The 71,508-nt window shown below is 43.0% G+C and overlaps 4 protein-coding genes across 11 annotated transcripts in view; 1 reads left to right on the forward strand and 3 right to left on the reverse strand.

The window, feature by feature from the left end:
* Nucleotides 1-2,761: 2,761 nt before the first annotated feature.
* wapla (WAPL cohesin release factor a) lies at nt 2,762-21,335 on the reverse strand. Its single transcript, XM_076743099.1, has 20 exons — nt 21,034-21,335; nt 19,989-20,369; nt 19,076-19,775; nt 17,232-17,539; nt 15,912-16,036; nt 14,898-14,993; nt 14,100-14,261; nt 13,299-13,435; nt 12,209-12,320; nt 11,103-11,333; nt 10,288-10,399; nt 10,039-10,136; nt 9,691-9,767; nt 9,048-9,223; nt 8,617-8,732; nt 8,259-8,495; nt 7,275-7,491; nt 6,383-6,471; nt 6,182-6,277; nt 2,762-4,802 (listed from the first exon to the last, which is right to left on the reverse strand). The coding sequence occupies exons 2-20, from the start codon at nt 20,341-20,343 to the stop codon at nt 4,737-4,739; spliced, it is 3,510 nt and encodes a 1,169-aa protein (XP_076599214.1). The 5' UTR covers nt 20,344-20,369; nt 21,034-21,335; the 3' UTR covers nt 2,762-4,736.
* A 2,906-nt stretch (nt 21,336-24,241) lies between these two features.
* LOC143328162 (serine protease HTRA1A-like) lies at nt 24,242-48,666 on the reverse strand. Its single transcript, XM_076743148.1, has 9 exons — nt 48,043-48,666; nt 41,220-41,319; nt 40,070-40,274; nt 28,574-28,768; nt 28,449-28,481; nt 28,226-28,340; nt 27,204-27,261; nt 26,977-27,072; nt 24,242-24,896 (listed from the first exon to the last, which is right to left on the reverse strand). The coding sequence occupies exons 1-9, from the start codon at nt 48,503-48,505 to the stop codon at nt 24,728-24,730; spliced, it is 1,434 nt and encodes a 477-aa protein (XP_076599263.1). The 5' UTR covers nt 48,506-48,666; the 3' UTR covers nt 24,242-24,727.
* Nucleotides 48,667-51,654: 2,988 nt separating this feature from the next.
* LOC143327898 (pleckstrin homology domain-containing family A member 1-like) lies at nt 51,655-68,350 on the reverse strand. Of its 7 annotated transcripts, none has more exons than XM_076742521.1 (14): nt 68,221-68,350; nt 63,827-64,045; nt 62,831-62,887; nt 62,659-62,704; nt 59,930-60,027; nt 59,352-59,483; nt 58,773-58,913; nt 58,135-58,203; nt 57,493-57,557; nt 57,293-57,356; nt 56,992-57,081; nt 55,656-55,729; nt 54,803-54,877; nt 51,655-53,734 (listed from the first exon to the last, which is right to left on the reverse strand). In XM_076742521.1, the coding sequence occupies exons 2-14, from the start codon at nt 63,965-63,967 to the stop codon at nt 53,503-53,505; spliced, it is 1,284 nt and encodes a 427-aa protein (XP_076598636.1). In that variant the 5' UTR covers nt 63,968-64,045; nt 68,221-68,350; the 3' UTR covers nt 51,655-53,502. The 7 variants fall into 7 exon arrangements, with proteins under 7 accessions (XP_076598636.1, XP_076598637.1, XP_076598639.1 ...); XM_076742522.1 differs by lacking the exon at nt 68,221-68,350 and adding an exon at nt 64,349-64,409; XM_076742526.1 differs by lacking the exon at nt 51,655-53,734 and adding an exon at nt 54,016-54,155.
* Nucleotides 68,351-69,819: 1,469 nt separating this feature from the next.
* phactr2 (phosphatase and actin regulator 2) overlaps nt 69,820-71,508 on the forward strand; it is a 39,226-nt gene continuing 37,537 nt past the window's right edge. For both annotated transcript variants that reach the window (XM_076743093.1, XM_076743096.1), the window contains exon 1: nt 69,820-69,956. In XM_076743093.1, coding sequence (XP_076599208.1) covers nt 69,821-69,956 — 136 coding nt within the window. In that variant the 5' untranslated portion in view covers nt 69,820. The remainder of the gene's footprint in view (nt 69,957-71,508) is intronic.

A 71,508-nucleotide genomic window follows, 5' to 3' on the forward strand; every position in this document is an offset into this window, starting at 1 on the left:
GTGCCAACAGAATACAAAATTTGCTTATTAGCTCCACTCTGACCTGCTACAATATTAAGATACTGCTCATGTGTTTATACATGAGTAGTGATAAGACTATAACTCTATAAGTGGACAATCTGCATAGTGAGTGCTTTTACTTTTGATACTTGATACAAGTACACTGTTTCCCCTTGTTTGAATAACATTTGCAAAGTACAGCTACAGTGGCCTGGTTGCTTAGAAAATTGCCTTTTTTAAAAAATTATATTTGTGAGTACTTCTTAAATATATATGTCCTCAATAGGAACCAATGAGTCTGGAGTTTATGCAGCATTTATGTCATATGTCAATCATCATAAGTATGAGTTTTGAATTGTAGATAGCGTCTCACACCAAGTTGTGGTTCTGCCTGAGACTCTTTTCTGAAAGCCTCAATATCCGAGTTGGATTGAAAACCAAGCAAACATCAACACACTAGCCAAAGTGCCTTGTTCAATGTAATTAAACCCAAATTTAGTGGATATAGTGTGAACACACACTATCTTTATCTCTCACATGAGCAACACTGCAGTCACAGAACTGTCCTGAGTTGTTCTGCGAGTTGAACACTCGCATGTCATTGACATGGGAGCCCATCTTTCCCGTCCATCTGATGTGATGTGAATGCAGCATGAGAGCAAAACAAAGAAAAGTCTGAAAGTGCTGAGACACTGTTTGGCTTTTTCTGGGAGTTTTTGTGAACATTTGCTGACAATGCTTGTGTACATTTTCCATAGCAAAGGAGTATTTATAGTGAGGAAACAGATGCAGTGATGTTTAAAAACCTGCTTCTCTCTACACCTAAACCCTCCAGTTCATCTTCTAACAGAGGTGGGAAGAATGAGGTGTACCCTTGAAGAATTACATCTGTTAAACACACATAAGAGATGCTGTGATATGAATAAAACTTTGCTGAGAGCAAAAAAGCCAGGAGGAGTTTTTTTTTTTTTTTTTTTTAGAAATCCCACATAACTGTCATCAAAAGCACCCAGAGCTCTACAGATGTCAGAGATGAATGGTTCTGCACGCTCCTTCTCCTTTCTCCTTTCATGACTTGGCACATGCAGGCAGTAAAATGCCTCCGTCGTGTGACAGCTTGATTTAAATTTACTGAACAAGGGTGTTGATGGTCAGTGAAGTAACTACCCAGCCTCTTCCACCGCTCTCTGAGGCATGTGTGTGCGTGTGTGTGTGTGTGTGTGTGTGTGTCTGCTTCAGTGAGACGAGGGCATTTATCTCTCCAAAGACAGCAGAGTTCTTACAGCTTGAGGGGAAATCAGTAGGCAACACCACTGATGAGAAGATACTTGTGTGTGTGCGCCAGTGCACAGAAACATGTGTGGGTGTGTGCACTTCATTTCAGCTGTTCAGGCTCTGCGGTCAGAGGCTGAGTACTCACACCACCTAGTGGCACTCTGGCCTCCTATCATTGTGCCTTCAGAGGAAACAGCAGGAAGATGAAAAGACAAACAAAACAATACCTGTAGACTAATCTCCCATTCAATCTTTCTATTCACAGCAACGCCAGGCATGACGTCAAACATCAAATGGAGTCACACGGTGTTAAATAGATCATTTTTGCTGGGGTGGATCTCATATAAACAGCGCCGCCGGGAGCAAGAAGACAACAGGTTATGAAAAAGTAAAACAGCGTGAGCACAGGGGAGAGGCGAGGATGAAGTGACAAATGAGTCGAGCCAGGGGGAAATGTGGACAGACGCACGGGGAGATGAAAGGATGAATGCTCAGCGGCTGCTCTCCCCTTTAGGCTGTGCAGCTTCACTGAGAGGCTTTTGACTGACAGGTGAGAAACGTTAATCCCCTGTGCTCTGCATCCTTTCCTCCCTCATTCTTCCCTCTGCCCTCGCTCTCAGCAGAGGACATCCTATCAATCTTGTTAACATATCGGAAATGCTGCGTTTTTCCTCCTTCTGTTTACTCTCATCCACTTCCTCGCCGCTGTTCATCACAGGGGGAGTGCTCGCTTGGTCTCCGCCTTTGACTTGGTACAACTGAAGAGCTGTCATGTATAATGTATAGAGGTGGATGAAAGGCAGAGGTGTCTGTCATCTACATAGAGGATTCCTGCTCTGTAGAATTTAAATCTGCACGACCTCCCAGTGTAATCACATATTTGCACGTTGCGCAACGTGACATAAAGACATAATTACGTGTTATTTGCGCGCTGTTTACTGAAGGTGTTATCCCATCTTTCAGATTTGAAGCCTGCATTTGTCCCCGCTTGTTGTATCACGGTTGACACAGCCGTCGCCTGCATGAAATCAGTGTTGCCAGATACTATTTCACAGCATTGCCCAGGCTCCCCGAGCTATTTGGAAGTTTGACTCTCGGCTCGCAACTGCAACAAGAATCCTTTGTTTCCATTATGCAGCAGTCAGTCAAGCTGAGGGGCCGCGTCCACAAACTGTCACCGCTGAGTGCTGTTAAGTATACCGACCACTCTTTGGACTCGCACTCCATCCCAGCCAGTTTGTCAGGGAGACAGACATCTCTCACCACACACACACACACACTTCCACTTACAGCTTCGTAGGGTTACAGACACAGAGACAGGCCAGAATACAGAGTTAAGCATTCTGGGGCTGATGCACACATGAATTTCAAAAGGAAACTAAACATCACTTGTGTTTGGTAAAGTGTTTCCCTCCCGTAGCTCTGAATGCATGAAAAGGTTCAACTTTCAAGTGTGGAAATGAAAGAAAACACGGAGGGAGTGTACTGAAAGTAGCAACTTTTTTTTTTTTTTTTTTCCTTTTTGAGATACAACTATTTACATGTAACCAAAGACAATGTCCTTGAAACGGGTACAAACATTTTTTTTTTCCTCTTCCTGCGATTTTTGTTTTTCCAAATGACAACTCAGAAATATTGTATAAAATAAAAATATCAGCTTCAGGGAAAAAAGTAGTCTAAGCATTTTAAATGTCCATTAACCGCTATGTACAGGAGTATTTACATTCTAAAATTCCATTCAGACCAGAATTTTGCAAAGTAATTAACAGTAAACACAGTTGCAGTCATGTTCACTGCAGCCCTACAAACCAGATAAAACTAATCTGCTTATACAGGTATGGCTGTCATTCAAATCAGTGATCGTACATGTGAGCAGTACAAGGCGGAGGCAAAGGTTCATGTGCATCATTACAGGTAAAACGACACCACAAAAGAATAAATAAATGGGAGCTTAATGCATGATGCCCAATGCAGAAACATCATGATACAATGAGTAAAAACATGAAGCTACATGTGGCTGGACATACAGACGCGACGTGATCAGGAAATCCCCCGCGTTGATTAAAAGGGGCATAAAAATCAGAATTCCTATTTAATTAAATGCATCTTTTCGTTTTGATGATGAAATTTTGCGCAAGTTTAAGCTGAAACCTTAATTCAAAGGAAAATCTGTCAGGTACACGTATTGTGTCGAGCCACAGAGCCGTGTCACATGGGATATATTTGAGTGAAACATGATGAGAAACTTTAGACACAAATGACATCTCGCTAGATGAACACTTTGCATTTACAAAGGAGGAGAAAGCGTTAAATTAAATACATTTTTTCCAAAAATGAACTTCATTACAAATTGAAAAGGAAGCACAAACATCCATTTTTTGAGTAATCCATCACATCTGTTACACCTATGAGGTTAAATGCATAATGTCATTTTTTGAATTAATCGATTTTAAATAATCTAGACAAACTAAAATATGACCAGATTGATAATTGGCAAAAAGGAAATTCTAAATTCAGAACAGTGTAATTTCCAAGTGCCATTATCAGTGAAAAAAGGAGACCGTCACGGTGTCCGCATGTCACGCGATGTCTTTAAAAAGGAATTCAGAATTTGGGTTTAAAAAAAATGCCCTTGAGGAAAAAAGAAAAAAAAACTAAAAACATGAAAACATCTACGCAGCTTGCTAACTTGCAGTTTGCTAAATTAACGGGCACAATGACAACATAAAAATCAAAGCTTAAAAATACTCGATCCCTTAAACATTCAAGCCAACTGCAAACATGTAAGTAGATGGATGTATGCATTCAGAATTCATTCCACACAAGTTTACAGATAGAGACATCGTTCTAACATCCACAAAAATGATTGCTTTTTCATGCTGATCAATGATTTCACCCTTGGCTTTGATGTGGATAAGCAGAGATTAAAATGAAACGACCCACAAAATTTGATTCAGAGGTTTACACTCCGGCTAAGCGACCGGGAATCGAGACCGCAGCGGACGGGAGATTCTACCGCGGTCAAACCTTTTGGGACATTTCAAGAAGAGATCTGCTTTCAGTCCGTTGAAACTTGAGCCGAACCTCTGCCCGACTCCCCGTGACCTGAGGAGGCATCTCGATCGGACTCTGAATGCGGCGTTAGTTGAGTGGAGCTGAAGGAACTGCGTGTCCGTCAGCTAGCAGGGCTTTGGTTCAGGATGTGCTCCAGAAAGGGAGTGAAACTTTTCTATTTGTGTGCTTACACACACACACACACACACACACACACACACACACACATCAGCGTACACCCTTATCTGTGAAATTCAGAGTGATCACAGCATCGGGCGATCTGGTGAATCAAGGGAATGCTGCCGACTCTCCAATGACCCCTTGCAGCTCCTGTCAGGTGGGGGGGCACCAGAATAGCTTGGGATCCCTTTAATGTGCAGAGTGTGAGTTCGCCGTCTGGCTGTCTGTTAACAGTGCTCCAGGTAGTCGATGACCCGCGAGATGGACTTCTGTCCTGTGGTGCCCATTGCACACTGTGTGTGGAGACGGAATGAGAAAAACAAGAGTGTGAGGATGCTAACGTGCACAGGTGTACAATCTCAAGGCACGGACAGCGGGCACTTTTGCGGATGTTTGAGCTTCTGTTCACTTGAAAAGGACATTTATGAAACAGATGGTTTCAGTCTTCAGTGGCAGGATGAGTCACACTCAAAGCTGCCGCAAAATGCACATCTGTGGCTGTGGAAATGCTCATTTTTATTCTTGATTTATGCTGCTTGGATACACAAGAATCACATTTAATTGATAACTTATTGATCACAGAAAAGTATTTTGTAACACTCCCACTGGAGACTGAATGAGGGACAAACAGAGCCTCTTCAGATACTGGTTTGCAGCTGTTTCAGACATGATGCATTCCTCAATCTTCGCGTTGGCGATCATTTCTACTCTGATATCGTCTAATTGTAGTGACTTGAGATCACTGACAGTAAGAGGAGGTGGGGGAGTTACGTCACAGCACGCCAGTGAAATGCCAGCGGACGACTTAATGTGAGCCTCAAAGAAAAAAGTAAGGTGTGTTTGTGCATCAATATCGCAGCATCATGTTCAGTTTAACATTATTATCCATCTTCAATACCACAATCCAAATCATATCTGTAACGTTAATTCCTCGTCTGGAGCGCAGAGCAAAGTTTTAGAGAGAACATCCGTGAAAAGAGACGGCAGACTGGTCTGTGATTTAACATTCAGTCATCCCTCTGGTCTGATTAACAGCACTCAGCAGGCGAGCGTGTCACTCCACCAGATACTTCTCTAAGTGAACAGCAGGTTGCAGATGCTGGAGATAATTTTGCTAAAATCTTAGTACTGATGTGTGTTAGTTACACTCGCTTTAACATCAGCAAAGGAAAACCAAACGTCGATCATCCCTTCAACTGATGCTACATGATTCGATTGGCAATTGGCACAAGCCTAATCTGCGTTACACTGTCATCCGAATTCAAGGATTTCCTAACAAGGGAGCTGAATGAATGTGCGGAGCGAGTACAAAAACTGCAATTATACTGAAATTAAACAGAAATCTGCTGTCAGGGGTTATTTGATTCAGGCCATAACACTGCACAAAAATGGGGCTTTTGCTCTGTGGGTCCAATTAAAGGGCTTTTTGTAACTTCAATATAATTCGCCTCGAGCTAAGGATCACATCAGCATTTTTAGGTGTTTACAAAAACATTAATTCAGTCGGTTCTCTTAGCATTTTATCCAATGAAAATGATGGCTCATCTTTTAAGAAGAAAATCAAATGGATAATGTCACTGTAGTACCACACCATAGTTTTAATTTTGCTGTAAATGTCTTGTTTCTTTTATTATCACGGTGACAGAAGGTGCTTGTCGACGGTCATACTCACAGTGAGGTTCATGAAACTCAGGAACTTCTTCAGCATTTCTGTCATGATGGAGAAATCCCCTTTAGGTAGATGCTCTCTCACAGTAGTCACATTTATCTGAGAGGGACAGAAACATGGGTGAGGAACGACACGAGTATCTGTGAGTGGGGAAAAAAATCTCCAATCATACTGTGCGTGTGTGTGTGTGTCTGCGCTTCTCACCTGGCTGCCCTGGCAGAGGCAGCCCAACAGCAGAGCAGTATAGGACGCAACAATGCTGTCCTCCATATGCTTGCCTGCATGCTGCAGAGCTACAGTAACCACAGGGGACACAGAAAAAGATTCACAATTACAGACACACTGCCTCGTTTGGAGAAGAGGCTTTCAAACTCTCATAGCAGGAACTGTTGAACGGATCCATTTTGGCTGGAAACCTCCCGGTGAGAAAGACTTTGTAGCTGTAATTCACTGCTCGATTACGACCAGACCGCACGGTGGCTGAAACATTTAGTGACGGTCCCTAACAGTGCCAATAAGTCCTAATTGTTTTACTGTGCTTATTGGAGACAAAGGAACAGTAAGAAAATAAAAGTGTTTTGCTTTTTGGACTTGATTCGACCACAACACAGCTACGCAGTGCATGAACTGTTTAAAAAGTGAATTCATCATTTTATCACAGGTACATAAAAATAAGGCCAATCTTTAGGGAAATGAGCGAGGCCATTTTGCGTGAAAAATTACAATGAAGTGATTATCAAAGTAGTTGCAAATTTAATTCCCTTCCATCACTAATCTAATCGTTTCAGCTCTAGCGGGTACGCACAGTACATCCTCCGTTCAAAGGCTTTGATATCCAGTGGGATAATGCAGTTTTGAGGACCCAAAAGTTGAACAAGAAACCAGACCCTGAACTTCCAAATGCAAAAAACGTAAGTGCTCCTTCCTTCAAGCTTAATTAGTTGAGGAGCAACGAAGGTAATGAAGTTGTTGTCATACGGTTATCTGTACTGCAACATTTACCACGTTCATCAGGATTATGATTTTAGCCAGAGCTTAAAAAAAGAACTCCTCTTAAATGCAGCAAACACAACTTCAAATACACACAAAAATCCACCTTTATTTAGGTCCAACTCTTCATCCTCCTCCTCCTTCTTTTCATTGTCTTTCTTCTCAGCTTGGCTGTCGTTGGTTTCGGCTGCCACCCACTGGATCTCTCCTGATGTCTCCTGCCACTCCCCGCTTTGGTCCAGTGCCGGCTTGGGTGCCTCGCTGATGAGGTCGTCAGTTTTAGCCTCCGCCAGGATGGCGGCGCGCTCCCTCTCCAGGAAGAGCTGGGATTTCGAAAGAAATAAACAGTTGTGAACTCCAAACACAAACAAGATTTTTAATAATTCAAAAGGAATTAAAAAACTGCAGTTAAGCATGACAGCCAAGGTATTGCTGCATGGCAAGGTCAGAAAGCAACTGGGTATATACCTAAACCTCTGAAATAAGCCGTTCAGTCTTGAAGGTTAAAGGTAATTTTAAAGTTAATCACTGATTTATTCTCAAAGGTTCTTTTCAGGCTTCCAGAAAACTTTGCACTAATGAGTCAGTTGGGCAAGGAGTTTGGTTAAAGTAATATCAATAATAAAGCAACACATAAATAAAAAGACATTTTTATCGTGAAATTCAAACCCACAAAAGAGCGTGCATGAGTCTTATTACTCAGTGTTAAAGGCGTCAAATGTGAGCAACTTCAGACTCATTTACTCAGGATGCACTGAAGGGCACAGCTTATGGTTGTGTGGCAGGGAACGAAGCACCGAGGGGGAATTTGAATGATGATACAGCAGTATAGCATCATCCATATTCATGAAAATACCAGAGTGATGTTTCATCCATCGCCCTGAGAAAACAGGTGTATCACGAGTTCACCTGTTCATACAATACAAAGTGTTCTTTGAACAGTAAAAACAAAGATTTTTGTCCCTCATGACTGCTCATCACTAACTGTTTCTGCTCACATCCTCACTTCGAAACTCCCCTGGAGCCAAGACAACCACCCCCAACAATGACGGCTGAAATATTTATTAATGAGTCCTGGCACAGTTCCTACCTTCACCAGGGCAGCCAAAGCACCGGAGGACTTGGGCTTGTCAGCCCCGTCTCCCTGAGTCTCAGCTGTGCTCGGCGGTGCTGACGCTGACGTTGCAGGCGTGTCAGATTGTGTTGGGTCAGCAGGCTGCATCAGGCTGTCTTCCAGACAGGTGTCGTCTACGCTGTACTCCATGTCCACCAGGCAGTGGCGGTTTCTGGAGCTGTACTCCACAAGGTTAATTAGTAGACCAAGACCCTGGTAAACAGAGCACACAAAATAAACACATGTTCAGACAGACACAAAGCAAATACAGGTTGGTGGAATGTCTTTGTAATAATTAAGTGGTGCCGTTTTGTTTTGTTCAAAAGCGCCCTACCAGCACTCGCACGTCAAAGCGCTGCTCCTGGGGGATGTAGCGAGGAACTCGAAGGACGCAATTCAGAGCGGTTACTATCAGCTGCTCCTGCTCACCTGTCTTAGTACTTCCCCACTCTGCAGACAGAAATAACATCATTAACCTCTGTTAACCAACCGTATGGCTGAAGCCCGTATGAGCCCAATAATAAGAATATATTCCATAGTGATACTATACATCACAATATTGTAAATGTACAGAACATCACATAGAAAATAACCCAACTGGTGTTAAATGCAATGAACTCTGCTTCATTGTTAGGAATTTCATCAGACAAACAATAAACCATAATACTGAATTATTACCTACCTCTTAATACGTGGAAATGCCAGATTAAAGCAACAACAAAGGCAAAACAAAAGCAAATGCAAAAAAGTTGTAAATGAGAGTACCATTGTCATGGGTGAGGTTGAGCAGCACTCCTATGACAGCCCTCATGCAGTCCTCCACCGCCTTGCCCACGTTACTGAAGCTGCAGTGGGGCAGCGCTGCACCCGACACTGACAGGGAGCTGTTGTTTAAAGCCCTGCTATACCGCTGGATCATGTCCTCGCAGTACCGCAAAGCTCTGGTGAAAGAAAGATGGAAGAAAAACATACTGATGAGAGAAAGTGAAGAGCAAAGCGAAATTTCCAAAATGAGGCATTTTCTAAGAAAATAAGCTCAAGGGTGTAGAAGAGGAGGAAAAAAACGACGAGATTTAAAAACACAGATGCTGTGTGTCCACAATAGAGAAAAATTACAAGCATACAAATCTTTATTGGCTAAGATGTTGACAATTATGGTAAACAGGGAGTTAGTTATGTTACTGTGTATTACTTTCAGGTCTGTGCTCTCTTAATTATTCTTTTGTTTAAACAAGGTGAAGACGTAAATTAGACGCCCGTAAAAACCCTGAGGACACTCTTTAATATGATTGGTACGACGCCGTTACAAGTACAAAGGTAAACTGAATGAATTGTTGTTATAATCGTCAGCGCCTCAGCATGTGTCTGCATCAATCAATAACAGCTCCGAGCTGGATCTGAAGCTCACCTGGCAGAAGAGACAATGAGTTGTGACTCTTTGTAGGCAATCAAGTAACCCTGGTTTTCTGGGTTCTGCACTGTCACCTGTTGGCAGAAGATGAAAGAGACATAAAAATCGATGGAGGGGAAAGTACACTGAAAGGTTCAAAAACTCATCAAGACACAGAAAACGAAGGGAGACAGTGACATTTTAAGTGAGACCGCTGATGCAGTGCTTTAAACAAAGCCTTTCATCAGGTAACAATAAAGGTTAGCAACCGACTCACAGAGCTCACTGAACAACTCTTGTCCTTGAGAGTCACTTGGGCGACTTTGGCGAAAGAGAGAATCCAACTCGACAGAGAACAGTACTTACACTTTCAAGCACTCTCAGACACCTCTCAGCCCCCCATAAAGACGCTACGAGGTTCTCCTTGTCGTCCTCTTGGCTCAGGTTCTGCACACACTCTTTAACTGTGGCGACACAACGCACACAAGGCACATGACTATTACACTTCCTGAAAGCGCCATGAATATGGAAAGCAGATCTTTGCACAAAGAAACGAATGTAGAGAGCTGCAAACCACCCACCAACTGTGTACTACACACTCTGCATCTCACCTACCTTTATCTACAATATGGTCCAAACCTCCCAGTAGCCGCAGCTCTTCTTTGAACCAGTCCCCAGCTCTCTTAGAGGTTAGCGAGAGCAATGTCTCCATGGCAAGGTGGCCCGTCTGCAACAGCAAATAACAACATGTAAACCTGCAATATCCTTGCAGTATCTTTGCAAATTTGCATACACTTCAGTATTTGGCATGACACCTTTCTCCCACTGAGAAACCTGATGTATAATGAAGATATTCGTAATAATTCTTTGATAATACTGCTCTGCACTCCTGCATAACAAGTCCACTGACTCATAATTATTATCTACACCTAAAATATAAGCTAGCTGAAAGAGTATAAAGCATCAAATGTGAATAGCGCAATCACTTAAACACAACAATGGCATGCAAAGAGACGTAACTGGACCAGGTAATTTATGTCTCTGAAACCATCAGCGCACCCGTCATCCTTCATAACAACTTCAAAAAAATAAAACCGTGGTGTTCAAAGATCACAATCAGTGGGATAAGTGAATCTACATCCAACAATTCAAGATAATGCAATAATCTTCCACAAACAGGAGCTTAGTAAAGATCCAGATCAGGAACAGGAACAAGTGAAGAGTGAAAGAGAGCATGGTGCATTAAACCCAAATCAGACTGACATCTTGTACTCAATTTGACATATTAGGCTTTTGCTAAAAGCAATTTCATTGAAGCTACTGAAGTATTTATGATGCTTAGATTGTTAAAAAGAGGAATCATGAAGGTGGTTCCTAGTTTGAACTAAGCTACCCCCCCCCCCCCCCCCCATTGTTTAAGTACAACCCACCGTGATGTTCTCCAAGTCGAGGTGCTTGTTGTGCACAGTCTCACACAGCTTCCTGATTTTCTCCTTGACCTTTTCCACCTCCTTTGCAGTGAGCTGATCCTGGTGGGCCGAGTAGTCCTGGTCCAACTCCAGCAGCTTGATCATAAGCTCCAGGCAGGCTCTGTCCAGATCCATGTTCAGACGATCCCGACTCAGAATGTACATCAGGGCAGCCGTGCACAGAGCAAGGTTCTGATAGAACGACAGAGACCAGACCAGCTTTTACCAAGAGGTGTGGGTGGTGCATACAGACGTGGTCAATGGCTTGAACACCCTGGACTAGTGTGAAAAATGTCCCTTCCTTTATCACAACACTGTTCTTTAAATTAGGAAACTTGGCTTCGCAAACGGTGTGTCTGTGCAACCAAGGAAACCTGCACACGAAGCAAAGGTGACGCTTCAAGGATGACTGAAACTGTACTTAACACCCCAAGGCTTTGACTTGAACATAATAATTAAAAGGACATGACGGCTTTTAAATAACTTCATGCATGTAGAAATTAAACATCCTCTACAACCAAATCCTGCAGAGATGTTGATCGAGATATTAAAACAAACATTACATTTAGGATTCTGGTTTCTATAAACCTGCTCTGTAGCATGCGGCTCATTAATGGATACTTAAGGTTAGTCAAAAATACAGCACATTAACACAAAAATGAGAGCAGACTAAAAACGCAGGTCTGCATGACTTGTGCAGTGACTGGCATAAAATTGTGGAAGTAACAGAAAATTCAAAAAACATAAAAAACAAACATGAATTAATAAAAGTACTGGGGATTAGCCTCTGAAATATCTGAATCAGTGAGTCATTTCTCGTCTAACCGTGGAGTCCCCTTATTGAAGTCAGCCTCTTCCTGCCCTTTTGTTACTTTTGGGTTATTCAGTAGCTAAGTGCACCGGCTAAGGTTCACCCAGATTCAAACCTTTTGAACTGAACCTCAGTGAGAATGCATTCCCATTTCTGGACAGAGGAATGCACAAAGCCAGTCATTTCTCCTCAAATCACCATTTCTCACTACGTTTCTCTGCATTTTTTTTTTTTCAGGGCAAAGAGCTTTCCTTACGGGGTGCTGTGGAGCATCGCTGAGCATTTTGAAGACCTGCGCCACTTTCCCTCTGGCCCGCAGGTGCATCCTGAAACTGGGCATGGCACACCGTGTGGCCAAGCTGATTATACTGGAGCAGTGAGGGGGAAGAGAAAGAGAAATGAAGGATTACATAAATGCTGGGTCAAATATTCATCAGTCTTGCGCTAAAAACTGCAAAGAATGAGACAGAATGTGGCATGGCCTACTTCCAAGTCAGTACAATCATTTGTGATTTCCATCTGCAACAAGTTCGGTTTTGTATTTCTATTTCTGCCTTTTCACTCTCTTCATTCTGCACATGTAAAAACTGGAAAACATCCCGAAAAAGGAGGCTGGACTCCCTGCAGCTTTTTCTAAAGTCAAGGCTGTCTCTCTTGAGTGGATTCCATTTTCACAACAGAATGGCTATATGCTTTATCAGGACGGCAGAAAAAAACATGCTTTATCTTGGCATACGATCCCAACAGGCGGTGGAAATAGAAGTGAGACGCATAAACAGAAAGGGACAGAGAGCAGAAAGAAAGCCCGTCTCTGTTGGGCTCATTATATTTTGCTTTAATTAAAAAAACAATATTTGTTTAAATCAAATGTAAACCACAAGAACTCCAGAAGTGGGTGATTTTTCATCCAGAAATGCCAAAACTGTCACTGTCGGGTCAGACAATGCATGTGAACAACTCATTGTGGAGTAAAAAAACAAAAGCAAAAAGCCGTTTGCATCCTCTATGGTCTCTTTGAATACATTCACTTTGCATTGCTACCTGCTGCTCCGTTAGAACAACAATTATTATTGTACCGTTTTATTTAATTAACCAAATATTACTGCATCCCTTTGACCAAATAAAACAGATGTTCCTCTAATTGAATTATAAATAGGCTGATACTAGATGACATGAACACATGCTGGGTGACAGAAGCTTCTATCATTCAGTCAATTCAGTGAGGTACTTGGTACAAACCAGGACCATCATCACGTTCCACTAGAAAAGAAATGTATGTCAGAACAGACTTAGAGCATCTGAGTGCTCCACAAAAAGGGCAGCACTAAGTGTTTGATTCCACTTACCTAAGGCATCTTGTGTTGAGTGGCTGGCTGCTCTTCAGCCCCGTCTCCAGGTACTCAAAATCATCTGTGAACTCTTGATTCTCGCCAAACTCCACCACGTCATTGAAGTGCTTCACATGCTGCACCACCGTGTACAGCTGGTGGGAGGGGAACAGGTTAATTAGAGCTCACTGGGAAGCAGTGCATCTGTCCAGACACACAATCAGCTCGCACAAACACAGTGACAGAATTGTTCTCATTGTTAAATTTCTCTATAACGGTTCCATTAGCATCAACATCAGACTGTGCTAATACCCCTCATCAATAAAGCTCGGCATGTGGTGTTGGGGTCTGATCAGCAATTGTGTGAATACTGGTATCAACAGTGACGCTGTATGTGCGCTCAGCATGACACAGGACAGAGGACCTGGGTTTGAGAAAACACCAGAGTGTACTGACAGCTGACAGCTTAGCTGAAGCAATTTAACCTCAGGGGATCTGTGCTAACAGGCTGATCTGGGGGGCAGAAGGCCCATCTCTAAATGACACCAGCTGTAGGGGACTTTAAATTAACAGCAACAGTCCACATCGCTGCCGCCAACACAAGCTGGGGTTCAAATACACAATACGGAGTTCGACATGCATCAAATGAATGTTCAGCCTTTACTGTTTGGTCTACATCAAATGGCTAAAAGCAGCTCAGCTGGGTATGAAAAACAGATATTATTTAATCGCAGCATGCAAACAAATGTCATAAAAACTGAGCACAAATAAGCATTTAGCTGCAAAAGAACAGTGCCCCCCCAACTCAGTTGGACTCACCTCCTTGTGCTCCTTCCTGCATTTGAGGGCCGTGACAATATCCTGGTTGAGTCGCGTGGGGATGGTCTCTGACTTAATGACTTTGGGCGGCGGTGGAGGAGCTTTAAACAAACCATCATCTTTATGGGAGTTGCTGTCCTTGCTGCTGCTCGATAAAATGGCCTGAGGAAGAAAAAGAGGCAGAGAAATGGGGCTCATACCAAAGTAACAAAATCTGTTTAATGACATGTCCGCAAAATTTACCACAGCTGAACAGTCTGTTAAGCACACAAGTCTTTAATAAGCGTTGTTAACAGATGTCAGACGAGGTAGTGCAAAGTTAAAAACAACTTTTAAATCTCAGTTGCCAGACTCTGATTAGCTTGTATCTGAACAAACACTTATTTCCATGGGGGGAATTCAACACAGAATACACAAGTAAACCCAGGTTTGCTTGTCTGGGAAAATAACTCCATGCGAACAGAAAGAGACTAATTAGAGCAATTAAAGCAAACTGTTGACTACTAAGAGACCAATAAACAATATCCTGAATTGTGGACAGCAGGGAATGGGGAATTCTGTAAACAAACGGTACTAGCTATTAGCACGTGCTTTATATAATACCATGCTACAGTGTTTGCCTGCTTTCTGAGCAAAATTAATGGAGAACGAGAAGCTTAAACACCACAAATTCATCCACACACTGAAAGTCAATCATGTTTGCATTTATTGCACTTGGAAAAACAAACAAACAAACAAAACACAGACACAATAAAGCCTAACACAATCCCCATAACCACTGAGAGAGCAATTTCTTACCGGAGCAGTTTGAGATCGAGAAGGCGGAGGCACGGGAATCTCTTCGGGCTCAGGTTGGTTCCAGTGGCGAGCGTTGTACACAGCTTTAGCGGGGGACTGGAACCCAATAAACAGAAGAATTTGTCAGTTAGCTAAACAGAGGCACAGCATTAACACCTGATATGACATCAACTGTCATCACCGCAAAAATGTTCAGACAGCCAAAGCTCAAAGCTCCCACACGAACAAAGACGACACAACAACACTTCGTGTTAATCTCTATAAACCACACTCGCACAAAGCTTAAGGTATTGTTGTGAATTAGTGGGGCTGAACACATAAATATTGCATACTGCAATCATGGTGATAGACTGAGACAACAGCAGCCTCGGTAGTGGAGCACAACAGTCCCCAAGCAGCACAAAAGCGAAACTGAAAATGACACACTGTGCGACTCGATTATATATCGCAAAGACAATGTTCAGAGTTGTGTCGATGATGTAGAAACAGTAAACACAGAATTAGGAAGACAGACCACAAATAACCCAAAGCCACTGTAAAACATGATTTAGAACAGCGGAGCAAACGTGGGCATTGCACAATAACACCACAAATAAAAGTTAGTCAGATAGAAATGGGCCCGACCAGGAGGTAACATTCAAACCCCCTTCACACTGAAACGCCACATAACACATGCTACTGAACCCAAATTTATCTCAATCATGTGGCCGTTCAGTTTCGAGTCTACAGCTGTAGACTAGCACACGTTACTGCAGACTGGCAGAATCACATAATAATTAAATGACAATCAAATACATTTAGGTTTTCTCTGATACTCTCCTCTATTTTTAGTCAAGATGAGTATTCTGTTATGTAAATGTTAAATATTTAGAATAATGCTTAGCCAAGCCAAACAGCGGCAGACCCAAGATCAGTCCCAGGTTGGACTTGGGAGGAGGGCCATGAAGGCAACTTAGTTTTTACTTTTTGTAAAAGCAGGCAGAGAAACACACCACTTCTAGCACGCTCAGTTACCTTTTTGGGTCCACTGAAGATCTTTTTGAGTCCAATGTCCTTGGATTTATCGCTTGGCTTCCCTGAGCGTCCTTTCTGTCCCTCAGTGCCACCAGGACTGGAGTCATCAGAGAAGTCAAAAGCATCTGTTGGAGAAAAAGAAAACGGAAAAGGGCATTGATATGCATATTTTCAATTAACTAATTATAATCATTATTCAACAGTGGAGAAAAAAGCAGGACCACTGAGTGGATCCACTGGATGCGCTGCATGACAGACAAGAGTCACAAAACCGGACTTTGGGTTGTCCAGTAACTACATTTTTCTTTCTTTCATTTTTTTAACTGGGGAAAATCTGTTTGAGTCCGACATTTCTAAATCTCTCTGGTGATAATGTCAAGTGAAAATATTCTGGCTCTACATGCTGTTTCCCCCCACCCGCTGCTTCTCTGATGTCTGCCCTCTCTCTCGCTCTTCTCCTGATTCAGTTTTATTTCGACCAAACCAGAGTTAGTGATGAATGTTGGAACAGTGATAAGGTCTGAGTGTGTTTTATTTTATTTCTGTGGCGTTTGAATAAAGTGTGTTTTATGGTGATAAAATTACTGTTTTGGTGAGAGTGATATAGTGTCTGTTTCTGGTTAAACTACATGGTCCATGTCTGTAGGGACCCTTTCCATAATGCTGTCAATAATTTGAGTCTGTCAATGGCAAAACACTCCTAATGGATGTACATTAACGGTGTACAAATGGTTTACATTGCAGCCCTCTTTGTGGATGTCAGCTGCAGCACTCTCATTGGATACTGGACCAGTTTCAATAATTCTCCATTATTCACTTAGACAAAAATACATGAGAAATGAGTCCACAAACATAGATCATATTTGATGGGAATTTCTCTGGTTCGTCTGGGACATTGAAATCTTTCAGGACACGTGGCCCGTCACCAACTGGAAACTCTGCACACGTCACTTTGATTAAAATGAAATGTAGGTCAAGCTCGAACAAGCAAATAATCCAACAGCAAGGTACAGGACATTATTTTATTTGTTTATTTTGAAATGTGTAGGCATTTGGATTTCGGATTTTTTGGAAACATATCTTTTAAAAAATATGTTTATGGTGAAATAAAATATACCTACACAAGTTGCGTGTCTCTCGTATTTGTTTGCTTTCTTTTGGAAATAATGGGCAAAAACGGACCCTTGAATGGTTCGAGTTTATGTGCTACCTTAGAGGGAATAACTGAACCTCTGTTTTGGCCAATCTTGACAGCCCTAGAATGGACTGGATTGACATGGTTTAGATGACCATGTCTCTGTGAGTTAAGGATCAGCTCACCTGTGTTGCTGCTGGCCTGGCTGTCCTGAGAGTCACTCGTATGCGGGCTGTCCACGCTGGAGCTCAGAGCAGCCAAGGCTGCGGCAGCCTTTTTGGCCTTCTTCTCTTTGGCCTGAGAGCTCTCCTCATCGCTGTCACTCTCACTCAGGTCATCAAAGCCAAAGTATTTGATCTTGTAGCTACTCTTGCCTGCCATGCCACCTTCTGGACCCTCCTCGCCCTCCTGGTCCTCTTTGTCTTCAAAGCCAAAAAACTCTAGCTTGGTCTCAGTCTTGGTCTTCTTGGTCTTCGTCTGGGTGGGTCTGAACCTGGGAAGGAACAGTCAGAGGATTTGTCTTTTATTTGTTTGTATTACTGTTTTTTTTGTTTTTGTTTTTTTTTCTTTTTTTAACTAAGACTGTGGGAAAGAGTGGGAAATTGGAGCAGGACAGCAAAAACAAAAAGCAGCCACTGAACTAATAAAAAAAAAAAACAAATACAAGATTGAGTAGTAGGTATCCAAACTTTTGTACAACTCAATGAACAAAAAAACCAGACGACTAACAGAGAATAGACCTATAGACCTATAATGGACCACAACCACCACACAGGCTAATGGCAGTGTCTCCAAAGAGCCGACCTAGACACTGAAGCTGAAAAGAATTTTCTTCTTACTATCATTCAAGGTTAATTCAGTCAGGGTGGGTAATGTGACACTGTATGCTATGATTCTCATATTAACCTAGTCATCTAAATGTATGCACTATGCGTGTAGGGCTGCAACTAATGAGAATTTTGCTTTTATTGCTGTAAAGCACTTTGTGATTTTTATCTGTGAAAGGTGCTATATAAATAAACTTACTTACTTTGATTATCAGTTAATCCACAAGATCATTTTCGTGATTAATAAATGAATCGCTTAGTCTATAAATCATGCAAATAAATGCTCATCACAATTTCCCAGAGCCCAAAGCGACATCTTCAAATTGCTTCTTTTATCCAACCAACAGTCCAAAACCCAAAGATGATGATGAATGATAAAGAAAAGCAGCAAATCCTTATATTTAAGAAGCTTGCACCAGCAGATGTTTTATATCTTTATTTGAAAAATGACTGAAAATATTACGAAAACAGTCGGCAATTAATGGTCTTTGGATTGGCTGATTATTAAAGCTCTACATGCCTTTCAGTTATACTTTGCAATTCTGAGTTTTGTTTCAGACTTAAGTCTCAGTGATAGGACCTAACACTCATCTAATGAATCAAAGCCTTGCTGCTGTTAACTATTATGTTCAGCTTCCAGTGCTTATATTAATAAGTTTCTCCTTTCCTGTAATGTTTCAATCTGATCCGCTTGACAAAAACCACAAGATCTCAAAGTTTCATTAAATTTCAAACTACCATCAGGAAACAACTTAGACATTAATACCACTTCAAGTTTGACTCAATTTTGTAACTACAGAGACTGTATAACAATGCCATGCCTGATAACATGAGCTTACTGACAGGTCTTTTCCTTCACATATCTTTATGAATGCCTGTTCCTATTGCTCCTCAGTGTCTAACCACATTATATTTCATATGATTCAGTCCTAATGTTGGGTCCAGTGAAGTTAAAGACAAGGTGTTCAAAGCTAATGTGAGCAAATAAGCACCCAGTGAAGTACAATACAAAAGGTGATGTTCATTAATTGTGGTTGGCTCACTAACATTCATTTTCTCAAACTGTCAGATGATGTTGGGGTGTTATTTTTGTCCATATCATCCATCCCCACAGCAGAGTAATTGCCATCTTCTATGAAAGGATTATGAAATGTTGTCCATGACACAGACTGTTATGACGGACAGAAATAGAAAAGACTTACCTGGTAGGTTTGGGTGGGGGAGCGTCTGACTTCTTCTTCATCTGGCCTGCCTCTCCAAGGTCAGCGGGGGCAGCTGGGGTGACCAGTTCATCAATGCTCCGCTCTATTGAGTCCTGGATGGTGACATTGCACACAGACAGACAGGAAGGGTGCAGAACCGTGTAGTCCCGTACCCTCCCACCACCCCTGCCTGCGGGCTTGGCTGCTGGTTTAACACTGGCAGCAGTACTACTTGCACTAGCAGAAAGGACACTGTTGGGTTTATCTTGGGCACTCGCTGTTTCAGTGGGCTTGTTGCTGTTTTCAGAAGGTTCAGAGGACATTTTGTTAGGCCTGCCGGGTCGCTGGTATTTCTTGCAGTTTGAGGCCCTTAGGGTAAATGGGGAAGGGGGGATGTTGTCAACTGGTTCTGGTGGAGGCTCCAACTCAGCACTTTTCATCTCTTCTGATGGCAGTCCATCGTTAGAGGAAGAGGTCTGGAAGTCTCTGCTACCTCCTGGTGCATCAGTGGACAGTTTAAGCATGGTGTCTATAGCAGGGGAGGAGGACATGGACCTCTGTGACACTGAGGAGTTCTGAGCATCAGAGGAGACTGTGTTTGACAAAGAGGCCACACATGCAGGTTTTTGGTTGCTATCTGATGTACTTTTGAACCAGGGCAGGTTATTTTTTTCAACCTTCACTTCGGATGTTCCCTTGCCTATGAATGGAGAAGAAAAGTACAGAAGGTCAAAATAGCTAGCACACACATGCCAATTAAATTAATAAGTAGAGAAAAAATTAAGGAAGACAGGTAGACTATAAATAGTAAATTAACTGTTAAGAAATTACACAGAGGCATACTTTAACAATATATATATATATATATGTGTGTATGTGTGTGTGGATTTAGTTTTTTGTATTGATTACTCACTTGTGAACTTGGCTGCTGAGCTTGCAGAGGCCTGTGCAGGAGTCACAATGGTGGCTGTCCCACCATCCTGCACTGCAGCCATCTTTGTCACGTCACTATCACTGACTTTGGACTCATCATCACTGTCAAACCCAAATGGGTCATCTTCGCTGTCGCTGTCTTCAAGCCTGGGCCTCTTGGGAAGCTCAGCAACTTCAGGTTTTAGCAGAGGCCTTTTGGCCCCTAACTGAGCCTTGTAGGTGGTCTCCCCCCATTTGGTGGTCAGAGTGGGCCGTTTATTGGAGAAGACTTCTTCAAATTTCGAATTGGCCTCCCCGCCCTTGCGGTTGTATGTTTTACCGAATCTAGATGTCATGGTGGCTGTTTTATGTTACATATTCCCTGAGAAGAGATGCAGAGAGCATTTAACATACCACTCAAGCGTCGAAATTACTGTACAAACGTCAGGCACAGCTCAACTACTGTGTGTCTGACGTTAAATATAACGCAGCACTGCACCTTGTTATAAAACAAGCAAACGAGATGGACTGTGTTCCTTAAAAAAAAAAAAAAAAAAAAAACACTGGCAAGGTTGGCTTAATTAACATGGCGTTAGCTCATAAGTCATGTGTCAACTATTGGTTATAGCCCATCAAGTTAGCATGGCTAGCTCGCTGGCTCAAGCGGCAAACCTTTCGAATAACATTATTGGTCGTATCTGAGCAATACGATAAGAAACTGGAGCGACTTGGATTAACTTTAGTAAAACTTTGGCTTAATTACAGTAATTAGCGTCACACTGACAGGACACTTAACTTACCTACGTTTGTTAACCCTAGCTAGGCCTGCTCCTGACTGTAAAGTTACTATAAAGTTAGCAATTAGCCGTTAGCTTCAACACTGCTAAACTATGCTAACGTTAACCCCCTTTCACACTTGGCGGCATCAAATGTGAGAAATCGTATATTTAAAATATGAATAAGAAATGCAACATATACAATTGAATACAGATATTAAGGTTTTAAAGTTCCCGTAAGTACAAAAGAATAGCATCATACACTGTTACCTTTCAACTCCGGCGACTAGCTAAACGTCCGCTTGTTTTTTAGCCAGCCGGCTAGGCCTGATCTCCCACTCGCGCACAAATCAAGCGGATAAAGTCTGTTCAATGGAGTAGAAACAGCGGTAGAAACACATCTCCAATCCGAATATGTCCACAGATCAATACTCGTTACCGAAGACAAGCGGCCAAAACGCACCCGTAACTATTATAGTCTAAAAATAGAGGATAATCCGGACTTTTTGCATTCTGTAGTGTTACTGGCGGCCATTAAAATATCCCCTCCCTCCTCGTTCCCTGGCAAGACCCCCATGTAGTGCGCTACAAGAAGGGAAATGGCCAATCATCGACAGGGAGGGTTTCCTGTGCTTTGAGACTCCGTCAGCAAACTTGACTGTGATTGGTTTAAAACCGAGACCATAATAAACGATAGGGGGCGCTGGAGGACCACATTAGTTCATTTAAACTTGAAGACGTGCCAAAGACAGACGGTGTTGATTGTGTCGCCTGCTTCTACCGTTCATCGCGTTTTCTCGTGTTTTGGTAACTTTAACAATTATTTACTCAAATTAAGCAGCTTCAGGCTAACATAACAAATATCTTGTAGCTAAACGAGTTCAAAATGCTTTCATATTTGTTTGAAATAAATTCAATAAACGTCTTAAAAAATAAGGACCTAACGAGATGGATTTATAATGTTTCTTAAAATTTATTCAGCAATTTTAGGGTAAATTAAATAACGGTGTTTAAATAAACGAGAGGTCAACAGTTTTCATAGGGACTATTTGTTCAGCAAATAGTGGTTCCAATGAAAAACTGTTTACAGGTAACCAGGGCAGTTTGAGTTTGTTCTACATTTATTTTATTTGTTTTAAAAACTGAAATGTTTTTATTGTTGTGGGTTCCACATATAAGTTTTCATTCTCCTCTTCTTCCTATTTGTTTGGTGGCAGATACTGATATCTCAAAATCATGGGCTAATAAAATAAAAACTGCATACCACCAGAGATAAGTGAGAAAATGTGTTTATTTGTTTGGTTATGTATTTTTGTGCTTTGTGTGAACCAATCCTCAAAACCGCTATGGGACATGAGAGGCGTTTAGGGATTGAATTGGTCTGCCAAGGGGGGAAAAAATCTTGTTTTACTACTTTAAGTTAAGCTATTTCATGCTCAAGTCACTTTCATTGTATCATCAAGGAATCCTGTTTTCCACACTATTACTATCGCAACTGTCTTATCAAAGCACAATATGGCATTTTAAGATAACCGATTTTAAGTATACTATATTAAAACAATACCTGTGGTCTCAATAAAATACAATCAAATATGTTTTCTAGAATCAATAGAAATGTAGTTCTATACAGCCAAGTTTGAGTCCCGTGTGCTCACTGGACAAAATGTTCAGACACTTGCAGCATGCTGGAAACAGAAAGCACATAGATCACCAAAACTGGCACTGGTCTGAGGCACAGATGGTGTCAAATGAAAGAATAGTGTGTTATAAACAGCCTGGGTCTGCAGGGCAAAGTAGTCCCAACTGCATCAACACTGAAATGATCATTACTCAGCCTAGACTGATATCACAACATCTCCCTCAAAGCAGAGAAGTCCTTATGAAGACGGGACATGGGGCCACGTCTCTGAAATGGCTGTTCTCAGTTCAGAAACAGAGGGACACCAATTCCCATCGGGACTGCATAGGCCTGTATTTCTAACCGTGTCATGTCTGTTCTCTACAAGACTGTGATGGTTTTTCAGATGAGGAAGAGTCCTCTTTTAACCAAATCAGCCAAATGACCTTCCACAGTTTCGCTCATCATCATACAACATTTGGACTAAGATACCAGTATGAAAAACACAGAGTATTCAGTCAATGCTAAACATACAGATTTATGGTCATCTGCGTCTATTTGGTCAGACAGACAGATTGTCACTCCACATCAAGGCTCAGAGGTGGTGAGGTAATACGGCCATGCCCTGGATGACTGATGGTTTTGAGCTCAGGTCTTGGCCGTTTGGCAATAATTACTTCATTAACTTTACAGCTGAGTCCAGCGCTGCGTTTACTGTAATCTCTCTGAATGTTCTGCAGTCTTGGGATAAATGAGTCAGAAATCAGTGCCATTGCCAAGTGAAATAAAAACAGTATTTCAACTTTGCGTGTAACATCTGTCTGAAATATCTGGAGTCAGATAGGTGGAATCAAAGGAGAGACTGCAACACTGATACAAAACCATGAGATGGCAGCAACACTTCCTGTCGCTTCTGCCTCTGTGCTTTCAAAGTTTTCTTTTTTCAGTATTGCACCTTTGCCCTTTGACCATGAACGTATACATCGATTAAGTGTAATTGATAGTGTTTAACCAAAACAAGTCATGTCCTGCAGAACCTTAAAATAAGGTAAATGATGTGTGATTATGATATGCCTGTGGGTTGCTTAAAGCCTTTTCCTGTAATACAGCTTCCATGTGGTGTTTGGGAATGGAAAAAAGATGTGTGAAGGATAAACATGCACTGGTTATTAGGTGGGTAGCCACACTGCTGAACGACAAAATATGTTCCTCTCTCTTTTTTAATATACTTGTAAAGCTGATGAAGTTAGATTTAATCTTGTTTGAGACAGCAGAGCATCACAGACCTTTGGTTTGAGTTATGGTGGGTTACAACAAAGAAAAACAAAAGCTTTTGAGCCGTTTTTCCCATTGCAGATTTCAGTTTTAGTGAAAGTTTTCGGTCAGAGACCTTCTTGTAAATCCTGACGCTGTTTGTAGTGTGTGGTGGTTTCTGTAGTTCTCATGAGGTCTGCTTCATCATCTTCATCCAAAATTTATGTGGTAAACAAAAAATGCTACCAAAACATTAAGCATATTCATGCAAGCCCCACATCTGTGGCCACTGCATCATGGGTCGGATCTCCGTTTGGCTCGCACTCCTGTCTCTGAGGTCAGCTTGCAGAGCCCCTGGCCCAACAATCACACCAGACCACTATCAAGCCCATATGAAGGCAATAAAATCAAATTTAAACCAGATCCCGATTGGTTTTATGACCCCTTTGTGTGAGTTCGTGTGCATGAGCAATGGTTAAGCACATATACACAAAGAAAATATTGTAATGTCAGCCTGGGTGCAGTCCATTTAAAAATGCGTGTGCGTGTCTGTTTTGTACGTGTGTGAAATTGAGTGAAAGAGAAATGGAAAGAAAAGTGCCGAGTGTCAAAACAAAAGAAGGTAAACCCTTTATTTTCGTCTCAGAATATATCACATAATCAACACAAACATTCTACAGTACTTTAAAAAAAGGGAGTTTAGAAAACAACAATTATACATATAAGATTTGCCCAGCGAGTCTCTAAATTGCTTAAAAGTGCAGTGGAAGGCCTGACTGAGCAAAAGTCCATATTAAAAAAAGAGACACAAAACGAGAGAAAGCAGATAAAAACAATATGCCAAAAACCAGCTTCTTATGTTTGTGACCAAACAGTAGTAGCATTGATCAAAGCATTAAAGACTAAAAGTGAAAACACATGGAAGTACAGCACAGCTTTTAGAGCATCTGTACAGTCGTTCCTTTCAAGGCAAAGCCAGAATTTTCCTGCATGTGTGGTGTCAATGGCCTTTGGCCACAGGGAGAGGGTGCATCAGCAGACGCCCCCCTCCAATATAAGGTCCTCCGCTCCTGCGGCGTTATCTGTGAAGGGTCAAGGGTCGATCTCCATGGGAACGACCGTGAGGATAGCGTCCTCATTTCCACGGCGCACGACTATTCTCAAGTTGCCATCCCGCTTGATGGCGGCACTGACATCAGTCGCTGTTGAGATCCTCTGGCCGTTGATCGAGATGATGACGTCATGCTCTTTGAGTCCACCACTGGAGGAGAGAAGAAGAAGACATGATATTCTGGCACACGTTTAGCCACTGAGGAGGTGTATATGAGTGGAAGTGAACACAGGCCAGTGATGAAGGCGTCCTGTTGACTTAGAGGTTCAAGATGCTGATCATGTGATCACAGCATCTCCAGTTTAAGTCCAGCTGTTGCATGTCACTCCCCACATACCTCTCTACCCTAAATCCTGTCAGCTCTACTGTGTATCCTACATAAAAAGGCAAAAATGCTATAAAATAACTACAATTAAAAATAATGAGAGACTAACACCGCTCTGCATGTGGTATTAATCAGTATGCAGTATATAAGAACCTAAAGATTAAGTCTGGTGATATGCGGTATTTTTATTGTCAAAAAACCTCATGAAAAGACTGGAAAGCATTATCTGTGTACTTAAAGCTTGACATATTTTACGCTCTTATTCTTCGTTGTCAGAAAAATGATTAAAAACACATCGATGACCCTCACCGCTGCACTGGGTGACTTCTTCCTTCATTTCAATGAACACAATCCCTGTTTTATTTTGAGACACTCTCAAATACATCATCCTAGTGCTGGAACTATTCATTAGAGCACCAAACGTGTATTAATCCACTGCAGAAAATAGTTCCCAACAAATGCACTGTTTACTCCTGTTGGAGTGACATTTGCTGAAAACTACAGTACCCAGCTGTCTTTTATTAAAAGCAGTATAGTACGCAGTATATTTTCTGACAATAATAAAATACACACTATCACCGCCTTATCCTTTAATGATAAAATGTGTCGGTTTTATGACAATGTTTTTCCCTCTCCTCGCATATGGTGTCACTTTAATTTCCTCTTTAGATTTTAGTAGACAGAATTAAAACAGACGGTTAATTTAATCGCTGACAGATGAAATGGTGCATCACTGACACTATAAAAATCCAGTCATCCTCATGTGTTACCAGTGTTCTATACAAACATATCTAACTTCTAAACACAATCTGAATCAATGCAACATTTGCTGCTTGAATTTTAATGATTGAACAATCACGATGGAATGATAGCACAGCGAGGTTAGAGTGCAGAGACAATAAAAACACCCATAATGAACAAAAACAAACTAGTAAATCTGAAATCACACACAGACCATGGCAGTAACCAGCAGCGATATCAAAAGCTGACTCTCAATGCAGCTGCTTAATCACAGCCACATGTAAACACAGAGCCACCACACCTTCACTCTCAACAGCATCCATTAACACAACTGCAGCTCAGTATTCCCCTCGTTACACTCAGCTGCTCTGACACCTCCAGCAGGCCAAATGGACAGTTCTCTCCAGCAGGGCTCAAGATTTCCAAAGTCCATAAGCAAAAACACAAAGCAGTGTGAGATCAAAAGCATGAAAGTGCAGCCTCGAAAATAACACAGGAAATAAAAGGAACCGCAGAAATGCTATTATGCAAAAAGCAGGGTGATTTAAGCATTGAGTAAACTCTGACGAGGCCTTGTAGGGGACACCATTCTGGAGTGGGCTGGGTGAGCAGGCGCAGGAAAACCACAGCGCAGCTAGTAACCTCCCCGCATGAAGTTTGAAGGAAATAGCTGACCTCAGCGTCTCCCGAGCCCCACTCTGCTGGAGCTGTGGTGGCGGCTGATTGGAGTGGGCTACGACTGTGGGAGGAGGGGGATATTTTAGAGGGCCAAGCACTCCAGGCACGCTGGAGTGAGCCATGAATTTACGTTCTACTAAGACAGCTGTGTGGGACGCTTTGTGTGTGTGTGTGTGTGTGTGTGTCAGTGTGCGTCTCTGTGCGCGCTTGACAGTTAGAGGAGGGGAAAAAAAATAAAGGAAGGAAATGAAATATACTGTCTATTTGCATTGCGAGAGGGGAGCGGGAGCTGCACGGGGAGTGACGAGAGTCTTGTGTGAATTAAGTGCATGTGTGTAGCGTGAGGTGCCAAAGACAATATCCCGCAGCTGAGAAAGAGTCAAGCACATCTGATTTGCACTTCACTGAAAAGCATGATGTTGCAGCCATGTTAGTTTGAACTGAGGCCACGCTTTCGGAGCCATATTGGCAAAATATCTTCCTTACATTGCAGCTGGTGTCTTTGCGATAACCTCCATAACATAAGCTCCAGAGGTGATGTCAGGGAAGTCACGGTGTCGAGTCTTCAGCTCTTTTGCCAGCCTAGAGGTGGAAAAGAAGACAGAGAGGATAGCATTCAATTGCTGAGCAAGAAATGCTTTGTTTATGCACAGTGAAGGGAATCATTTAATACATTTCTTTTGCTTTTTCATGCAAGCAAGTGTGCAACTTACGCTGGAGTGAGAGTCATCATCCTCACACCAATGTACTTCTTCTTAGCAGCTGCTCTCCCTGGAGACAGACAATACAACACAAATAAAATCACTCATCTTCTCTCCTGCAGCACGCTGGGCTCTTCGTTTTATGAGGCTGTTTGTTGACCTTTAAAAAACAAAAGTCCCTCAAGGTATTTTTTTTTTTCGTATGTGATGAATTTCATCGGCTTTTGTCTAACAACGATTTAGCACCTGGCATCAATGGCCAATGTTTCTGGGCTTCTGGTGCAGCCAGTGGATATACAGGTCACAGATAAGCTAATAGAAAGCTAAATTGTCGAGTGATAGCTCATGGGAGGATTGCATTCCACCTCTTTTGCTCTCCATATAGACTGTTTGTTGCATGCAACTAAAACCTGCTCAAACGTGATTGGTCAGTGCTGATATCTTCACATGCATTCATTCATATGCAGATATCTGTCTAGAGAGACAGTCTGTGAATGATAGAATGATGGTGGATCTTTCACGTGTTTCGCAGGACAGTGTGCACATGTGCACGTCTACATACTCCATCTTCCATGTGTTTCATCAGAAATTAGGGGAGTTATGTTTTTTTTTAGCTATTTCATCATACAGACAAATCAAATCATGACGCCATGCTGGCAGTCACATATAACATATGTGTGTGTGCTGTGCCAAAACAAAAGGTGAAACGCAGTAAAATGTAAGAACAATCTGACACGAACTGACGTTTTCTTCTTTGTAGTTTATTTGTAATGTCAGAATCATGTTGAGTAACACTGGGCACGGATTCAGAAAGCAAGAAATGTAGTCAGTGTATCTCAAGAGAGCACAGAGAGATGATAAATACCCACAGAAACAGTGTGCTGAGTTATACGCTCCTTTACTGTATGTGCACATGGGATCTGGGGCCAATTCTTGCAGCCAATTTTCAGAATTTGCCTCCCACAGATTATCTTAGTGACTGAATAGAAGCAATAAAATGAGAACATAATAAGTTGTGTCAGTGAGAGTCATACCTCTGGACTGCCTGTCGTAGGACTCTGCCAGGAACTCTCGAATTTTGTCTGAAGGGATGGCAAAGGAGATGCCAGCCGTCACTTTCAACGTGTTGATCCCAATCACCTCGCCGTCCTAAAACAGCAAACCTCAACTTAGTGGTGGGTGAGAAACAACTGCAAGTGATTACACGGATTTCAACATGTGACAAAATGTCTGCCATTGTAAATAAAAATAGCTTACCAGATTTATCAGAGGCCCTCCTGAGTTGCCGTACTGGGAACCAACAAGACACATGGCTTATTACTTTGGTGTTTGGGAGAAAAACAAAGTGCACGCGAACCGATAATGCATCTTAATTCCCTCACATTGATGATGGCGTCGGTCTGAATGTAGTCCATGTCAGAGTTGCGAAGGCCCAGCTCTCTGCCCCCTCGCTGAGTGGTGCTGACAATTCCTGTAGTAACTGTATTCTGGAGGGAAAAGGGGCTGCCGATAGCAACCACAAACTCCCCTGGTCTCAGGTCTGATGAGCGGCCCAGCAGCAGTACAGGAAGCTTGGTCTGCATGTGCGAAACGCAGAGGAGCAGCATGGTCAAGTTACAGGAGGACAAAGTTACCGAGAAAAAAAGGGATTCATGCCCTCATAGTCATGTAGACCAGTAAGAAGGAACAAATACATACAAGGAACAATTTATACATTAAAATGACACGAATGAATGCAAAAGGCACTGACATGAGTATAGAAAAGGTGTCGTCACTGCAAGTAAACGTGGTCATGTTTTAATGAAAACTGGCACGTGTTAGCTGGCTGATCAATACGGGGAGAGTGTTCCACAGAGACAGCGTGTGTATTCGAGGAAGCTGCCAGCTGCTTTTTCATCCTTGCAACAGACAGGAGCAGATCTGAATCCTGAAACTACAGCTGTCAATGATACAGTGAAGGATTTGCAACAACAGATTGATTTTCCTAAATCATGTTTTTTTTAATTGTACACTCAAAGGAAAATCAATGAAACCAGTGTTGGTTTATTCATATCATCATCCATAATGATCCCTACATATAGGAGAGCTGGCATGGAAAGTATTTTGTGTTGATACTCCTACTATGTAATATTATATACTGGGAAGCTGCACGCTCTACATACAGTATACAGACACCTGTTAGTGGAAGGTGGTCTGAATAAAGTGTTGAACACAACAGGATCAGATGGGCTTTAAGTGGATATATTCTGCATGTTTTTTGTGACATTATTTCTAGGAAATACTTATAGTATTAATGTGGTTTGCTGCCTGATAAACTCTCATCAGAAAAGGCAATGTATTTCAACTTTTCTAACAGGCAGATCGCTAAAAGAAACTCAGTGTTGCTTCAACTGCAATTACTCTACTGAGCTTTACTTCTCATGCTCATATGTTTTATGAGTGGACAGTAGAAAAATAATTACAGCGAAACCACAAGTCTTCTAAACACAGCCCACTCAATGCTGCATGGCCGTTCTCCCACACAAAAACAATTACTCCTTTTCCACCGCAGGGCAAAACGACATTCAGGCCAAGCAGCGCAACTCAAAATGCTAATAATCAAGATCAAAAGCTTAGCTGTTTGGACTGAAAGTGTGGCCCAGCTGACAAATCATTCCTAACAGCGAGGGTGTGCCAGCAGGCCACAGATGCTGGAAAATTGACTGATATACAGTAAATAATGACTACCTTAAGCTCTGGTTAGCCCTGTTACACTAGGCAGTGGAAACCAGGCTACTGAGAGCTGGCTCCTGCAGACAGACACAGAAGGGATATATTTATCCATCCGCAGTGACAGTTTCCTCTTCTGAATGAAATCATCTCAGCCGGGCAGCCCGCAGTCAAAGCCCACGCGCCGCCACGTCACGTTGAGTCTATACTCAACGCCCTAACGGCAGGCAAGCACTATTTTAGAAAAAAAAAAAAAAAGGGACCTGTCCCAAGTCCTCCTCCTGTGTATCCATTTTGTTTACTCAGGGTTATAAATAGGAGCCACAGGAGTCTGCAAGGTAACTGAGACAGCAACACAAGTTGGCACACGCAGACAAAAGCATCTATGTGAAATATGCCAAACACTCAGGCACAGCAGAAATCACATTATTCCCAGTGATAACACAAAACAAAACAAACTGACACCTGATTCATAAACTAGTTCAAATCAAATTTAACTGGATTGTGAGAAAACTCGCTTTCAATAAAAGACAGATATGTAGTCGATGGTGTGTTTCACTTCGCGCGAGCCATCGTGAACCTTGAGGTGAAGTTATTATTAGAAGATGACAAAGATAGTGATAGCCGGTAACTGAGGAAGACAACCTCTCAACCCTGCTCTCCGCCTTTCCTCACATGCTCACAGATACACAAACATGGCTGACGCTGATGTGCGAGGCCGTGCTGCTGATTCCTGTGGGCTGATTTGAGCACCGTGGGCATGTTAGAAGCAAACACGGCGAGGCTGCAGGAGTGTGTACGTAAACCAGGAAACACGCATTTGGCATGTGCACCTGACACAGTAGTAGCAGTCTGTATAATCACCCCCCCGCCGCTCCCCTTCTCCCTTCACACTCCATGTGAGATAAAAGCATAACCAGATGGAGAGAGGAAGCTCAGCACACAGCTGAGGGAGAGAGAGAGGGAGGACGTCAGGTGGATGTGAGTCACTGCCAAGACATTCAGGACTCATGGCCACCAGCCGGTCACCATGATTATGATAACAGTTAGTGATACTGGTGGTGTCATGGTGACTGTTGCTATCAGGTGAAAACCTCGTATCTCCAAAATGCCAACTTTGAAGAGCAGATTGCAGTTAATCCTTCTGAAAGAGATTAATAAATTAGTTTCTGCTGCCGATCGAGAGTCTCTACCCACGCCAGGCCACACACACTCAAAATCACAACGCGTTCAGAAAAATCACATGCAAACAGAGCGAAATGCATCAGCGCGCTGACACACAACCAGCGCCTGGCCGAGAAGGTAGAACAAACACTGAACGCGCAGACTGGCTGAATTCACTGAAAGAGCCCTCACGTCCATATCACTTACTAATTGTGACTAGTCAGCAATCTGGAATGACTTGTGGAAAATCGGCTCGCCATGTGAGTCTGCCTCTCCTGACCACCCAAGTGACTCACCCTGCTATTTGAGATGAAGGTTACGGTGTGCTGGCACTTCACCCAAAGACACTATAGCCACACTTTAAAGGAAGGAGGCAAGGTGAAAGAGGGGAACAACAAACACCACAAACCGCAGGAAGGCAGTCTGAGAATGTGAGACGAGCGAGCCGAATGCAGTTTTGTTTTACATTATGTTTGATGCATGCGGAAAGCAGCTTAGGATGAAGAAAAAAAATCTTTGGTTTAAGGACTCAAGAGAGTTCGAGAATACCTCAGAATCAACCATACGTAGTCCACAAGGGCAGGCATTGCCTCACGCTGCTGCCTTTGAACTTCACTATCATGCCATGGATTTCTCTCTCCACAGTCACAAACGAAACCATGTTCTTCAAGTTCTTGAGAGTTTAGATAAGAGGGCGATGTGGGGCATCAGATTAAAGGAGGGAGGACCAGGCGGCTTTGTTTGTGTGGACCAAAGGCGTAGTTTGAAAAATTCCAGACTTTTTTCCATCTTTTGTCGCTGAGCTGAGTTTTGATTCCTGCAGACAGACAGATTTTGTCACCGTTGGGTCGCCGGGACACCACGGGGACAGATAAGCTGGCAGACGAGCAAACAGATCACTTTGAAAACAGCAATAGAGTTGCTATAGAGATCTGTCATTGTTTAATGTTACAGCCTCGGTCGTTTGGAGGCTCATTTAAAAGCCATTACGCTAACTACTGTTTTATGACCAGGGGACCAGGTGCAAACTTTAACTCCACTCAAGCTGGGATGGACTGTGGCTTAATAGTTCCTCAGGCACATGTGCACTTATATACGCAAGAGAGAGTGAGTGGGTTGCCTGAGCATGAACTCTCACAAACTCTAAGTGTGTACATTAAAACCCACACACCTGGCGCTGCTGAGATATACAGCCAGACCATGTCAAAATATTCAGGCACAGAAGCTGCTTAGGCTGGGTCAGCGCGTGACCCCGAACTGTATACAAGCTCGGCTGCAGTCACTCCTGGTCTCCTGTTCCGCTCACACAGGTGACTTCAAAGCCGGGGACGTGCTTTTGTACGTTCTACAAAATTCATAAGTGCACTAATGTGAAGGGGTTTTACTACTGATGGCGGAGCTTGTGCCCTCGAGGTTGTGCTAATGCGAATAAAAAATGGAGCAGGATTCGACTTGCTCATACATAACATCAAGTCAGAGGATCAGAAGATCAGGCAGATGGGCTGGAGAGAGGGGACACCGAGTGTTTGTCTTCAAGTGTGCGTGCTCGTATGAGAGCGGCTCATGTATGGGCGCCTGTTTGTGCACGTTTGGTAGACTGAAAATATAAAAACTGATATGGAGGTGAGTACTGAAGCAGGTCTTTGCTCCGCTGCGCACTTCCTCGCACTGTAGGTAACATCAACATCACACCGGCGAAACCATATCCATGCTGACAACAGTACGGAAACCGCTATGGTTTCCATATGTTGGGAAGGTTTTCAGTGTACATAAGAGCAAACATATGTCTGTGAGTCGCATGTGTATGTTCCGCTGTGTGTAGTTTTGCATGAGAGCTCAGAGGATTTGAGGGCGTCTCAGCTCTGGCTAGACACCACAAAACTTTGAACTGCACAAATCACAATGATGAGAGGAGATGAGGTCGTCTTTGTTCATTTGTTTCAGGAAGACTGCCTAAATATATGAAGTAAACCTCTCTTTACTTAGTGTATTAGGTCAGACTTTTATTTATATATGTCTCACTGCACTGCACTGTGATGACTGGCGGCCTCTCCAGCAGCACCACATCTTGCCTGGTGTGTGCTGGGATCATTCCAGGCTTGACCTTGCACGGGATAAGAGGTTTAGAAAATGGATGGATGTTTAACCGCTGGCACTGTGCTTGCAGAGATAATAATGTGTGTGAAACCTTTGTCGGTAATACTAATTCCTACAGGTTTTATATGTCTAGGGCTGTTTTTTTTTACGTTTTGTATTGTAGTCTAGACTATTCTTTATATGGCTGGGGGGGCACACTGGAATCTCCTTGAGCAGCTCAGTGGATCCCAGGGTCCCAGTTGAGGAACTAGAGGTTTATAGCCCTGCCTGTATGTGTAGCACTTTCCTAAAGCCTACACCCAAATTGGGGCGTATGGCACTTGCAATAAATAAGTTAGTAGATAATAAAAGGCACAACTGGCTGAATAGTGAGTGCTGGTTCACTCACTTTCCATCAGCAGCATCAAGCTATGCAGAAAGTTTGGTTTGACTTGTTCAGGTTTTGAGATATTTGTACATTTAAGCATCTCTTTCCACAAGTGGTGTTGAGTGTACTCTGGATAATCCGGAGAACACGCTGTCAACACTTACCGAGACACAATTTCTTCATTAGAAAGTTGTTCCACTGAAAAACCATTTACAGTGAAATGTGTGGATTATGCAGAGAAAGGTTTTTTTTTTCGGGGAGGAAATGTCACTGCAGATTTATTTTAAATGTCAAAGCTGTGAGGACCATGAACAAAACACCATTCAGTATTCAAGCGTGTTGAATTTCAGAACAGGATCACAAAACCAGGCCAAATAAAACAAAAACTATCTGCATGTCTACGGGCACATTTGAAAAAGTGTTTTTTTTTCCCCCAACTTGGGTGCACTAACCCTTAAAGGCAGGGTTAGACAGCGGTGGAAGAAGTACTCAGATAGCAAATACAGCAAATACATGAAAGAGGGTTTTAATGTTGTAGTGCATCAATGTGGAGCCAGTATAAGATAAAACGTATATTACTGGTTTGCACCTCAAAATTGTACTTAAGCGCAGTTCTTGAGCAAATGTACTTAGTTTCTAGTCCCCAAACCCATTTTAATTGCATGGCCAAAGATGCATCATGTCTGCAACAAAAACAAACAGAGAAAGCCTCAAATACGTTGCTGGTTATCAACCATGACGCTACGTCCATGGATGACTTGAAGCTTTCCTATTGTTCCTTTCAGGCATGTAAAGTGACGTCATTGACTGGTAAGCCCAAACAGTTTTGGGCAAGGCTGCTGCCTGTCCAGCGGGCTTGGAAAACAATTACTCAGCCAAAAAGTAGGCCAAGAGAAAGTGCATCACGACCAAGCAGGGCAGAAGACTGTGTGTGTGTGTGTGTGTGTGTGTGTGTATTTTCCTTGGCTCTTCTCCAGCTGAACTGCATCCCTAAGCATGGGAACCAGTTTGGTTACAGAGACAAGAGATGAAGGAGAGGCTGGGTCAGGAGGAGAGGAGAGGAGAGGAGGATCTGATTCATTTCCCCTCGGCCTGCCTCTGAAGGACGACATGCAGTGTCTTTCCACTGGCAATGGAGCGAGTCCTCCACGTCCCTGCAGCGAACCTTTTCAAACCCACCCATGTGCACACACACACACACACACACACACACACACACACACACACACACACACGCTCGCTCACACACGAAATACCGATTTAAATAATTGATTGCAAGCTTGCTTTTCTCTGTCACTGTCTGCGCTGTTCATTTGGGAAATTTAGACATCTCTTACTTCCTGGGGAAACATTTAGTGTTGCTGATAAACAGATAAAGATAAATGCAGGAACACATGGCTACATGCAGGCACATTCCTTCTCTTCCCCTTCTGCACATAAACACACACACATACATATTCCAATAATAGCCCAGTCCAAACCGGCACCAGGCAAATTTCCCAGAGCGACTGGTTTGAGACTCTTAATACTAGGTGATGGGTAACACAGAGACAAACTGTGCCATTGTTGTAAGGGACCATATGGGAAACATGAGGGCAGTTCTCTCTGCCACATTGCAACCCTTGTGAGGCAGATTTTAGCATGAGGATTAAAGGCTCATTTATTGGAGTTACACTGAACAGTTTCAGTGGGATTTAATTCTTTTTGAGGCGACTTATCTTTACACTGCATCTGGTGTTATAATAGAAATATAATAGAAACAGGAAGCTTTCTATTCAAGCATGAAATACATGCAGTTCACAGTGATAATGGTGGCAGATTAACAACTCAACATTTGCAGTAATTTCTGAAACAATCCTTGATTTCAGAAAGAAATGTGTATCCGTTGATGTAAACTAAGACTGTAAGAGATTGTTAAGGACTATCTTCACAGTTCAAACTGCAAAAGAAGGAACGGAGCTATCAAGAGTCTAAATATCGTCTAAATTCAAGAAAACTTTCTCGGCCACAAATTTGCGGGTGTACGTTTCAAGGTGTATGATATCAGAAAGCTATAAGCTGTAGGTGGTTGATTTCATGATACTGACCCAGGGACACTTACATTCAATATTTAACCTCAGAAAAAAAAACGTTGACCTTTACATTAAAGGTTGTTTGGTGGGTTAACCACTCACAAAGGTCCGGTCAAACGCCACTTAAGGCATGGATTGTCATGAAACAGGACAGATTCATCGCAGTGCATTGTAACTGCATGGCAGGGTAAGAATTTAAGTTCACCTGTCTTTTGGGAAGGTGCTAAGGCTGATTTAACAAGTGTCAGTTGTGTTGCTTGTAGCCATTACTTTAAATCTATCACCTTAGATTTCAAACAGATGAAGGTTCACAAGCCATTTTTTCCAGCGTTTTTCAGTCAGTTTCTTCAACTTTTGGTACTTGATAAAAGCTCTTTCTCGGTTTCAGCAACCGTAAATGACGCAAAAAAATCAGCATTTTTTGTGTGTTTTATCATGGTTCCTATGCAGAAAATCACTTCCTGCCCTCCATCTGCGGTTTGCACCACAACAAAGGAGTGATGTGACGTCATATGCAAACAACCAATTCAGTGAAATAACATTTGAGCTGCAGTGTGAACAAAGCCAAGAATCAATGCATTCAGCTGCATCCTCAGTGTGAAGCACACAAACTCAAGGTTAATGACTGCACGGGCCATGCAATAAAATGATCTGGAATGATATGGAAAACTCCCTGCACAGTACATTTAAGAGTTATGAACTCATTCCAAGGCAGCACGGTTACTTCCAAGACTGTGTGGGTCAATATAAGTCAATGTGATTAAATAAATATCCTTCCAAGTCAGTGAGCTTTCAAGTCAGAGTGAGTACTTCCAGGTAAGTCTGAACACGTCCAACTCATTGCAAGCACTCCCAAGTGAATGTGACTGTGTCCAAGTTCTGAGTGAGCGAATGAGGTTAATGAGGGGCCTTTCAGAACCTGAACCTTGATGGGTTCTACCTTCATTGTGCCGTTGCCACATCACACAGTGTACTCATTAGCCTATTTGCTCACAGTCCTCCAGACATATGGATCCATTTTCCAGGCCTTGACCACTTCGCTCCCTCTTTCTCTATCCCTCTTGCTTTCTCTTTTCCCCCCATACTCTGCACACAGGAACAAGTCAGTACTGCCATTTCCCCCCCTTCCCCACCCCTCTGAAGTTCCAGCTGCTGTAGACAGACTAATGTATTCCCCAGAGTTGAGGGGTAGACCACAGACCCAGGAACAGACTGGGCTTCGCTACCAATAAACTCCAATTTCACATAGAAGAGGGCAGAGAAAGAAGAGAGAAGCGAGTCATTACACTCAGGGAAAAATTTACATTAAACTCTCTCGCTCATAAAGTGGTACAATTGTTTAGTGATTATCTGTGGAGCAATCAGCTTTAATTTAGCAGCGAGAGCGCTATGAGGAATTTAGTAAGGAGCAGAGAGGGAAGGCAGAATGGAATGAGGGAGGGGAGAATGGAAGATTAAAGAGATATAATGTATTCAGGACCAGTCAGGACATGAATTTATAAACACACATATGGAAATTTTGCTACAAAAGAGCCCGATTCATGCTTGGGGACACGGAGGTCTCCATAAAAACCAAAACTCAGAGCAGCTTCTTAAACTAAAGAGGAATTTGTTGGCTCACTTAATGTTTGTTTACACTGCTAAATCCAGATGAGCTTCATATTGTTGTAGTCAGCTCTGTTACTTCCTTTTCTCTTTTACTCTCTGTGGATCCAGTGGGTAATAAGAAAACAGGGAAATGTTTCTCATTTCTTGCCCTGTTGCATTTGCTGTGACTTCAGGTTTAGTTGCTATCACAGATGTTGAATTGAGACATTAAGTCAGACTCAAGTCACAAAAATGAGGACTTCAGACTCCTGAGACTGGGAAAAATCCTAAATAAAATAACAACTTTCCAGACCATGACATGATATCACCTGCCCAAAAAATACTGAATTTCCTATGAATATTTTTCATATAAAGAAGCTTAAACAAGAGAATTTGTTGATTTATTAGTTAAAAAGCTTTGGGAGGAAAACGCTGTGTCATTTTAACAGCCAGTGTTCAGACACTTGAACACCACTAAGCTGTAATTTGCTTTATGAAGACTTGACTTGGACTCCAGATCTTATTTATTGCAGCACTCTGTTATCTACACCTTCAGTGAAATTCCTATTTCATATTTCAAAGCTGGAATTACTCTGTAGGTGCTGAAATTAAACACCCAGTAGCTATAGGTCTGGATAACTATGTCCTCCCCTTTGACTCTAATCCAAAATGACAACTTTGCTCGCCCTCCTGCCCTCTCATTATAACTCACTCATCCTCTAATTTCCCCCTGTATTAACTCTCACTAGTGTACACACACACACACACACACACACACACACACACACACACACACACACACACACACGCTAGCCAACCTCCCCTCATTAACAGAAATACCAGTTGCATCTAAATCATGTGGCCTTTCCAGAGTCACCACAGGTCTTCTGGGGCTTCATCGCTGACTCATGGCCTGGATGCTCTGCTCCCACTTCACACAATGACTTTCACTCTTTATCAAAACAAGTACACCCATGATGACCCACACCCATGATACATCTGGCTGTCATTTGATTACAATTAATCTGGTTTACTACCATCACCTGTTGTTTACCAGTCAGTTAAGTTGTGGTGCCATGCAGAGGAATGCAAGTACATTACGGGCCAAAGGCTGGAAAATGTTTCTGCATGAACAGAACAAAGGCTTATGCAGTGATGAAGCATACATTATAGTCGACCAGGACGATAACACACTGTTCATGCTTCCACAACATTAAGTGTGAGTCATTGCTGATGTGTCCACACTGAGCATGTGATGCAAACAAACGCAAGAAAGACCCCTGAATGAAGATCCGCCTGTCATTAACAGATGAAGCAGCTTTCATCATGGGATGAACAAAAACAAAGCGTCTGTCACTGCTCTTTTCCGCACTCTTCGCTCACATTGTCAGGCCGAACAAAACCTGAATGTTTCAACCTCTTTTCAGAATCGGGGGTCTTTGTAACACACCTTGTGTTGCTGTCATGAACATCTATTCAGCTGTGTCACCCAGCCATGAGAGTGAGCTCCATAATGCACTCTGCTCTGCTATGACTCCCAGTCAATAGGCCCTGGATCTCTGCCACGCATTCCTTCACGTGACTGTTCGCTGTGATTAACATGTTATGCGGATCCCTCTAGTCCAGCAGACAGAGAAATAAACACAGACAGACAGGGACGTGGAGAGAACAAGAGAGGAAATGTAGCAAGCATATGTGCTGTGCAGCAAAGCGTAAAAAGATATTTACCTCTTTGATATCAACACTGGCAATAGGTTTTCACCTGTCAGTAATAAGTGATGGCCTCTGCAGGTTGCTCGTGAGAAGAGCTGTGAAATACCTGTCCATTGTTTTTGCAGCCTGATGTGTCTGAACACTAACAGGATCTGGACTGACTGCAAACCAGCTGTCTTTTAAAAGCCCATTTGGCTGCACCTGTATCCTCACTTAACTTCACCTGCACTTTGAATAATCTCCAAGACTTAGAGCACTTTCCCTACTTCAATCCCCCCCAGCCTTCAAATTTCACAACGGTTTAAATGAAATGTTTTGATCTTGTTGTGCTGGCTGAGCGTGCAGAAATCTTTTCTTTACCTTTGCAGATTTTGTCATTCCAACTGACTCGTAAATCTTTGCATAAAACCTCATTTGTGAAACCAACATTTGTCCACATCCCACATTCCCGGCCTCCAGGATGAGAACAATATTCTCATCCTGGAGGCCGGGAAACTCTGTGGTCTATAAAACGCATTTGGAGGCTTGCTGACAATGTTATTTTTCCAATATCAATATATGAGAAATTGCTGCTTGAAATGTTCCAGGGTTGAAAGGATAGTTTTGTATTGCCCCTCGGTGGTTGTGACAAGATGTGGAAATAGAACTCTTTTAGTCAAGAGCCAAGAGACAAAACTGGAAACTAACAGGGGGAAAGATGAAAGTTTCGTGGGAAAATGGAGGAAATGAATCCTCCAGTAAGTTTCCTAAATTAAAACAATCACATCTTAATGAGACTAAGCATATATTTCTTAAAGGGAGAGCGTGTCTTTTGGGAAATACCCTTATTCTCCAAGAGTTAGATGAGAAGATCAATATCTCATATTTCTGCAGGCTAAGTGTGGAGCAAGAACCAGGAGACAATTAGCTTAGCTTAGCATAACGACAGGAAACAGAAGAAAACAGCTAGCCTGACCCTGCGTCATTTCTTTAATCTGCACACAAATGGAAGTGTCAAAAAGGCGAGTTGTGTTTTTATGAGGAGTTAAATGCTACAATTATTTCTTGGCAACCAGTGGCTGAGTGTAGTGACTTCCTTGAGTCTCCGCTGGCAAGTCTTTATGCTTAGCTAAGCTAACCATCTCCCGGCTCCAGCTCCATTTTTCTGACTGTCTGGCACTTCGACTAACCGGTGCATCAATCTTGATGAGGGCGATGTCTGATTTCTCGTCCACGTCTTTGATTTTGGCGTCATAGGAGCCGCCGCTCTTCAGCTCCACTTTCACTCTGTGCTTATTGGCCACGACGTGGGCGTTGGTCACAATCTGGCCATCTTCCGACACAACGAAGCCAGAACCACTGGCCACCGCCACCTCCCGCTTAGAATAGGTCATCCTGTGGAAGGAACGAGAGGATGGTAGGAGGGAATTAAGTGTATTGTTCACTTTACTTTTTTCTCCTTAAAAACAAACTGAGAAGATACCAAAACTGATGCGTGATGTAACAGCAGCGCAAGATTCAACAGCTGAAAGCAAACAAAGTTTAAAGCAGGGGAGTCTGAACAGGAGGTAAATATATAAACAGTAGGCAGGTGAGTATTCAAAGGTGACATGGAGAGATTGAGTACAGATAGAAAGAGTAAGAGGGGGAAACAAACGGCATGAATATACAGCAAAACCTCCATGAAGAACGGCTGTCAAGTCAAGCTGAAGCAGCAACAGCAGCGAAATGACAAGAGACAGATCTGAGAGAGGGAAGGACGGAAGAGGGTGAGACAGAAACGTGGAAATCAAGAGAGCTGCAGACATTCAAAGAACCACTTTACAAGCCACAGTGACAAAGGGAATGGAGACGGCGCAGACGAAGAATTGAGGCGTCAGAGAAGGAGGAGATAAAAGAGAGCAAAAGCCTGTGAGATGATGAAAAGAAAAGACGCTGAAAGACTGAAGTGGAGGGTAAGGTGCTCTACCAACTGATGCTGTCTGGTTAAGTACACAGGTGGGCTGTAAATCCTTGTGTGTTTCAATCTGTCACATGCACACACACACACACACACACACACACACGCACATCCTGTAGGCTTGCTTTAATGCTAACTATAACCACTGCTTGTCTACCCCTGACCCAAACGTTAACCTTAACCCAAGTCTTCACATTACGGGGTCCAGCATTTTGGTCCCCCTAAAGTTGTTGGACCCCACACTGTGAGTTGGCCTCTGGTACTGGGTGTGTGTGTGCATGCTTGAGAAAAACAAGCATGCACACACGTACGCACACATGCCCATGCACACACATGCATGCACACACACACACACACACACACAGGTGCAGGGCTCTTACTTGCGGTAAAGTTCAATGTGAACCACAGATGGAGCAATTCTCTCCACCACGTCGGCGATGAAGTTGTATTTGTGTCTTGGGCTGTCTGGGTTGTCCTGAGCTGGAAACACAACACACACACACACACACACACACACACACATTGGATGTCAGACACGTAAAAACAAACAGAAAATGCACTGAACTACTGCATGATGTAAGAGCTATGTGAGAATAGAAAACCAACACATAAAACACGCCTTTATCATAACACATCAGGGAAAAGAACAGATGACACTTCATTTGTGGTTGAGACAGTCTAGGTCAGGTCTGACACACACACACACACACACACACACACACACACGTAAACCTTACAAATAAATACTTAACCTTGACCTTTACCCTTATCTTACCCCAAGGTTGATTGTATACACAGACTCTTAAACCATCAGCAGGTCTTTTGTCAACACTGGTCCTCACAAGTATGATACCACTCTGATACATACACACACACACACACACACACACACACACACACACACTGTCTGACACTGTATGTATGGGGACTGCCAAATTCACTGAATCATCCATCCGTCTATCCAGTGTTGGGCAAGTCAGGAAATGTTGAGTGATTTACGTGGTAATTAAGTCCTACCCAGAAGACAGTTCAACCAAAGCCATGAATCAAAACTCTCCAGACCTTTCCCTGTGAGCTTTTCATCCTTCCATTCATAAACCCTTATTTTGCCACGTACCTCAAAGTATTTTGTCTCACAAGGACAATTTTCAGTCATTATATCTCCTCGAGGACAGAATTTTGTGAAAGTCAAAGGCACCCGTAATCCCTGGGATATCGCTGATTGCAGTGAGGGGTTAAGGAAAGAAAAAAGACTTTCCGCTTTAGGTGCAGTTAAGCTAAAACAAGCATGGAATGAGCACCATCTTGCCTTACTGAATGCCACTAAATTATACAGTATGAAAACATTTGTCAACCCGCAGGGGGAAAATTCTCCAGATCGCTCAACTCAACTCCACCGTCAGCTGAATTCCATCTACCTATCTATCCGCAACCATGCTGGAAGTGACAGTGCTAACGAGCTGATGCGATGATGTTTACCATGTTCACCATTGAGTTTAGCGTGTTGGCATGCTAACATTTGCTGTAACAGCTGAGGCTGAGGGGAATATCGATAGCTCTTAAGGCATTTGATGAAAAATGTGTTTGACAAACTGAAATTTTGAACCGATGGTGGCACTAGAGGAAAAGCCAGGAGGTCATGAACATCTGTACTAGTGCTGATCCGTCTCGTAGATGTTGAGATATTACACAGAATAACTAAAAACTGAAGCGTCATCGGGTTTCGTCCTTTGAATATCCGAATGTCAGTCCACCTAATTGTCGTCCAGACATTTGATCGTTGTTGAAATATGTTAGTGTGAGGTCTCGAAGTGGTGGACTGACTGACGGTAAGTCATAAATCTTTCTCTAAATCTCCATGCATATTTTCCTTCTTGAACTCTACAAATCAAGCATTAAATGTGATAAGTTCACCACAGTATGAAAGAGAAGTAATGGGAAGAAGTGGAGTCATTCTACCCATGCTAGCTTCGCACCCGAGGGGTTCGTGGTCAGCTCTGATAGGATTATAGTTGGAGAGTGCAGACCCAGCGTCCAGATCATGTGTTGTTTCTGGAGCGTCCGCACAGTCTCTTCCACTCCACCACGTTACGATGAGAGCTGCCACCTCACACACTTGTGGAAATTTACTCCCGGAGATGCAGCGTAACACAGTGCGGTGGCAGTGGACTTCTAGGCCCATTGGTGACGATTTGGTCGAGATGGGAAATCATGAATCAGAATCAGCTCAGTTACATTAGAAAGCCCAAGCCATTCTTGCCGGATTTACATACTGTCACAGATTATTTCACGGCTGAGCTGAGCTTAGAAAGGCTTTACTGCTGTAGAATTAAGTTGATTTACGAGCCAGACTGAAACGCAGCTGTCTCCTTAAATGCCAAAAAATTCTAAATTCATCTTCAACTTTAAAGTCCTGAATCTCACTGATGTGTGGAGGGAAAGTCGGGGAGTAAAGCTTTCTGATTACTGTAAATCCACATATTACTGCTTTTGTAACATTTTTCCATCTACTTAAAGAGGCTGACTTTAAGAGGCACTATCATATAGTAAACAGATGACTGGCAACCACTACATGAACATCTGCGTGTGGATAATAGGCAAAGAAAAGGTAGATAATCATACGTCAGACAAGGCAGGTGGTGGTCAGAACAAATACGGTCCACTCAGCTCCAGCTGCAGGTCGCTGCGACAAATCAAAATATTCCCCCTGCACAGCTGCACTTCATCTTACTAATGCTTGAAGTAAAAGTCTGTATTATCAGCAAAATGCACTTGTTGTAGTATCACTGTCCTCTGAGAACCATGTTTCTCTAAAAACCTATGTACTTACTATATACTTTTGACATACCTCAGAGTAAATGTACTTCATGACATCCCACCGCTGAGTATGACTGTGGAAACTGCTCATACTGCAGCTCATTTGACACTGTTAGCTTCACAGCTAGATCGCTTATTTGCAGCCAATGCAAATGAGCTAGCTTGTGCTCAAATATTGTAGTTTTCTCGTTGGAGATTCAGATTGTCAGTACAAACTAGCTCCGCCTTTACCAGCTGCAGCTCAGTGATGCTTAACCATCAATGCACCACTAATTATAATCCAGTATAGAGTGTATCATTTTTATGAAATTTGCCATTTTGCATAATGAGTACTTTTACTTTAAGTACTTTTAGTATACTGTGATGCTAATACTATATATGCACTTTTACTCGTGCTTAAATGCAGGACTTTTACTTGTAACATAGTTTTACATTGTGGTATTACAAGTTTTACTTAAGTGTCAAGTGAGAGGTCTGAAAGATTGTTTCTGGATTCAAATCAAACATCAAATGAGAAGAAGCCATTCAAACACAACGTTTTAAAGTCAAAAGTTCAAGTGAAGGCGCTCTCTCTCACACACACACACACACACACACACACACACACACACACACACACACACACACACACACACACACAGCACCAAACCCTCATCTCCCCATATGCCCATTACTCCCTCCCCTCTCTGCACATTGACCTTCACCACAAGGGTCTCCGCTCAAGATCTCAGCTTCTTTTCTTTTCCAATTTTCCCATACATAGTACCCGCTGTTTTATTGGCGCCTGCAGACGGAAGCAGCTTTTTCTTTTCTTAGAAAACTAAATGTGAATACAGCAAGGTCAACTCCTCTTCTTCATGCACTCATGCTCTCACTCACTGATTCTCTGCTGTTGGGCAAACTGAGACCCCCCATGCTTACGCTAAAGGCGCGGAAAGGTAAATATAATGCAAGTCCTCTTGTTTCCTCTTTGGATTTAACTGGCTTTATGGTGGAAACTGAGCTGCTGAGGCTTCTCAGAGCTACAGGGGCATCTTTAACGACTCGACAGATGTGAGCGTTAGGATGCTTAAGTGTGAGATTATGACTCACTTGGTTGTGATAAGGTTCTGCTTTTCTGTACTCAAGAGGATATGCAGTTGAGTTTTGCTGCAGTTTGTAACAGTAGGATGACACATGAGCAGGTGACCAACTGCGCAAGCGTGTGAGTAACTGACCCCATCTTTCTAATTTTGTTTCAGTTTGTGCCATTTTCATCCATATTTAATTTTAGAACTTTATTTTTCCATTGACACACATACACACACGAGCGAGTGAGGACAGTTCCAGCAGCATAGTAACGGTAAACTAAGGTCCTGAAGCTCAAGGACTTAGTGCCAATGCAGCAGTCAGTGCACATTTAGGGGGATTTACTGCAGTCAAACAGTGACTATGCTGGCAGAAATGAGCAGACAGGGCAGACAGGAGGTATGGTGGGCAAGGGAAGTCACAGCAGGGCACACAAACATTACATTTCCATGTTGTGGTTAGAATTAGATGAGATACACAAAAAGAGCACAAGATGTCTGTGGAAGAGGCTGCAGCATAAAGGAATAATGAGCAAGAGAATTACAGTCATCATGAACAGGAAGCAGAGGAGATGAGGAAAACAGACAGACAGAGAGCGATGCAGAAACAGCAGGGGAGGCAGACTGTTACAGCAACATAACAAAGGATAAAACACATGCACAGAGATGATCTTTTAATATCATGAGTGGCTGAGAGAAGTCGGGGAAGAATGTGCATATTCAGCACGTCACCGGCCAGAGTCACAGAGTGCATTCTGCAACCATGGGGAGCAGTGCAGTCAATCAGCAGCTACGAGCTGTATTGCATTTCCAATCAGACGACAAGCTTTCATTATTAAGAAAGCAGCAGAGACATCATCTGCATGCTCACACCTTTATTCATCCGGATCTGCCTCTTTCACACATTAGGTTGTTTCTGCAGCCCTTATATGTAATTCTGTGTCAAAAATAGGGAATTTGGAGCAACTTCCAACATTTTCCCTGTCAGTGTCCCCATTATCACGATCAAAAACACTCTGTTTGAAAACATTTTAAACAAATACGACTCCGAGGTCACTGCCAAACTCGACCCAATTTTCACTGCCAAAACGAACAACTTGCATAATCAACATCTTTACCGTCCAGACACGAAATGACATCATGCAAAGTGTACTTGCATGTGTTTTCTTAACATGGGGCCGAGTTGTGGGGTAGTTCAAGGCGCTCTGAGGGGGTTGAGTTTCTTGTTGTGGCAAAGCAGCAGTAGTACAGTGTAGAAATATTATGTTACAAGTCCTGCATTCAAGATTAAGAGCAAAAGTACAAGCATCAAAATACACTTAAAGCACTTAAGGTAAAAGGACTTATTATGCAAAATAGACCATTTCAGAAAAATGCACATGATATCACATATTTTATGTGTACATTACTTTAATGCTGTAGCTGGTAAAAGCAGGGCTTATCTTAATTATTTTATGTATTGCCAGGTAGCTTGAGAGTGTACCTTCACTGATGAATAAAGTTATATCTTAACCTATAATAACATCATAATCTATTTGGTTATGTTTTATATAATTAAACTGAATCTATCATAAATGTCATACAGTAAAAAACATATTTCCCTCTGACTTATAGCACAAATATCGCATAAAATGGAAATACCAAAGTACCAAGTGCCTCAAAACTGTGCTCAAGCACAGTACTACAGACAGCATTACTCAGCAGGAGCTTGGACAGAGGCACGTCTGATGTACCAAATGAAATGTGACTCGCTTTATTGCAGCTATGGAAATTTTCACTGGGTGCTTCGGAAAATCAATAGCGCTCACTCACCGCAGCCTCGCTGTGTTTCAGACATGGTGAGCTGCCTGGGAACGACTTAACCATTTTAGTTGCTTACATGACTGGCAAACAAATGTGGCGATGCAGTCTGCCCTACCACCGAGCCCGCACGCTTTTTGATGTACATGTAAACCTTTCCCCAAAATATAGGTTACTAATTTTGTGTTTTCCTCGGTGTCTCCTGCCTGTTTTAAACTGTCTTCAACAGGGGAGGAATTATGGCTCTGAATCAGCGCCAGGCATTCCTTCATGTGACTGTTAAGTGTGATTTATGAGTGACAACAGAAACACACAGACGCTGAGAGAGAAGAGGAAAAGAGAGGAAGGAGTTGGGGGTGGCTGGGTGGCTGTGTGTGTTTGTGTGTGTGTGTGTGTGTGTGGCAAGGGGGCACTAAGTTTCCAAGCTTTGAGGTAAGTTATAGGTCTTTGAGGCAACAGGTGTTGAAGCTCTTCATTCAGGAGTTTTCAGGTGCACACGTGGTGCACACTTCAGATGGACTTATGTAAAACACACACACACACACACACACACACACACACACACACACACACAGGAGAATAATACAATGTCTTTACCACCTGTAGTCTCACGTGTGTGCAAGTCTGTGTTTGAATCTGACCATTTTTCATTCCTGATTATTCCATCTGTTGGTTTAAGACATATCACACACACGTAGCATTAATGATGACGAATGACTCACTGATTAAATATGAACTGGGCTCTTTCATGGTGTGATGTCTGTTTGATACTGAGTTCTGCTGATTAGGATGAAATACTTTTCACATGACACTCTGATAAAGTAAAGGTCCAAACTGAGACACTCACATATTCCTCTTATTCCAAATGCATCACTTCAGTGCTGTATTATAGAAGCCTTTATCACACTTACCAGGCTTTGAAAATCCCTTTGTGTACAGCTGAAGCCGTGTGCACTGGCATGAACTGGACTGCATAAAACAATCAAGCGGTTTGAACTCATGTGACTGCTGGTTATGCATGCAGAGGAAAATCCAAAGGCTCACATCAAGCTTTACATCATGAGAGGGAGCTCATGACTTCATTCACAACAGCTCTCGGATCAAGTCTAATTGTAATGCAGGAACAAGAGGGAAATGCACTTGAATGGTCGCTCTTGTCGTCCTGAACACATGAGGATTGTGTGCCACTGAATGCAGCTTCAACATCTGTGCGGACCTCAAACCACAAAACGCCCAGTGCGTATTTGAGGGGTCACGCTCAACAGCGACTTGAGAAGGTGAAATGGCACGAAGATGAAAAAATGTAGCCTACAGGCTTATTCTAGTCTCTGCTGTGACGAAAAACAATGCTTCAGCAGGGCGCACACAAACGTCTGGCACGAATTCACACTGAAATGTTTGTCAGTAAAAAGTTTTCCATCTACAGAATAAGTAATTACTGCTCATACCACAACAACATCTAGTTTGTTTTGGGGTCTTGCTGGTACTCTTGACCTAAATAAAACAACCTGAGCGTTACCTTTCCCGCAGGCTCCCCGCTGAATGAAAAGAACAGGTGGCTGCTGCAGCTTCTGCGCCCGGCGGCTGACCCTCTTCAGCTCGCAGATATTCCGGTACGACACCCCATCGCTTCCACAAACCGGCTCGGTGGCTTTGCACACGCAAATCCCAGTCTTGCTTCTCCTCCTCACCGTGACAGTGTATGCCACCCCGCCGGACACCGAGCACTCCAGCCCCTCTCCGCACATCGGGTCCCCGAGCTTCCCGCTGCCGCCGCAGGCTTCGCCCTCGCCGGACGCGCACACCTGGCAGCAGTGGCAGGCGTCGAGGGTTTGTCCCGCCTGGCAGTCCGCTGGCAGCCGGGGACACATCGACTTGTCGCACCGAGCAGGACATCCGATGACATACCGGCCGGAGGTTTGCGCATCCGCCGGCACGGACGCAAAGGCTACTATTACGCACAACGACAGTGACCAAAACATGATTCAAACTAAAAACAAGTTTTTAAAAAGTTAAATAGAAAGTTTAAAAGAGGTCCAAAAGTGCGCTCTCTGCTTGCAGTGCTATGGGATGAGAGAGCTCAGTAGTGCTGAGGGGGGGGAGTCACTTCAGCTGGAGAGGCATTTAACAGAAACTCCACTGCGCAGCCAATTACGCGACTTTACGTTTTTGCTGGCACGGCATCAGAAAGCTGCTCGCTTTCTCGATAATCACGACGTGCCGGGTGATTGGTGCGTTTACGTGACGCACTGAGCGGAAGAGCTGATGCGTCTATAGAAGCGCGAGGATGAATAAGAAACAGAGCAAAGAGCCTGTATGAGAGTGGAATTTTTTTTAAAGCTGTGGCAGAAAACTGGACATTTTAAAGTTTCAGCGTTGAAGGAAAAAGTTTCCAAGCAGTGTGTAAAATCCTCTGTTGCTTCCCTCAAATGGGAGGTTGAGCAGATCACGGTCATCTAACGGCACCTCTGGAGCAGGAAAACACTCATATTGATTTGATTATTCACAAAAAAATCAAAATAGTGAATTAAAACCCACAGTAGTGGAAGGAACCATGCAGCCCAGATGTTTTATATGCTGCACAGCCCTCCACACATCCTGCAGGCCTATTTCCTATGTGTTGTTTTTAACTGCTCCCTCTATGAATTAGTCACTCCTGGCATCCACTCAAGCCTTATGGCCATTTAGTGGTGGAAAAAAAAAAAAAAAAAGCTGGGCGGATTGTGGGATTTGTGGAGTTAATGCAGCACTTTCACGTAGCCCTTATAAACAGCCAAATTTGTTCTAATTGGAAAATTGCAAGAGAACATCATTAATCCATTTATCATGATCTTGTCCCAGCTCTGTGGGTTCTGAGCACCCAGCTGGCGTGGAAACAAACAACATCTAATGGATCCAATTCAGATCCAATTAAAATTAATCACTGCCTACCAAGTTAAAGTGTAAATCAATCAAAGAGTAATCTAGACATTTCTTTCAATCACCATTTGTGCCACACACTTAATGGCAAACTAATTTCGACTGGAAATGCCGTGAAATAATTTGATTGTTTGTTGATATGACACACATTTCCAGTATGAGGAGGCCAGATTTTAGTGTTGGCAAACAACCGCTCTGTCAGGTTTTTGATGTGTGTGGTGCGCTGAGTCCAGAAAACACAGGGGCCATGAATCAGCGCCATAAAACACCTCAATACAATGTGATTGATTATGGGTACAGGCGTACATTAATGTTTTAAATGGTGCGGCAGGCAGAGCCCCTCTCAGAGCTGCTGCCTGGGAATGGACGGACGAGGCCCCCTGTGGTGTGCCGGAGCTCAGGCTAACACAGGCCTCTGTATCCGCAGGGCAATTAGAGAGGGGCAGAAAGCCATGGAGGGCAGTCAAATGCTCTCAAGGAAACAGGAAGAGTGCACAATGCAGACTTGTAACCCAGAATTCAAGGTAGGCCAACTGTTTTGAGTTAGAGGGTGCATTCATTTCTGAGCCAAGAAAAGTGAGCTCCGTGTCATTTTGATGCATAATGGCACACAATGTCGAGTGATCTAAAAGCGAATGAAACTCATGCAGCTGTAGGAAGACCTTGCAGCATCATCAGACCCATTATGTGGCAGCGCTCTTTGGCACGTAGGCGAGAAATGGTGGGAAAATCTGCAGATGAAAGCAACCTCATCTATAAGGAACACCCATTCTCCAACCAAGGCTAGTGCGCCTAACCAAAGATGGACGCCACTGAGGTCTGTGTGATCTCTCCCCTCCAGTCTGCAATGATGTCTTGGCTGTGAGGGAGGCCCTCAGAGTCCAAATGGGGCTCGTTTGAAGCCACACCAAAGTCTTGCATCCTTCAATAAGGGGCTGAGATGAGCTATGTGAAGATGGAGTAGTGTCTTCACTATTTCCAAGACTCCTACACATTGATCCTATATCCTGTACACAGTATCCACAACAACACTGAACATACGAAGACTGAAGCCCAGAACGTGTCACAGCTCATTATCTGACTGATTAAAGAGGCTTTACATATTCAGTGCTGCTCCATGACCTCACTCTGTTAATCCATCCTTACGTACTGCATGAGGCCAGAGGCTGCATATGTAACGAGCACCTCATTAAGAGCTGATGAAAGAGTACACATACTGTAAGTACATGACAAAGTCAACGGTGCCAGAGAGAAAATAAAGACTGTATACGCTGCGGTGGATTTATGCAACTAAGTACATTTACTCAAGTGCTGTACTTAAGTACAAATTTGAGGTATTTGTGCATTTAAAATACTTTAAGTACATTTTGCTAATAATACTCACATTTACTTCAGTAATATTTTCAGTGCAGGACTTTTAGTCACAGTGTGGTATTTCTTGTTTTACTTAAGGACTTGAACGCATCTTTCATCACTGTGTACACGCTGAGACAAATAGGTTTTTCCTCCTGATAGTGGCAAGTTTTTGGAGAGGAGGAAGTTATTTTTTGTTGGCACGGTTATTTCTAGAGGTCGTGAGTAATTTTGTGAACGCAGAGAGGAAGGTCAGCTCTTAATTAAAACTCTGATCCAACATCACTGAATCATTTTGTGATACGATCATTCAAAAAAAAAAAAATCCCTTCAGGCACGCTGCAATTAAAATCAAACTAATCCACAGTTTAATGCACAGAGTGTCAGTTTCATTATCTTATACCTGGTTTTGTAGATATCTGCCAAATCATGACAGGTGTCAATGACACTGATACTGATTAAAAAACATGCTTATAATCAATCAAATTCCTCTTCTGATCAGCGCTCTGAAGTGCTGGCTGTGGCATAATGTCAGCTGTTCATATATTTTGTGTTGCTTCGCTCTGCTTTCATTCTTCTAGATGCTGTTTTGTACCACTGGAATTTGTTCCAGTTCTGATAACTAAAACATCCAACCGTCAATGCATTAACGATGACTTGCTCAGCATGATCATTTTTAGTGAACCAGAGTGAAGTTTCTTCTCTCACCACAAGAGGGCAGAAGGAGCTTTGATGAGTGATGAAAGTCAGCAATGGCGAATTTCTCTCTCCAGACTAAACTAAAGCTCTCACTTGACCCTCAGACTCATTGTGCTCTTTGGAGCTAAATAAAGCACGCTACCCAATCAGGAAACCTGAGCACATTTTCAGTGTTTATTTCTTTCAAGTCATCCACATAATAAATAGAGACAATTCAAACCAATTACACCAGACTGAAACAGGGTGAACTAGCTTGAACTTTGTTGGGCTGAAATGAAGCAGGCACTTTAAAAAAAAGATTAGTGTGTATTATTTAGCAGGACTACAGTGGAGTTTTGGAAAGTAAAACCATGAGGCAGCTGCCTCCTGCCAGGCTGGCAACACAGGTACAAGGAACACAAACCAGGAAACATCTAAAAGCATATAAAAAATAAATCTGCTGCACACAGCTCCATTCTGCAAATACACAGAGCAGCTGTGGATAAAGAAAAACCAAAAAAACCAAAGCCAGTCTGAGGAATCATTAAAAGGTCAACATGCAACGGAAGTGATTGAGCTTGTTTTTTCTGTTAAACCATGATCCAAAATGTCTGCATGGTGTTCACACAGTATGATCTTCAAACAACGGACTGCAAGTTCAGAAAACTCACACGTCTGTCAGGACACGAAGCTGATCTATGACTGACCTGTGTTTGAAGTTTTTATTACTTTGAATTACAAAATGTATACAAGTGTACTCCTTGCTTACTCGCAATGCCGTTCGTGCTCTTCATCCAGAAGCACAGGCGTGAGTCGAGTACGCTGAAACATGGTCCACAAAGAGGATGATTCGGCTTATGAAGCGATGCGTGTACTGTGATAGCTTAAAAATGTTGTTTTTCTTATGTGCTTCTGCACAGTCAAACTCTTACTTTACAACAAGAGGTGGATTAACTGTAAAAACTGTTCACTGTAGATTTACATGTAGCCTGTGGTCGATAACAGTGAGGACGTCAACACATGACTGAGCAACTTAACCCTCTGATATATTCATAAATAAAGAGAAATTTAAGTCAAAGGCTTGGCAACTGTTAAAAAAAAAAATCCTTGCTGTAATACATTTGGTCATATTATTATTATTATTATTATACACACCGGGTCATAAACTAACATTTTCAACTTTCTGCATCTCGTCCTGGACCAGTCCAGAATCTCTGAATTTTAGTTTGCATTAGAGTGAGGATCTGATCTCAGGCTAGGCTTGACACATATCCCTAACACTGGCCGACAATGGCAGACAAATCCAGGTTACAATAGTGAGTGTATGAATAGACCACACAGTCTAAATAAGTAGATTAGAGAGGTGATGAAACGGCAGTCCTCAGTTCCGACGCTCTTTTCAGACAAGAGGAAATAGCTTGCACTTGAAAGCTCCCTTATTTTCTTGGCACAAAGTGGTTTACGAACATCCTCCGCCCACAGAGACCATCGAACACATCGCTGTGCCTGTACAGGTTAAAATAAAGCTCTGTCATTGACTTCTAATCAGCACAAGTAAACTAAAATTTGTAGTTTTATTTGACAACATCAACTCTTGGTAAATAAATACAGGATTGTAAATGCGACAGCAGGCAGGCAGAGGGGTGTGGGTGAAGACCGGGTCGTCTTTGGCACATGAGTGCAGTTCAGTGGTCCCAACTTGTTTCTCTAGAACACTGACGGCACTGATGCAGGAGCTCAAAAGGTGAGTTTGTGATGTTGGACTCTGTCGTCCGCCGACAGCTTTGGTCTGAAAATCAGTGGCTGCCCTTTTTAAACGCCCGTTGTGCACGGTTTCCTCCTTGTCTACGGAGTCTCCATCCAGATAAACACGTTTTAGCGTCCAGTTCGACGGCTCAGACCTCGCTCACCGGCAGGTCGGCGTCATCCAGGTCCAGGGGCGGTTCAGGCATGTGGGGCTCGAAGCTGCTCCGCCGTCGCCACGGCGACTCCTCAGAGTTACTGACGGTGGTCGCGGGCGGTTCGCAGGTCACTTGGCCAGGCGCGTCTCCTGCAGGGACAGGCGTGCTGGCGTGTGGCTGTGACTGGGCCGTGGCAGCAGGCTCATGAAGTGCTCGCTGTCCCACGCCAGGCTGCGAGCGTGTGCCGCACGTGACAGCAGCCCCCCACTCTGGGTAGCATGGTGGCATGGCAGATATGGGCGAGCGAGGGACGGGGGGACCCGCGGGGCTGCGGTAGAAAGTGGAACGGCTGCCGTGTTCCTGCAGCAGAAACACAGAGGAAGCAAGAGTGTGGGAGACAAGACGAGTCGTCGTTAGTAAGAAAAGTGAAAACTCGATATGTGGAGTTTATTTGAGAAGCACGAGAGTGAGTTACAGACTTGGAAATAACACCAGCATGTGGGGCCTGATGCAGCTTTAGCAGAGTTGGTACTGAAGGTTGGTGGTGCTGAAGAATGTAGCATTGCTAGAGAGTGGAGATGGTGGTAGTAGCAGAAGTAGTAGGAGTAGCTGTAGGGGTAGTAGAAGTAGTAGTAGAGGTAGCGGGAGTAGTGGTAGTAGTGTCAGCAGGTTTTAGTTTTGGTAGTCTCGACAGGTTGCAGTGGAGGAGCAGAGTGCCTTAGGAAGCAGTGGTTGGTTGTTGTTCATTAATTCACAGCTTTTCACTGTCAGATTTCAATCTCTGAAACACAAAACAGAAGCGTGAGAAGAAAGAAAAGGCGCAGCAGAGCTGGTGAAAGCAAAAAGGGGAAGCCTCTGAGCAGTCGGTGAAAAGTTGGTTAGAGAGACATCCCAGCTCTAAAGCATCAGAAGACTCCAAGACAAATATCTGTGTCGGCCTTAAAATCCAGCAGATTACCCCACGCGACTTTGCAGGCTTGTTAAACTTCTGATCGATGAATCCACAAAGTATCACAAGATTTAAGAGTCGGTTTCCCAGCACAAACATGTCGCACATGTATTTAAAGATGCTTCATGCTGATTTCAAAGGTCCAAAATTAAGTTCATGCAGAATTTTAGGAGCCAGATGGTCAAATAATCTACCACACTCAAGACTGCCCTCAGTCCACTGAACTACTGATTAATTACAGCACGGGCATGTCCCATTAGCCTCTTGACCACTGTATTAGCTCTTACAACCCCCACATATAAATAATTAACCGTATGTTTGCCTCGTAGTTTGCGACTCCGGACACGTGGATTCAGCAGTGGTCGGTTCTCTTTTCAAAGCTGTTAACATGTTCAACATTTAGCACACACAGGTATAGGAAGTCAACATGGAAACAAGTATCTTATTATCGTGTGTATGAGAAAGAGAAAAAAACATACAGGCAGCGAACAGGAGGGAGGAGGAGAGACAAGCAGGATGTCACACATCTAAGACAGGTACACAGCTGCAGCAGACTGCAGAGATAACAGAGCATGAAGGGAAGAGAAACAGAAGGTGTGAAAGACACATGTACCCAGTCATAAAGACAGAGAAAGAAACAGGCTTAAGGTATTCATAGCTGAGCTGCTCAGGTAGGTCATGCAGCGAGTGTGTGTTTGTGCATAGATTGAACTCATGTAGACTTTAATTTCATACACAATAATAGTGAGGACAGATGGAAGCTGTGCGAGTGCAGCTATAAGGGAGAGAGGGAGGCGGCGACTGCGGGTCTTTCCGATGGTTAGATGGTCATATTCCAGCTGTTTAGTCATTCTATACCCTGAGCAAAATGTGACATTTTAGCATTTGAGCGACTAGAGGTGTCCTTGATTTCAGGTGCCATGCTCGTGGCGACAGTCATCACATGCGAGAGAAGCCATATCAAGCACACCTCGAGTCTTTTTTTTTTTTTTTATGTTTACCTGGGGACAATCTGAGCGCACTGAATGAAATGGGCTCAAACTTTGAGCTGAGCTTGAAGTGACAGGGCGGGGGGGAAAAAAAGCAGGAGAAGGGGATGAGAGAAGCAGCGAGGACGAGGGCGTGAAGGGAGGAGTGCTTGTTATCACAGCCATACGTAGGATGTGGTTGGTTCTTAGGGAAAAAAAAAAAAAAGGAGCATCAGATGTGGCGTCAGATCTGATCTGCTCTCATAATGTCTACAACCACCAAGGGCCAGCCAGTGAGTGGAAAACAGGATTAAAAAAGGTGAACTTATAGTTTAAAAGGGGAAATTTAGACGAGCTGACATACGTGCTGCTGCACTCCCCGATTCGGGACGTATACCTCTGTATACAGGGGTTCGACAGCCGTCTGGCCTGCCGCATCTGCAACAACACAGTGCAAAGCAGTATTAGAGCAGATGGGCCGTCTGCCCACAGGGAGAGGAGGAGGTGGAGAGAATGTGACAAAGACAGAAAGAAAAGGGGGGAAAAGGATAGAGAGAAGAGGCACAGGAGAGGGAAAAACAAGCAAGAGAGAGAGAAAGACACAGGAGGCAAGAAAGAGGGAACTGTAGAGAGACAGACAGCGCAAAGGTGCTGAGAATGATTCCAGTCTAACCAGAAGGGACCAGCTGCGGCAGAGGACACCCTCTCCTCTGCAGTCAGGGCTGTGGAGCTGGTTTATGCCTCACCTGGCAAGTTTAGCTGCCTGTCTCTATGCATGTAGGCGTTTCAAAAACTCAGGTAAGAGCACTCACACAGATGTGTCTGTCATCACTGGCTGTCTGACGTACTGATGACCTACTTTAGTTAAAAGTCAGCACTGGGGAACCTGGTGGCTCAGAGGTTAAGGTGACAAACATGAACCACAGCGTCCCCAGCTCGCATCCAGCTGGGGACCGTTGTCGCGGATCAGTCCCCATCTCTCACTCCCCTCATTTCCTGTCATCTATCAGCTGTCGACTGTCTGATAAAAGGCATTACAGGGCCAAAAAAGTACCTTACAAAAAGCACCCAAAAACAATATTATTCTGTCACAGGATGTTCCAAGTTCAAGGTAAATACATTAAAAATAGCTCATGATAAACTTGCAGAACAATCTGCTTTTTTTTTTTTTTTTTTTTTTTTTGCCAAATTAGGGTCTTCCCTGTGGTTTAGTAGTAAATGTCCCAGGGCTCTGTATCAGTCCCCAGCTTGGGAGTGACTTCATCAATTTGTTTACAGACTACACGGCCACAACTTGAACAGCCGGGCTTGATATTGTTAAGATCAGAATGATAAGGTAGTCAGAGGTTGAATTCGTCTGAAACGCACTGCCAAACGTCTGCTTCTGCAAAAAGGACGTTCTTTGCATCTCTGTGGCTTGCAGGTGCGTGAGCTCTTGCGAGAGAAAGAAACTGCAAAGAACAATCGATAAAGGACATGACTGAAACAACACAAACACGTCTTGTAAACAGTTGTGACGACTCTTCAAACCACCAGATGTCACTCGGTAAGTCTCAAGTTCTGCACATGAAAGAATGAGTCAAGTCTGAAATCATTTTTTCTTCCACAGGTGCATCTGTGGTCTTCACTTAAGTCTACATATAATAACTTGAATCTGTACTATGGTGACATTGTGCTGTACTGTAGTGTAAGATACATACTGTGGCAGCAGACCTCCCAGGCCCCCGCTGGGCCACAATGGCCCCTGAGACAGCCTTGATCCAACTGTGCATCTCCTCTGGGCTGTCCGCCTATTGGAGACGTGACAGAAAAGGACAGTGAGAGACAGAGAGAGGAGAGCGAGAGAGACTCAAAATCAAAATGTGAAGCGATGGGAAGGGAAACAGACTGTTTGGAGAAAAACAAGAGAGTAATCGCAGTGTTTATGAACACTGTGGAGAGGGAAGGCTTGAGTGTGTGACTGCTGACTGCACATTCCTTTCACCTCAGAAAACGTCCTACCTGTATGTAAAATGTCCTTGATGTGGTGACGACTTCAAACAGATTATCTCTCATCATAATGTCACTACAACAGAAGCAGGAAACACGTCAGATCACAGTTATCTCATGTATATCGTCTAAATCAGAGACGGTAAACACCATCCTCCTGGACAAAAGACATTTTTCCGTACAATGGGAAAACGCTGGGACATGTTAAATACCTCTGCTTGCACTCCTGGACTTTGTGAACTTCCTTCAGTGGAATCATTCTTAGAGGCTCTTTCTCCTAAAGGGAAGGAAATAACTGTTACAGTACACAGGATAAATACTGCCACTTACATGCATATTACTCATGCGTTTTTGTTCTGATATGTCGGCTAAAAACGAGGCTGCTTTGCTGAGTTTTTCTGGTTTGTAGGGGCAGAAGCGAACGTTCCTGTAAGTAGCAGAGAGCAAACTAAAAACCCTGATGGTTGTAACTTTCTTGACCCGGCCATTTGATACAGCAGACACAGAGTCTGTGTCCTTGGGGCCTGTTGATAGCCAAATAGACAGATAAAGCTGTCAAATACGGGCAGACCCGGACAAGGGCAGGGTACGGGACGTGGAGTATTATCATGAGGACAGTGTGCATGTGTATGTGTATACGAAGGCCTGGGTGGGGGTGGGGGGCCAAGGCATGATAGGACATGTGAAGTGAAGGCATTGAATTCCACAGACTGCAGATAAAACATGTTCGAACTCGGGACTTTCTGTTTGCTCTTACTCTGCATCAGACTGTCGGGCTGAATCCAATCCACATGCATCCTCAATAAAAACATTCCTTAAAGGCCTCACATAACTTACAAAACAAAGCTCATTACCAAATCTGACTTGAAGTAACTCATTGAGTTTTCTTCCAATAGGAAATATCGCCGTTTCCAGTTCCTCATCTGGGGAAAAAAGGGGAAAAAACGTTCAGATCTTTTGTATAATTTCCAGTCAAAACATGATCGGCCACCTTTGCTGCAATAATGAAACAATCATTTTACTTCTAGTTAAAAGCTAGTTCCTACATGTTTTACAGTGTCTATATATAGGCGGGGAAGTCCGTTATCCTTTGGCATTTATAAAGTACAGAGTTGTGCACATTGGAGAAGCTGCATTTCCTTAGGCAAGCAAATTCTTCACCGTTATCAAGCTGAAATCTCGTCATCTCTCATCAATATGTCATAAGACTTTACATTCCCTCCCACATGAAGGTGCTATTTATATTTCTCAATGTGACTTTAATTGCAACTGTGTCATAGTTGCAAAGTGTTAATATAGGGGATTTTTCTGAAGACTATGCTGCACTGTATATGCAGCCAGTGATAACCATCCACCTCCACACGCCGAATTTTCACTGACGTATGAAGAGTCCCACTCCCTACTGAAATGAAGAACTTCTCTAGACGGTACCAGAAGGCCGAGTGACACCAAGTCAACCCAACAGAGAACCAAGAGAGCGGCAGGCACTCACCACAGCTCCCTGCTTGACGCAGTAGCCCGATTTGATGACCGTGTGCTCCTGAGTCGGCCTGCCCAGGAAGTACGGCAGCTGGCTGTGGGAGCGATGTATGGCGTCACGCTCCGCTCTGTCTGCACCATCACCTCCTTCATGCTTGAAGGTGAAAGGGTGGAAAGGACACCAGAAATACCGTAACTGCAAGTTCTGACAACATTTTAAAAACACTTGTCAGAGCCCAAGATGACGTCTTCTACCCGATTTAAAAATAGACAAAAACAGAGAAAAACAGGTAAGTCTTTGTTTACGAACCTGGAAGCAGGGAAATTTGGGCCTTTTTATTTGAAATTAATGATTTTTTTTTTTTTCTGTTAATGGACCAATCAATTAGCCTCTCAGCTCTGATATCCAACAATATAAAAGAAGACTGTGGGAGTTCTGTTAAAATCAGGAAGTGTATTAATAGCTTGAAGTTATGTTTTTCAAAATAAGACTTAACCCAGCATGTAGTTTAAACCTGTACCTGAAGAAATGACAGCGTGCTCATGAGCATGCATGTAAATCCAGCATGGGGCGCAGTGCAGCTGTGGTTACCTGTGTCTGGGTGACGATGGGGACTCCTCCAATAATCTCTGTCTTATAGGAGACTTGTTTCTTGGGCCCTACGACATCTGGCAAAGCCTTCTGGTTCTCTGCATTCTGCTGTCCATCAGACAACTTTGGCACCTGAAGGAAAAAAAAACACACATCACCCACTAATATTAAATAAATGAACATGCGTTTTGTGGAATTCAGCTGTTCTACATAGTTAAAACGGAGTATGCAATTTGTATGTATGTAGAAATTCACAAGCCTTTAACACATTTTATATCCATTTCCTCTCTGGATGGTAAAGGCTTCATGGAGAACAATGGAAACAGTCCTTTATCCCAGCACTCAATACAACAATACAGCATCCTGTTAGTCATGCTCTGACTCACTCCTATCTAGTTACTTGGCAGTCCACTAATTCATTTCTACAGAAGAGGAAGAAATGAAAGTTTCTCCAAGTGATAAAATATGAGCCAAAAAGAACAGATTAGCACAGCCGAATCAGGGATGGACTGTATGTCTTGTGTCTTCTGTGTGTGTGTGTGTGTGTGTGTGTGTGTGTGTGTGTGTCTCTCTCTCACAGTAATCTTGGTAGCTTTATTGAGAGCGATGACCCAGTCCACAAGATCCTGCTGGTCGTTGGCCTGCAGGAAGAACTTCCTCATCCCAGCATTGATGACTAATAGATCATAAAAACAGCAGTGGGAACAGGAGAAAGAGTGAAAGTATATTCAGACCTCCTCAGTCAGTCACACTCATTCTCTACATGCCGTCATCTGATTCATTCTACAGTATGTTCAATATGAATCACATGCTAATAAGTACTACAAGTACAAAGATGTACTATGAAGTGCCACAGAAATATCCACAGATATCTCTGGAAGTGAAAAGCAACTCAGCCAAGGGACTCTCCCACCCACTACCAGCAGCACTCTCTCTCCTGGAGGATGATGACCCAGCTAGATCCAGCTGCCTCAGTCTGCCGCCACCTACCCACTTCTAACCATGACGGACAGAGAAAAAAAAAAAAATCCAACTGCTACCAACCACCAAATATCCTTGCATATTTTCACACCCATGTGAACAAGAGCAAACCCCGTTTTTCAATCACAAAGAAATTTTTGGGTCAAATGCTGATTAGGTATGGATCAGGATTTAGGAGCTGAAAGAACTGAAGTCTCTCACTCGCGCTCTCTCTGCCATAAATCCTTCAATTCTGCAGCTCAAACTGTCCTTGTGTCTCCTCTATTTCCTTTCGACACCATGTGAATAAATTACATTAAAGCCGGACTGGTAAATCTGGCGGGGGCGAGCTGTAAAAGGCACGGAGAGCTCAAACTCTGTAGCACAAAGAAGATCATTCTTCCTTGTTCTGTGTCTTCAGTCCAGCCTTTAAGACACATGCAAGACCTCACACTCTCTCTCTCTCACACTCTTTTTCCAGTTCCCTGTAAATAAATCTGTCTGTCTGGTCTCATTCAGATCACCCTCATGAATTAATCCACCCTTTAAATGTGTCCACTGTGTGTCTGGGAGAGAACTGCTTGCTAGTTGTGTCTTGGCCACTGGGAAAATATATGGGAGAAGGGTATCAGATGTGACTCATAGTTACACATGATAAAACAATGTGTGTTGCTGAGAAATACAACCAAGCACCAAAGTTCACACAGATACACCACTCGTCATCTGTCCCCCCCAAAGCACAAGGCACAGAGCCATATGCATCATAAATCACAGACCGCAATCAAGGCTGTACTTCTTACTGTAAAACAGCTTGTAAGCGTGACGGCCATTACCGAATTCTTCCGTGTTTCTTTCTAGACTTAAGAAGGCAGGCGGAGCACCAAGATTCATAGAAATCAGCATAACACATGACACACAAGGGGCAGATAAAAATAACATCATACATCTCTGAATCAGATTCCGATTAGGATGTCTGCATCCTGTCGAAGCCTCAACAAGGCGACTGGTGCACACACACAGCCAGACACACACGGTCACGATAGTCAACAGGCTAGTGCTTCCTGCTATTGAAGCAGATGGAAGAGGAGGAGACGGTGTAGTCAACAATAACAAGGACTGGAGGTTTACTCCTAATGACCTGATGACGGTTCATTTTTATGCAACATTTTCCATTCCTGTCCTGACACACAGGGTGAGAAGACGAGGAGGAGGTATACCCAGATGTTTGCTGTGAAATTCACTAGTACGATCAGGGGCCTTGGTCAGATAGGATGAGTGTTTTGATGAAGATTAAAGTATGCTTCAGCAGAACTGTTCGTCAGACGGCTGAAAAGCTTCAGAAACTTCCCCGACAACTCGCTGTGGCATTGGGATACTGTGTCCGGCCATTTTTGTAACTTTCTGAAACGGACATTTACTCCTGCCTCACACTGTGAATGAGCAGCTGTGCAGAGGTGAGAAAGGAGCCATGGTTCCCTCTGGCTCGACTGCAGCACCATAAATGCCATCGAGGAGAGACTGAAAATGTACGCCATCATCCCCATATTGAAATGGTATGACATCTCTTCCCTCTCTGCCCAGGAGCGTGGCCGTTTGGAACGACAACGCATCGTACAAACCAGTTCTTTTCAAGCTTATCGGCCCCTGACCCAGGGTCAGTATTTTGAAACCACACACAAGTAGCATACAAACAAAGGCATTTCAACTGAGAGAAACTAAGTGAAATCTCAATTAGTACATTTTTGCTTGATATTTTTTTAACCGAAATTATTATTAGATGTGTGTAAGTTTTGTTTGGTTTCTTCTGATGTGCAATATAAATGACACTCAAGTCCACAACATTAGGCTAATAAGGAAAGACAGCCGAGACGAAAACCACAACTTCTCTGCAGTATAATATGCAAGACAACTATGAAAACAGGACTGTTGGGACAAATATGATGCAAGAAAACTTATCAGGTGCCAACACACCATGCTGCAGCCTCCTGCATCGCTGTGTGTTGACTAAACAGACGATGCTGAACAAAGCTGCCTGGTCAATGGTGGAGAAAGTATGTGGAGAGCAGTGCTTGACCAAGATTAGAGGGCAGAGAAGGACAGCAAACATTCCTCCTTTAGGTTATAGAAAGTGTATTCAGCTTTGTCAACATGTAATGCCGATGTTTGCAAAGCACCGCAGGGATGTTTTAAGCTCTATACTTTTCCAACAAGTAAGTTGGGTTACTGTTTAATATGATAAATGCCAAGAGAAATCAGTGAATTCTTTCTAAATCTGGCTTTAGTTCACCAGTCAACCACCAAATCCTTATAACAAACAGCAAGATTGTGATGATCAGTGTTTCCTTACCGAAGCAGAATTCTGCCTTAGGCCTCAGCTTAGTGGCATCGCTGACCTAGAGGTGGACAAAGCTCACAACTGTTAGCATCCCAGTTCAACCAAATACTGTAAACGGATTCTATTTATATATATATTATTATGTTCATGTCAGATAAGCTTCAGTGGTAATGTTCCTTTTTACCTTAGAGATGTAGGTGAGCTTGAGGGAACCAACACAGTCTGTGCCAATAGGCAGGTTCTGTGGGACAATGGTAAAAATAAAGATACATGTAAAAACAGAAAGCTAAAGCTAACCATTCACCATTTCATTGAAGAAGGGGCCTTAGCTGAGGTGGGAGAGTGAGGTCAATTTCTGTAAAGCAAGTCAATATTACAGTATACTTGGAATGCACTCCATGATAGTTAATTTGAGTTTCGTGCTGTGATTCTGAAACTAGGGGATCCAGATTTAACATCATTAAAATTTAAGCTTTTTCAATCTATAAAAAGAAAGGGACTTCCTGAATTATTTAAAATCTCTCCTGCACTACATGATTTATGAATACTTCATGTAACAGCGCACTTACAAATACAGCATCTCCAAGCCAGCACGATGTACAAACCATGAGAAGAGTAAAAACAGTGACACCGAGGGTCACAGAGAAGAAAATCATGACCACTGTGGTCAATGCAAGTATCAGTGCTTTGTACATTCACTTATCCAAATCACTAGAGGGCAAAAAATGAAACCCAGGTTTTAGGGTTAAACTGTGAGTTCATTCTACCATTATTCTAACCAAAACACACACACAGAGACACACACACATCTAGCCTTGACCTCCTCCTACTGCTGCGCCTGTAATATGTGCTTCCTAATTGCTGTCAACTGGAATTACATAATACAAGTTCTCCCATCCTTGTACGGCTGTCTGGCGATGGAAACATTGAGCCTGAACTTAGCTTTGTGTTCATAATGAATGAAGACAGTTTAGCTAGAAGTGGCTGGCAGTTAGCCTGCAATTGCATGAGAGCTGATCATCCACACTAATATCTAGCATTAAGCTGGCATGAAATTGCCTGTAAATTGACCAATTTTCCATCAACAAATTGAACATTAGCCCGTGCAGTTACCTAGAGGCCTTTTTTTCCCCCTCAAAATAAAGCTAAAAGCTAAGCTAACGCAGCCCTGGGTAATTACCTGTGGGTTGTCCATGAACCACACCAAGCTTCCCTGCTGCGTGTCCAGTATGAAGTAACGACGCAGGAACTTGCCACTGCTCTCGTTCTCCTCTATGTCCAGGAAGCCACAGATGCGGTTCTGTCGGTCCACGTAAGGCATCTCGCCGCCGGGACATTCCCTGGCCTGCTGGGGCCGGGACTGGAGAGGAGCGGGGGCAAGTGGGGCCGAGAAGAATCCCTAAAGGGCAGAGAGAAAGGAGTGGAAAGAGAGACGTGTGAGGAGGGAGGGAGTAAATAAGGAATTTCAGTTGTCTTTGTGGTGAACCTTGCTAGTGTGTCCCGCTCCCTCTTTCTCTCTGTATCTACTGTATCTCTGGTCTCTCTGCCACCTGGAGCTCACTAGGCTACAGCCTGCCAGGGGATCATGTGACACAAACCACAACCCCGCCTTTATCCTTTTATATCAGCCTCACCCACTCGCTCTCCCTCTTTTTTTTCCTCTTGTAACACACTGTCACTCTCTTCTACCTCCTCCACCCACCCTGTCTTGCGCTCTTCCCTTCTCCCTCTTCTCTTGCAGTCCTCTCCTCTCTCACTTTCTGTGCTATCTCCTCCCAACTGCTCTCTCATCCGATTTGGCAAGCCTCTGGCCAGCCCCTTTTATCCCCTCCCTCCCTCCACAGCTGAGCACCCACTTGAGCATGGTTTAAAAAAAAAGAAAAGAAGAAGAAGAGGAAAAAAAAAAAGCCACCGAGCTCAGCCATGTTCGACACAAAGAAACAACACAGACGCCCACAGGAGCTACGCAGGAGAGAATGAGCGATATTTAACCTGCTGAGGTCCCTGAAACCTACAGCTCACTGGACGTCAACAAAAAAGTGAAAGATTAGAGTGCATCTGCTTGGTCCTGCGAGTGTGAATGCACGCATGTCATTGTCAAACCCTGTGTGGGTGGGCGCAGCATTACTGTAGGCATATTGTCGTACTAGCCTGTTTAAGCTGCTGTCTTTTTGGGCTGAGCCTAAAATATGTGACTGAGATGAATCTTTGGAAAGCAGAGATAAAGACGCTCTTTCTCCAGGACATTATGAGCACTGTGTGGGTGGATGGGGGCAACGCAGGGACAAAAGGTCCAGTTGTTGTGCATGGACTCTGAGATGAGAGCATCTCAGTGAGCCCCTGCATCTACCCCAGTCCTCCCATTTGCCACACAGGCACGAGAGAGGAGCAACACTGTCAGAGGCGACTATCTCAACACTACACAAACAGTGATTGTCATGTGAGAGTGAGAGGCGTCTCTGTCGAGTTTAGCGATCATGTAAATTAGGTGCTGTGCACAAGTTCGTATGCATGCAAACTCGTGCATTTCAGTAACGCAGAATAGACGTTAAAGGTGATGCAAAACAAAACCCCAACATGGCTGAACAGGCAACCAAGTACACTATGTAGGCTTTTAATTCAAATGACACAGACAGCTAAAATGGTAGGTTAGTTTCAATGTCCATGTGGAAAAACAGGTACATTAACTAAACTGAAGGCAATATATATAGACCAACATTAATTTTTAACATAACCACATAACAAAGAAACACTTTCAATGCAGATCATTTAAGTTATTTCCTGTAAACCAAGATTTGTATTTAATGGGACATTTTAAGTTGCAATAATCAATATTTTTAGTGACGAACATACAGCGAATCAGTCATTCCCCTCAGAGGTTTACAGTGGTTTTCAGCTCATTGTTTAGCTGTCTGGCAACTGAACTGTTTTGGTTCACTCTCACCACTCGTACAGTCCTTTTTTCAGCCCCAACAAGCAGCTGTTTTCAGTGAAAAAGCTCTAAAAACCTACTGCACACTAACTTACATATGACAAGTGGCCAGAAATCCACCTCCAAATGAATGGCAATGCTGCTCCACACAGTTAACTGCAGGATGCATAAATAATTTACTATTTGCTTACAAGTTTGCTTCATCGACTTAAAATAAGAGTTACTGCAGGTTTAACAGTTGAAAAATAAACATCTATGTAAGAGAGAGACATTATTAAAATCATCTAAACATATCTTTGATGTTTCTGCACAGCAAATCCTTGCCTGTAAAATTCAGAGATACCAACATCTGCAATTATCTTATATTAGCAGCAATATAGGAACGTTACATGCACTGATCGATACATTATATATTTATTATATGAATATCTAATGCTAACCCAGTTTACATGAATTGGATGTTTAAACTCAACAGATTTCTGCTAAAACAACCTACCCAAAGATGATGAGGCTCCTCAGACTGGGGGGACTCTATCTTAGACCCGTTTACACCCTTGCATTAAAATGCATTTTGGGTGACTGCAATTGCATAGTGCTTAACCGCAGGAAAGTACAGGTGTAAATGCACCCCAGATGCAATGAGGAAGGATTCAGATTCGATTGACCAAACATCCCCTGAAGGTGGATCCTCTCCCACCAGTCTTGACTGCATTCCCACATCCAGATTGTCCTCTGGACTGTGGTGACACTGACCACAGCTTAAAAAAAAAAGCAGCTGCATAAATCAGCTTCAATGATGGCTGAAATCTGGGGGGGTTTATTATTTTTTGTACTCAAGCAAATGAAAGGATGGTTTAAGGGGGAAGATGAAGTTGGACAGAGTGACTGGATCTCAATCTGATCTCAATGTGGACACAGGAGACACATATTAATACCAGGTGTAAATGTAATCAGGTGCTACAATGTCATTTATCTGCATAACCGGGTCAAACTCTTATTTGCTATATAGATTACCATAGGATTATCTATCGTCAATCATTTTTTACAGAATAATTACAGTACTTGCGTAATCTATCCTTGTGTTGAGGACACACACGCACAGTGTCCCAGTTTCTCTGTGAGTAATCCACATAGCATATTTGGGTGTCTGAAGCAAGGATATGATATTTACATGCTCGAACACATAACCAGGATACTTCAAACACAGATCTTTGCCAGGATACTAGTGCACATGTGCAAATGCGCTCATTCTGTGAGCCGGACTCACAAGTGGGAGGTTTCAGAGCTGGGCTTCCTGCGTTATGTTTGCAGCACTGTAAAAAGACTGAATGACAGTGAACAAGAGAAATCGAGAGGGATACACTAACAAAAATTAATCAAAATATGCAAAGAACCATAATACTGCACACACGAGTTTGAAGATCTGACTGGATGGTTGGGTAAAGCTACATGACATTAGCTGACTTCTTTCTAGGTCAAACATTCCCTGGTAAACTCTCTCTTTACATTTGCAGACAGGCTTTGTCCTCATCACACTGGAGCCAACTGGTCACACAGGAGAAGCCATAAAACAACAGTAAGGACCAGCTGGATAGCCCAGTAGAGGGTCAATATTATCCTTTCATGTTCTTCGGCCATTGTGACATCATTGAAAGTGACACAACAGCTGGAAATACAAAGTGTGGAGCAGAGAGATTTGTGCTGTTTTAATGTCTTCCAACCTATGCTTACCACATACAAACTGGGGGTTGAGGGGTTCACACTTTATCATCCATTACAACAGCAGTTGGTTTCAGAAAGACCACTGAAAGATATCCTTTATGGGAAAAGTCATTGACGTACAAGTGCAATCTAGGGAAAGGGCTGGGACGTAATTGGCTCCCTACAGGTCAAAGGTGGGACAGGTCATTCCGGTCCAGCTGAAAAGAGTAATTTCTGCTCATAGTCTGGCTCTGAAAGCAGCACATAAGGCCAGCAGGTTTGACAGGGTTTGGCCTTCACATTTACCCGGTCACACAGGGTCCTGTTCACCCCAGCAGAGTGCTGATGTTGGTTCGTGTGTCCCCAGAGCAGGACAAAACGAAGATGATCACTAGGTAAAGCCACTGGTAACAGAGACTATGTCCTGAGTTACTAACAACAAAAAACTTAGCTAGCCAACGAGCTCCCAAATGCCACGCAGGCTAACGTAAAAATAGAATTTAACGTTACAAACAGCTAACGTTAGCTAACGTTAGGCACGTCGGACTACCACAACTGTTGTGTTAGCATCATCAGCGACTCTGGCTCGCTGGCCTGAAGTTAACTGGGAGACATGGCTCAGGTTAGCCTGCTATTAGCAACTCCTTCACACCACAAACTTACATATCTACAGTACATCTCGCTAACATTATGTGAATTTTCCACCTAAAAACTTACATTTCTGTTTTTTTTTTGACGCTGCTACAAACAACAGCGCTTTACTAGCTAGTTTTATCTGGCACAGAAGTTCAGCGTTGGTCATACACGATAACCGAACCTAGCTAACACTGTCGACATGTAATTAGACAGACTCGTAAAATATAATTGGCAACTTTAGCTGGACGAAACAACAACGCTGCGTTTATTAATATTATCTAATATTATTCCACGGGTCAACTTACCCGAGTCTTCCCTTCTGTAGGTGCTGCACCCGTCGGCTGTTTGGCACGGTGTCGTTGGGTCCTCTCTGCCTCAGCCCATCTCCACTGATCCAGGACAGAGCTCCAATGCTGCTACTGGTGAGGGTGCAGCACAGATCGTCTATAGTGAAGATGATCACCGTGTGGTTTAAAAAAAAAAAAAAATACAAACGTGAATGGTGGCAGTTGTTAGTGGTGAATAGAAGCTCTTCACCACATCTTCGTGCAGAAATTACATAGCCCACCTCTGCAAGTTGCAACCTTACATGCTCCAAATTGTTTGGCAATATATGGAAACCACTGTAGGGTATTAAAAAGGATAATTCTATATTGGGACTTCATCAAAGTATCATAATATGCAAAACCGCCACTCTGTGTATAATTTTTCATAATGGGCCTTGTATAAACAAAGCAAAATGTCTGCAGCGTGATGCTTACATGTTAAAGAAATTTAGTAGTGTTAGTAACTGAACACACATACTCACACACATCAATCAATACAAGCAGCAACTCTAAGCCACATTATTATGAAAGGTGACCACAATTACAACATGTATAACGGTGGTGTGACGCTACATGACAGACATGCCTGGTATATAGTCTGCCTCATTCAAACATCAAACTTTTGAATCATCTGCCAAATATCTTTAAACTGTGGTGCTCGGAAAAGGAGATCAGAGTGAGAGCTCTTTCTTTTACCACCTCTCGGTGTATGAGACGGGCGCTGGGTGTCAACACATGGAAAGCAGAGCGACTACACCAGAGCGGTGATTTAGCGACATCTAATGTTTAAAAGCTGCACCCACTGTTGTCTGTCAGTTTTCCATGATGTTGCGTTGACATTTTGTCATTGCGCAACATTAAGGTGGTGATCTTTACTCAGCAGTGGGGCTCTTTCAAGCAAACTGCGATGACTAAATATTCTTTTCACAACTGATAAGCTTTAATTTTGATGTGGTTGTCATTTCTCATTTGGCTATATTGACGTAAGATCATGTTGTGTTTTTTTAATTCCAAGAACATGGATTCCAACTGTAATAGAAAATATAATATAGATAATATAAATATAGGCCACAGGCCCTACATCCAGATGCTTTTTTAATTACATTTTTCCATGCAAGCAAAACTAAATTTGCTAATGCAAATTCATACATATACTCTAGGCTAAAGTTATATGCACAACAAGCTGTGTGTATTTCTATGCAACTGTCTCACAGTGCATCAGCCAGTGCAACATTTAGCCTAAACAGGTTTAGCAGTCTGTCAGGTAATAGGTAACTATTATCTATTACCTGTCACAAGTCCTCACTTAGTAGTCAGTTCACATTTCAAACAGTCATTATATTGGCAACCTGTCTTTCAGAGGCGATGGGCGTTAACAAACACAGGAACATACACACACACACACACACACACACATACACACAGTTTGTCTGCTCAGCAGGCGCAAAGTTTGAGTAGAGAGGAAGCAGGCAGGCTGATGTTCATGAGATTAAAGTGAGGGCTTTTTTCTTTTTTCTTTTTCCTTTTTGTCACTGTGAGTCCGCGACCACTCTCCTGCGGGCTGACAGAGGAGGCGACCATGGAAGAGGAGGGGGACACTTACACTGAGATGAAGCATTTCCCCCTGCTGTGGCCTCTCCCCAGGTCCCGCTCCAAGAGTGACACCTCTGGATTTCGCTCCAGGGTGCTGTGCAGGCTCCGCGGAGCCCGCTCAGGTAGGATAAACCACAAAAAGACTGATCTCAATGGACATCCTGTGCAGGACGTTAAGGCTGAGCTAACAAACGAAATGTATCCACATGATGCTGTTTGGTTCTTTAAAATCAAAATTTGTAAAGCATTTTATAGAATCCAGCTGAGACATCAGCCCTGAACTGTCTGTCTGTCACTGCGAACACATAATGTTTCAGGTTATATTTGCTGCTCCTGGCAGTGCATCTCGATATGACTAATGAAGTGGCTTCCTGCTACAGAGAAAAACTTTCCCCCTCTCTCCCTCTCAGTTTTTGCTCTGACTAAGCAAACACTCCTATAAAGTCTCGTCTTTTGTTTCATGGTTTATTCTTGTGCAACACTGAATCACAGTAACAACAGTATTAAATACTTAAGTTCACCGTAAAAAGCAGTAATTAATTGTATAAATATTTACTCCTCTACTATGACACGCCTACCTAAATGATCACTGGTGCATGCAGCAGCTTTTTCAAGCCACATAATAGCTTGAATGGAAATCGCCTATGTGTAATTAAGGTGTGACAAGAGATTTTAGGTTCAGTACTATCCAACTACTGGTTTGTGAGTCATGGAGACACAGGAAGAAGCTGCATCCATTTAGTAAACAGTGCACAAACAATAATTCAGCTTTTTATATTTGTTCCAAGTTTAGATCAAAGTGTATGAATTCGTTCTTTGACATGAAAGGCTTTTCTGTGGATTAAGTGTCACAAAGTTGTACAACAGTGAAACATGATGGCCGAGGGGAGGGGATGAACCTTCTCATAGGCACTGTGAGACGCTGGCCACAGCGTTAACCAACTCTGTGTCCTCAGCATCTTACTTAAACGTCAGTGTGACAGTTTTGCTGCTTGAAGCCTTTGGCTGTTAAGCCCTGACAGGCTCATATATTGTTTCAGTGGTTAGAACCACTTCCTGTCTGCTGCCTTCACTGTTTTAGCCTGGAAGTCACTGCAGTCACATACCTATACTCACCACGACCTTTACTGTACACATAAAGCTTGTTAATCCACTGCTTTTGCATGAGGGCTGTTTTGTTCTGCAGCCTGATTCACTGATTACAACATTACAGTAATGTTTGCATTAGAAGTTGCAGTTATTCTGCTCGTCTTCAGCTGCCACAGGAAGTGCTCTGTGTTTATGGTGAAGCTGTAATTACAGGAAACAATCATGAAGTGCAGCAGTTGGGAAATTAGATGTCCGAAGTTGTTTACGTCTCCTGCCAGTTTGCATTTCGAGCGTCATAGTTTGAACCGTCTTCATTCATTCACAGCCTTAAAATTAGACACTAGAATTGATCGTTAGATGCTTCATATTTACAATCATCACATCATCTGTTTTTTAAATCACAGTCCTACGTGGTATGGACTGAGACCACAATTTCACATTTGTGCTGAAAAATCACTTGGGATGTCGTGATGCTCAGTAAAATGAACTATTTTAAATCAAGCAACAGGGGGAGCTAATCCACCTTTTTTTTTACAGAGATCCTAAAAAAACGTGCAGTATAATAGCACCGCACACACAAACGTA

Source organism: Chaetodon auriga, chromosome 11, assembly GCF_051107435.1.
Source record: "Chaetodon auriga isolate fChaAug3 chromosome 11, fChaAug3.hap1, whole genome shotgun sequence".
NCBI classification, from domain to species: domain Eukaryota; kingdom Metazoa; phylum Chordata; class Actinopteri; order Chaetodontiformes; family Chaetodontidae; genus Chaetodon; species Chaetodon auriga.

Excerpts from the sequence above, each read along its gene's own strand:
- wapla (XM_076743099.1), bottom strand. The coding sequence starts at position 20,343 with ATGACATCTAGATTCGGTAAAACATACAACCGCAAGGGCGGGGAGGCC. Across the intron at positions 16,037-17,231 it reads CCAGGCCAGCAGCAACACAG|ATGCTTTTGACTTCTCTGAT; the intron begins GTGAGCTGATCC and ends TTTCTCCAACAG. Across the intron at positions 6,472-7,274 it reads AGAGTTGGACCTAAATAAAG|CTCTGCAGCATGCAGGCAAG; the intron begins GTGGATTTTTGT and ends TGGTTACTGTAG.
- LOC143328162 (XM_076743148.1), bottom strand. The coding sequence starts at position 48,505 with ATGTTTTGGTCACTGTCGTTGTGCGTAATAGTAGCCTTTGCGTCCGTG. Across the intron at positions 28,769-40,069 it reads TCATCAAGATTGATGCACCG|ACCAAGCTTCCTGTACTGCT; the intron begins GTTAGTCGAAGT and ends TCGCACATGCAG. Across the intron at positions 28,341-28,448 it reads GAGGGCCTCTGATAAATCTG|GACGGCGAGGTGATTGGGAT; the intron begins GTAAGCTATTTT and ends TTGCTGTTTTAG.
- LOC143327898 (XM_076742521.1), bottom strand. The coding sequence starts at position 63,967 with ATGCCTTACGTGGACCGACAGAACCGCATCTGTGGCTTCCTGGACATA. Across the intron at positions 60,028-62,658 it reads TAAGGCAGAATTCTGCTTCG|TCATCAATGCTGGGATGAGG; the intron begins GTAAGGAAACAC and ends ATGATCTATTAG. Across the intron at positions 59,484-59,929 it reads ATAAAGCTACCAAGATTACT|GTGCCAAAGTTGTCTGATGG; the intron begins GTGAGAGAGAGA and ends TTTTTCCTTCAG.